Source organism: Ascaphus truei, chromosome 8 (genome assembly GCF_040206685.1).
Source record: "Ascaphus truei isolate aAscTru1 chromosome 8, aAscTru1.hap1, whole genome shotgun sequence".
Lineage (NCBI taxonomy): Eukaryota > Metazoa > Chordata > Amphibia > Anura > Ascaphidae > Ascaphus > Ascaphus truei.
The window spans coordinates 40,824,881-40,889,507 of record NC_134490.1 but is presented as its reverse complement, the minus strand read 5'-3'; the positions used below and the strand labels follow the sequence as shown (position 1 = coordinate 40,889,507).

Genomic DNA, 64,627 nt, shown 5'->3' with positions numbered 1-64,627 from the left:
CCAGGAAGTAATACATTGAGTTACCTCTCGTTTTCAAGTATGAATGGCAAGCACCGGCTGCACATGCACGATGAGCGCTTGCTGACCACTCATGTGCATGCGCGATTGGAGCTTTCCGGTCACACACGTGCCGTTTATAAATAAAATACAAAAAAAGCTCATTAGTGAGGGACATAGCGCTTACAACAAGTCTGTAGCTAACTGTGCGGGCTCTTAGTGACTTGTCCGTTTGTCAAAAATCTCGAGAAAACCTCAATTCTTAGTTCTTATGTTGACAAAAATAGTTTTTTACAATCCCAGTAGAAGGCAAAAATCTGTGGTTCCCGCGCAGTTATTAGGAAGTCTCTTGGCAAGACATGGTTGAATTATTTCTAATTTATTTGTAATACACCACATTTACATGTATGTTTTTTTACAATCCCTTTTTATCTCCCTCATTCCAAACGTCGTCGAAAAATCCTTTTGTGTTTCCGATAGCAGAAAAATATACCCATGGAATTATCTTGGTGCGGTGTCTTAAATATGGTAACTTTACTAACCCCTAATGAGACCAGTGAACACTGTTACAGTGCATCCCATTACCCATTTTCTGTGTTGACAAGGTGCAGAGACAGGAAGTTGCCTGCCTTTGCAGTGGGAATCGTCGATTAGAGACACAATGCAGCTTATTTTCCCTGTATCGCTCTTTATCGGGCACCACAATATTGTAAGCTCTAAAGAGCATACGCTGCCGGTGCCATATAACAGGTGCTTACTAAAGGGTAATAAAAAAAATACACTTTGTAAACAATTTTTAAATGTTAAATATAATTGACTTCTTTAAATGGTCAGTGCCACATGGGACCAAAGTGACCTAATGACAATGATATGCTTAATGGGTTAAAGGGCCAGTAGATCACTTTTGTCCAGTGTTGGACCAATGCCTTAAACATGTTCCTGGCGTTTCTTCATTTTGGTCCTAGAAGGGAATGACCCTTTATTGACGCTCTAAGATGCTTCAGGTTACTGTGTGGGTGAGTTTCATATGATTTGTCCCAGAAATCTGGCAGTTTGGGGAGCGCTTGCACTGGAGTACAGGACAGTTTTAAGAGTCTCATATTTTGAAAGTTTTATAGGGGAAGATTAAGATCTTTAAATTGAATATGTACGGGATGTTCCAATGTCAACTACTCTATCAAAAGCAGGCGGATTTAGTTACCTCTGTCTCTAAAGTTCTTGGGTACTTATCCAAGTTTTATTAAGAAAAGCAGTGGTACTGTAGAGCAGAAGCCCTTTAACCCTTTCGCTACCACGGGGCCCACAAAGCATTGCCGAGCATTAGATATAAACCCAGGACTGTCTGAGCCTGTCCCTAATAATCTACAGGCAGGTGGCCACCCTACATTAGATATAAAACCAGGCCTGTCCGACGGTCTCTAATAATCTGCAGTTATGCGGTCACCCTACATTAGATGTAAAGCCAGGCCTGTCTGAGCCTTTGCCTAATAATCTGCAATTGTAAGAAAAGAAGAGTACAGTAGTGATTAAGCAGTCAGCAATTTATTAAGCAACATTTCGGTCCAATATAGTGGACGTTCCACCTTGAGAAAGTTCCACTATGTTGGACTGAAACATTGGTTAATAAATTGCTGACCCCTTAACCACTATCTTCTGGAGAGCTGCTCTTCTAATCGAACAATATTAGACTATGTCTCGGAGTTCTAGCCCCCCGCAAACATTCCTAGTTACAATTATTTGCGTGTTCGTATAACCTCTACAATTTATAAATACTTCATAATCGGGTATCAGTTGGTCACCCTACATTAGATATTAACCCCGGCCTGCCTGAGCCTTTCCTGGATAATCTGGTGTCTGGAGCCACCGTACATTAGATATAAAGCAGGATGGTGTATGCCGGTCCCTGATACTCTGCAGTCAGGAGGTCACCCTTGCAGAGAGAGGCTGTGTCTGTCTGAGCTCCCACTAGGGGCTCAGCATGGCCTCAGACCCAAGAGGGGGTGGTTGTGCTGGGGCAGGTGAACCTGGGAATCCCAGGGGCTGTGGCCTGGATATTACTGACACTGATGATCTTTTGCAAACGGAAAGAGAATTGAGGAGAATTCAGAGAGAAAAGACAAGAGAGAAAGAGATTGCTGAGCAGGAAGGAATGGAGGAAGAGACACAAGGAACAGGTGAGGTGCTGGTTCTGTCCGGGGAAAGTAACATACAAACCCAGAGCAGTAAATCCCAGCAGCAAAGTAATGTTATAACAGAGGGCAAAAAGAAAAGAGAGGCTGAGCTGGAAAAGAGGAGGCGGGCGGCAAGAGATTGCAGGCAGACAAACAAGCCTTATAGCAAAGTGCCCAACCCCAATGCAGAGGCTGAATGTGACAAGGGAAGAGAGGCTGAGAGTCCTCAGCACATGGAAACTGAGGCTGATAGCCTCCTACATGAGGGGATTGCAGCAGGAGTCAGTCAGGAGGCAAACACAGGTACATTGCAGACAGCAGCGGAGGCAGAAACAATGGAAACAGACCCTGAGAAACTTTCTTCTCAATCGGAGCCCATTGCAATAAACTCTGAAGAGGCAATGGAGCTAAACTGTGAGCCAGAAAGGGTTAATGCCCTGACAGATACACAGATTACACAGGTACCTGAAACCAGCACTGCTAACCTGGAACAACTCTCAGCTGCTGAGACACACACAGAGGCTGCAGGGGAGTCAGATTGCCAGAGAGGGGAAACGTCACCAGAGAGGAAAATCAGCTGTACCTGGTGCCTGCAATCAGCACTGATAGTCTGGATCAGGTTTCAGCTGCTGGGGGCTCAGACTGCCAGGAAAATACAGAACCAGTAAAACCCAGTGATTCACAGCAAAACGCATGGAAATCACTGAAAGGTTTGAGATTCTTTCCCACTATTCCCATAAGAAACCCTTTAAGAAGAAGGAATGTGGTGAGACTGACATTTCTGGGACCAAGAGAGAAAGATCCAGGTTTTGATTATGTGGGGAATACACTAATAAAGAAATCTTTGCGGTTTGACCCAGAGGATATTTACGCCCTCCTGCATGGCCCTTATTCACCATACTACGATATCAGTTTTAAAACCTCCACCCACCTTGAGAAATTCTGGGAGAGATACAAAGCAGTGAGTAGCAGCCCTGAGTGGAAGTCTTTTGAGGCCACAGCGATATCTAAGCCTGAGACTGTGATAGTGAATATTATCTTTGACCACGAATCTATCCCAGTGGCTAACATTGAGGTCTGGCTGAAGCGCTAGTGTGACATACTCAAAGGACCAAGGAAACTCTACAATGGTGAATACTGGAATGGAGGATATCAGTTTGAGGTGAAACTGGTGTGTGCAGACAACACTGTGACACACTTACCAAACTTCCTATACATTGGAAATGAAAGAGGAAGGTGTTTCTACCGTGGGCAGCCGAAATGTTGCTTTAAGTGTGGATCCAGATCACACTTTTCATCAGGGTGTAACAAGATCAGATGCAGCCTATGCAAAGATTTGGGGCACCACCGAAATGAATGTAAGAACAACTTATGCTAAGTGCAACTTATGCTCAAGAAGTGGGCATTCATACAATCTGTGTCCCCATGCCCAACACAATCAAGCACAAGAGTATGTTCTGCAGCACCCTACAACAGAGGTGGACAAAGACCTGCACTCCGAGGCACAGAGGCCAGCTGCAGAGAGGAGGGACTCCATGGGTTTGCGTCCGATTGAGGAGGTTTTAAAGGAAATCCGCAGTCAAATCACAGTAGAAAGAGAGGACACCAGCAGTAATCCCCTCTCTTCTCAGACCGCACAGAACAAAGACTCCCAAGAGGGACCAGTGCACCAGGAGAGGCGTGAGATGGAGATGCCCCTTGAAAGCACAAAAGAACAAAGCCAGAAGGCACTCCCTGCTCCAGAAAATCTAGAAGCAGTGGCTGATGATGAGGAAGCAGGAGGATCCACATGGGAGGTTCAGAAGTCCCGGAAGAAAACTCCCATAGCTGCAAAGCCAGCAAGTAAGGACAACCCTCGTGCAGTTGAGCTTGTCCAAGAATTTAAAAAAAATTACCTTACTGCAGTGATTGACCGCTTAAAGATACGGAACATGTTTCAGCCACTACAAAAATCCTGGGCTGATAGGGTGGAAGATCAGGAAGAAGAGGAACAGCAGGAAAAAGAGAAACCGAGTATCCACGAAGCCCATGCAGAAGCAACGAGGAATTCCCAGGAGGAACCATCTCCTCAAAACATCATCAGGTTGGAGGTGGAACAACCCGCAGGATCCACTGTCATAGGTACAACCATTACCCCAAAGACGGACAGTAAAAGTGATAAAACTATAGCTTCACAGGACGTGGAGATGAGGCCGCCTTCCAACAAAAGAGGGTCATCGCCTGGCAAAGGGAGAACGAAAGAGAAAAAAAAGCACAAATAGAGGACATGTGGAGTGTAACAACATCAACTTAGAATGATGCATCCCTCCCTCACCCCTCTAAAAGTAGGGTCTTTAAATGTTAACTCCATAAAAACCAGGAAGAGACGATCGCTGGCATATAACGCTTTCAAGGACCTAGACTTTGACATTTTATTCCTGCAGGAAACCAGACTCTCTTCCCTTAGGGAAATTTCGGCAGTTTCCGCGGAATGGACAAGCGGTGCATCTTTTTGGTCCTACGGCCCTGACCTGTGTGATGGGGTGGGGTTTCTATTCAAGGGATATGACTTCCAGTGTGAAAAAGTGATTGACTTGAGCCCAGGCCGATGTCTTATCCTAGATGTGTCATTCCAGAATGTCAAGCACAGATTAATTAATGTGTATGGCTACCAAACAAAAAAACAAAGAAGGGATTTGTTTGGTTTGGTTAAACCTTTTTTATTTTCATCCAAATGTCTCGTTCTTGGGGGTGATTTTAATTGTGTGACCTCGAATCTAGACCGTGGCAGCGGTAGAGAAGTATTGGAATATGATATAGTGTTCCTAAATGATATGTGTAAACAGGCTAATTTAAGTGATGTTTATAGATTTCACAACCCAAATACTCCAGGATACACATATGTATGTGGGGAGAGAAAAACCAGAATAGACAGGTTATATGTTAGGAGCAATGTAAATACTGCCAGCTGCAGATTATCACCTGTAGAATATTCTGACCATGCTATTCTACAGATAAACTAAATGAGAGGAAAGAAAGAATCCCTATATTGTGGCACTTAGAGAGTGCACCCAAACTAAAACTTAATATTTATTGATTAATCTTAAAATGATAACTGTTTGGAATAACCATAGATGCAGGACAAATTGTTATTAAAATTAATAAAAAAACGGAGAGGTGGGGTAGTACATAGGGGGATTATATATAAACCCTATTGTCAGTCTATTAACCCTTGAAAGGTTTGTAAGTGTTTAGAGAAGTATCACACAGGTAAGTAAGGTGAGGATAGTATTATATCCCTGATCCCTTGTGGGAGCAACCATAAGCTTACACAGGAGAGAATGAATATAGCTATACAGATAGACACATATGTTCAGGGAAGCTATAGAAATAGCCCCAAGTCTATCTAAGTAGCTGATCTCTAACTCAATGTATTCAGACACAAACTCTTTATTAAACATTGACTGACACTAAAGTGTAGGTGCTGTTGCTGCCCACGAATGCAGTCTACGAAGCACCCAGACGGTACACAGGCCCTCACCACTCCGACAAGCCGACGTCACCATCACGTCTGGGTGCTTCGTAGACTGCATTCGTGGGCAGCAACAGCACCTAGACTTTAGTGTCAGTCAATGTTTAATAAAGAGTTTGTGTCTGAATACATTGAGTTAGAGATCAGCTACTTAGATAGACTTGGGGCTATTTCTATAGCTTCCCTGAACATATGTGTCTATCTGTATAGCTATATTCATTCTCTCCTGTGTAAGCTTATGGTTGCTCCCACAAGGGATCAGGGATATAATACTATCCTTACCTTACTTACCTGTGTGATACTTCTCTAAACACTTACAAACCTTTCAAGGGTTAATAGACTGACAATAGGGTTTATATATAATCCCCCTATGTACTACCCCACCTCTCCGGTTTTTTATTAATTTTAATAACAATTTGTCCTGCATCTATGGTTATTCCAAACAGTTATCATTTTAAGATTAATCAATAAATATTAAGTTTTAGTTTGGGTGCACTCTCTAAGTGCCACAATATAGGGATTCTTTCTTTCCTCTCACTTACAGTAGTCTATTATTTATTCCCTGTGAGCACAACCCTTGCCTTATACTGTTTGGGGTATTAACCCCTCTTCATTCGCTTGAGCAGGGTATATCTGCCAATACTATAATCTGCAGATGATACTTGGTTTATATATATCTATTCTACAGATAACCCTACACTTAGATTCCTCTGTGATTCTAGGTCGCAGTGTTTGGAAGCTGAACTCCTCCATGTTACAGGAGGAGACTGTAAGAGAAAGTTTCCTACAGTTCTTCAAGGACTGTGTATCCACACAAGTTCTGTATCCCAATATAGTGCATTGGTGGGAGGTCACTAAAAAAGACATTAAAAGATTTTTTAAGAAAACCTCAGGTCTAACAAACCAGGCGAGGTACAAGAAATATTTGGCCCTCCGTTCTAAATTGCTGCAATTATATACGAGAATGCAGAATGGTCAAGAAGTGACTTCTGAGCAGTATAGGTGTGTTAAGGAATGTATGAGGTTATTACAATATGAACGGTTATCCTCTTTAACAAATGAGAGATTTTGGTGGCTGTGGGATTTATTCTCCAGATCCCTTTGAAAATTGTAAAACCAGAACTAAAAAGAAGGTTATATGTGGCCTAAAAGACGCACAGGGTATGTGTGTAACTAGTAAAGATGAGATGCTTAACGTTGTCTCTGAATACTATGCAGAGTTTTAGCAAAAAACCTATTGATCCTGAAGAAATTGGCAATTATCTGGGATCTATTAACGTCCCATCAGTTTCTGAGGATGACCTGATAGGCTTAGACTCCCCAATCACAGCAAGGGACATGTCTAACGCAATTAAGACCCTCTCAGGTAATAAAACCCCCGGGGCAGATGGAATCACTGCTGAATTTTATAACGTTTTCCGTGAGGTTTTAGCTGAAATATTGGCAAACGTTTATAATGCTTCTCTGGGAGGGATAGGTCTTTCTCACTCTCAGCGTGAATCCCTGTTAACCTTATTATATAAGAAAGGGGATCCGAAAGAATTAAAAAGTTGGCGACCAATAGCCTGACTAAACAATGATTATAAAATCTTAGCGAAGATCCTTATAAATCGGATGAGTAACATCGCTGAGAAGGTGATAACGAGTTCCCAATCCTGTGCCATTAAGGGAAGGAGCATCGCTAATAACTTAATTAACATCAGGGAGATGTTTGAGATGGGCAGGAATGGAGGTCTGTCGGGGTACCTGTTAAATTTTGATCAGGCCAAAGCCTTCGATAGGGTGGATCATGACTATCTTTTTAAAACTCTGGAAAGATATGGTTTTCCAGATACTTTTGTGGAGAAACTGGCTCTGCTGTATGAAGGAGCTTATGGAAGACCGGTCATTAATGGCTGGGTAGGGGAATCTTTTCCCATAAAGTCGGGTGTTAGACAGGGCTGCCCGCTGAGCCCCCTATTATACATTTTCTCCATAGACCCCTTTTTAAGACACCTGGAGCAGAACAGTCACATTCAAGCCGTACCCTGTGAGGGTTCCCAACACGAGGGGCGAGTTAAGTGCCAGGCGTATGCAGACGACGTTTGTATTTATGTTGCCTCAAAAAGTTCATTTGAAGGTATTAACCAGGAAATAAATAAATACTCAAATGTTTCCAACTCCCTGGTGAATCAGGATAAGTCTGTGGCCTGCTGGTTAGGAAAAGAGGAAACCCCCTTTAGTCTACCTGAGGATATTCAGATAGACAATGCCTCTTTTAAAGTTTTAGGGATTTATTTTGGAAAAGAGAATTCTGATGTTCACAACTGGAAGGAGAAACTGAACATCTGTAAGGTAAAGGTAGAACGGTGGAAGAAGTGGAAATTCTCTTTTAGAGAAAAAGTTAAAATGATTAAGATCTTTTTGATACCTATTTTTGTGTATTTAAGTTTTGTATTTCCTCCCCCTGCGGAAATTACTGTTACTTTATATAGCCTTTTTTTTCAACTGCTCTGGGGAAATCGTTTGAATGTGTTAAAGCGAGACATTACTTATTTGCCGAGAGAGAAAGGCGGTTTGGGAATGGTGAACCCTGTATTATTTTTTTCTCTCATTTTTGTATGTTTTAATTTGCAGAATTTTCTCAACAGAGATGACCAGTTTTGGCATATATATTTTAGGAAGTGGGTGTCCCCCCTTAAAAACTGGCTAGATGGCAAATCTGTTAAAAGAATTATTGTAAAAGATGTATATATGCCAGAATATATGAGGATTATGTACAAATTCTTAAATATATGTAAAATAACTGCTCTGGAAATTACTTCTGTTCCCAGGAAACAATTGTACTGGGTAGTATTGAGCAGAATATGTGTCTCACAATTAGATCTGAAACACTGTGATATAGAGGACCAGAAAGAGGTCTTACAGAATCTATTAGACCCGAGGATCCCTCTTGGGGTTCAGGATACCGTCTGATTGACTTTCCATGGGTGTCTTTATGTAAGAGCAAATTTAAAATATAAAAACATAGCGGACAGGGACTGCCCCCGAGGTTCCTGTGCCGGGATCCTGGAGACGATGGAGCACCTCCTCCTGGAGTGCCCCTACGCAGTGGAGATGTGGGAAGGCATGGCCAGCTCATTACGGATGCCAGATTTAAAGGGTCAAAACTATTGTGATATAGTATATGGTGTGTTTAGGGATCACTTGCAGGGTTACAGCGGTAGCACAGTGGTGTTAATCAATGCACTTGTGAAATATAGGTTGTGGATCACCCGCAGTCTTCTCTCCACAGAAAAGGTTCTTGTGCCTCTTACCTGTGCAGTTGAACAGGTTATAGAGCAGATAAAGAAAATAAAGCAGGGGAGAGAGTCAGGTGGGATACGAAGTCCTGGGAGAGAAGGTGGGCAGGGGTTCAGATATAAGTGTGGAAATATTTTCTGTATACAGTGTAAATATTCTGAAAAAATTGTATATTTTAATTTAAGTTTGTTGCTTTTGTATTGATATGTTTGTAAATATGTTTTGTTTTTTATAAATAAAAAATACCCTACATTGGATCGAAACCCAGGACTGTCTAAATCTGTCCCCAATAATCTGGTGCCTGGAGGTCACCCTTCATATATATATATATAAACTGAAATGGTGTGAGCCAGTCCCCGCTAATCTGCAGTCAGGTCACCCTACATTAGATCTAAACCCAGGACTGTCTGTATCTGTCCCTAATAATCTGGTGTCTGGCAGTCACCCTACATTTGATATAAATCAGGATGTGTGAGATGGTCCCTGATAATCTGCAGTCAGAAGGTCATCCTAAATTAGATTTAAACCAGGACTGTAAGTCCATCCATGAAACTCTGGAATAAAGATGTCTCCCTACATGAGATTTAAAGAGAAAAAAAACCTTTGGTGCACAAAGGGATAATAAGGATGCTTCTGTTAGGCCTGTCTCCTTTGTTAGGGTCTCAGGTTATAAATTGCATTCATATCCTATGATGTCCGAGGAAAGGTTTATTTCTTAGCTTTCCGTATAAACACAACCCTTCCCTTAGTATATGAGTCATGCTGGAAAGAGTGTGTGTTGGATAGATGATTTATCACAGACAGACAAAGGATGGGTGTGCAAGTAGGTACATGCAGTGTCTTAACTTCAGATTATCAGGGACAGGCTCAGACAGTCCTCGGTTTATATCGAATGTAATGTGACCTCCTGACTACAGATTATCAGGGACACGTTCAGACAGTCCCAGGTTCATATCTAATGTAGGTTGACCTCCGTACTGCAGACGATCAAGGATCCCGTGCAGGTGACATGAATGTCCCTAAATCATCTCTGTAAACACAACGCATCCCTCTGAGGGGGATAAGGGGGCCAGATTTGGGTGTTTCCTGTAGAATCCCAACAGCTGTCTGGGCACTGCTTCTTCCGCTGCCTGTAAGGACATATTTTGACTCCCTGGAACTAATGGATACCTTTGAAAAGCTGCCCAGCTCAGATCGCCCACCACCCAGGAGCTGCCCAAAATAAACAGCCTCTCTCTCCATGGCACACACAGCGCTGGCACAGACAGGATACACATGCTGTGCACAGCAGGGAATCACCAGGGACAATACAATAGTAATTATGTGTGTGTAATATATATACATATATACATATATATATATACGGAGTTAAGTTATATATATATATATATATACTGAGTTAGTTGTCATTTCCCAGAATCCCTTGCTGCAGTGGAAGTGCTGTGTGCTGGGTGATAATGGTGAAAGGCGGGTTGCAGACCTGCCTAAGACATGCAGATGAGCATACAGTTGTATTTACATTTATATATATATATATACATTATATATACATATATATATATATATATACACATACATATATATACACATATATATATATATAGTTATACGTTACCGTTCCAAGGATTGGTAAATACATCCAGAAACCCAACGTTTCGGTCCTACAGAATGGGACCTTCCTCAGGGGGATACAAAAGGTATTTTGTATCCCCCTGAGGAAGGTCCCATTCTGTAGGACCGAAACGTTGGGTTTCTGGATGTATTTTTGCTTTCACTAATACACTTTGATTTTCAACATTGAGTGCTGTCTCGTTTACCAATCCTTGGAACGGTAACTTATAACTACATTCTCTATATGGGACGTGCACCTGTGGCTTACCAGCACCTATTGGAGTGCCAACTGCCTTATCTGACATATATATATATATATATATATATATATATATATACACATACACAGTGCTTGACAAATCACCCAAAAATCTACTCGCCGAACCAAAAAATCTACTCGCCACCTAGTCCCGCCTCTAGTCCCGCCCCCAACCCCGCCTCTAATCCCGCCCCCAGCCCCGCATTTAAAAAAAACCATAAATGAAATAAATTTAATAAATTTCTAGTAAGAACATTCGTTTTTGACATAAGTTTATTTATTGTATTACATTATACTACAATTAGTCCTTGTTTTGTGTGTGTGTATGTGTGTGTATAAATGTCGAATCTAGAAAAACAAGCCAGATGTGAATGACTAGTTTCCTGCACCCCTTAACTAGTGCCTGGATGCCCCCGCTTCAGAATGTTTAAAGCAGCAATCCCACCTGGGATCTTACCTGATCCGCAGACCCTCAATGTCCAGGTACCTCATTCCCACAATGTTATACATTGGAGGGGATGTGTTCCCTACCTGTCTTCTGGGTTACGGGGGATTCCAATGTCTTCTGTGTGAGTCAGATCTGGAAGAAAGCAGTATAGGTTATTTCGGTGTAGTATAGGGCAGTTAAGATATACAGGGTAAATAAAATATCCAGATCCAGATTTTGAGACAGAGAGAGGGTGAGACAGAGAGAGGGTGAGACAGAGAGAGGGTGAGACAGAGAGAGGGTGAGACAGAGAGAGAGAGAGAGGGTGAGAGAGAGACGGAGAGAGGGTGAGAGAGAGACGGAGAGAGAGACGGAGAGAGGGTGAGAGAGAGACGGAGAGAGGGTGAGAGAGAGACGGAGAGAGGGTGAGAGAGAGACGGAGAGAGGGTGAGAGAGAGACGGAGAGAGGGTGAGAGAGGACGGAGAGAGGGTGAGAGAGAGACCGAGAGAGGGTGAGAGAGAGATGGAGAGAGGGTGAGAGAGAGGGTGAGAGGGAGAGAGAGAGGGAGAGAGAGAGGGAGAGACAGAGGGAGAGAGAGAGGGTGAGAGACGGAGAGAGGGTGACTGTGGGGGGATGGGGTGACTGGGTGGGGTGATGGGAGACTGGGTGGGGTGATGGGGTGACTGGGTGGGGTGATGGGGTGACTGGGTGGGTGATTGGGTGGGGTGACTGGGTGGGTGATTGGGTGGGGTGACTGGGTGGGTGATTGGGTGGGGATTACTGACTGACTGGGTGGGGATTACTGACTGTCTGACTGGGTGGGGTGACTGGGCAGGGGGGTGGGATGACTGACTGGGTGGGGGGTGACTGACTGGGTGGGGGGGTATGACTGACTGACTGGGTGGGGGGGTATGACTGGGTGGGGGGGGTTATGACTGACTGGGTGGGGGGGGGTTATGACTGACTGGGTGGGGGGGTATGTTTGACTTGGTGGGGGGGGTATGATTGACTGGGTGGGGGGGTATGACTGGGTGGGGGGTATGACTGACTGGGTGGGGGGGGTTATGACTGACTGGGTGGGGGGGGGTTATGACTGACTGGGTGGGGGGGTATGTTTGACTTGGTGGGGGGGGGTATGATTGACTGGGTGGGGGGGTATGACTGGGTGGGGGGTATGACTGACTGGGTGGGGGGGGTTATGACTGACTGGGTGGGGGGGTATGACTGACTGGGTGGGGGGGTATGACTGACTGGGTGGGGGGTATGACTGACTGGGTGGGGGGTATGACTGACTGAGGGGGTATGACTGACTGGGTGGGGGGGGGTATGACTTACTGGGTGGGGGGGTATGACTGACTGGGGGGGTATGACTGACTGGGTGGGGGGGTATGTTTGACTTGGTGGGGGGGGTATGATTGACTGGGTGGGCGGGGTATGACTGACTGGGTGGGGGGGGTTATGACTGACTGGGTGGGGGGGTATGACTGACTGGGTGGGGGGGTATGACTGACTGGGTGGGGGGGTATGACAGACTGGGTGGGGGGTATGACTGACTGAGGGGGTATGACTGACTGGGTGGGGGGGGTATGACTTACTGGGTGGGGGGGTATGACTGACTGGGGGGGTATAACTGACTGGGTGGGGGGGAGTATGACTGACTGGGTGGTGGGGAGTATGACTGACTGGGTGGGGTGGGGGGATGACTGGGTGGGATGGGGGGATGACTGACTGGGTGGGATGGGGGGATGACTGACTGGGTGGGGTGGGAGGATGACTGACTGGGTGGGGGGATGACTGACTGGGTGGGGTGGGGGGATGACTGGGTGGGGTGGGGGGATGACTGACTGGGTGGGGTGGGGGGTACCTTTGGTGTCCTACACGTACACACACACACACACACACACACACACACACACACACACACACACACACACACACACACACACACACACACACACACCACTCTCTCTCATACATACACACTCTGTGGAACCGGAGGGCAAGCGGGACAGGGGGGGGAAATCCCCTGCCTCGCGCGAGCAGCCACGGGGACAGGAGCGGAGACCAAAGGGGAAGCAGGTTTGGGGGGGGGGGGAACATTCCCCGCTGTCATCTCCTGCCCCACGCGAGCAGCCACGGGGACAGGAGCGGAACCGGAGGGCAAGCGGGACCGGGGAGTGGGTGGGGGGGAAATCCCCTGCCGTCATCTCCTGCCCCGCGCGAGCAGCCACGGGGACAGGAGCGGAGACTGAGGGGATGAGAAGGGAAGCGCGAGCAGGAGACAGGGACCGCGCACGCGAGGAGCAGCCATTACTTACCCCTGCAGAGAAGGGCTCCATTCCGCGTCACGACCGCGTCACGGCCAATCAGCCAGGAAGATATTTTGTTTTGTTATTTATTTATTTTTTTAAATTTGTGGGGGGGTGGGGAAGCGGAGACAGCCACGGGGACCGAGGGGAACACCCCTGCTGGCATCGGGAGCAGCCACTGGGGGAAAGCGGGGACCGTAGGGCAACCGGGACGGGGGAACATCGCCCACTGTCATCTCCTGCCCCGCGCAAGCAGCCACAGGGACAGGAGCAGAACCGGAGGGCAAGCGGGGCAGGGGGGGGGGAGATGGGGGGAGAAATCCCCTGCTGTCATCTCTTGCCCGACAGGAGCGGAGACTGGAGGGGATGAGGAGGGAAGCGCGGGCAGGAGACGGAGACGGACCGCGCGCGCGAGGAGAAGCCATTACCCCTGCAGAGAAGGGCTCCATTCCGCGTCACGACCAATTGGCCAATCAGCCAGGAGGATATTTTTTTTGTTATTTTTTTTTTTTTAATTTTTTTAAAATTTGCGCAGAGCAGGGGGGAAAAGTAGCTGGCCACGGGCCAATTTCCGTTCGCACCTGGCGAGTGGGCGACCGGGTTTGTCGAGCACTGCACATACATATATATATATATACACATACATTATATATATATACACACACACGGAAATAATTGGACACTGACACAATTTTCATAATTTTGGCTCTGTACACCACCACCACAATGGATTTGAAATGAAACAACCGAGATGCAATAGAAGTGCAGACTTTCAGCTTTAATTCCAGGGGTTGAACAAAAATATCGTATGAAACGTTTAGGAATTGCAACCATTTTCATACACAGTCCCCTTATTTCAGGGGCTCAAATATAATTGGACAAATTAACACAATCATAAATAAAATGTTCATTTTTAATACTTTGTCGAGAATCCTTTGCAGGCAATGACTGCTTGAAGTCTGGAACGCATGGACATCACCAGACGCTGGGTTTTCTCCTTTGTGATGCTTTGCCAGGCCTTTACTGCAGCTGTCTTCAGTTGTTGTTTGTTCGTGGGTCTTTCTGCCTTAAATTTTGTTTTCAGCAAGTGAAATGCATGCTCGATCGGGTTGAGATCAGGTGATTGACTCGGTCATTGCTGAATATTCCACTTCTTTGCCTTAAAAAACTCCTGGGTTGCTTTCGCAGTATGTTTTGGGTCATTGGACGGCGCTTCACTTTACAGATGGACAATCAACTTCGCTGAATTTGACTGAATCTGAGCAGACAATATATCCCTATACACTTCAGAATTCATCCGGCTGCTTCTGTTACATCAGCAATAAACACTAGTGACCCAGTGCCATTGGAAGCCATGCATGCCCATGCCATCACACTGCCTGCACCGTGTTTTACAGATGAAGTGGTATGCTTCGGATCATGAGCCGTTCCAAGCTTTCTCCATACTTTTTTCTTCCCATCATTCTGGTACAGGTTGATCTTAGTTTTATCTGTCCAAATAATGCTGTTCCAGAACTGGGCTGGCTTTTTTAGATAATGTTTGGCAAAGTCTAATCTGGCCTTTCTATTCTTGAGGCTTATGGTTTGCCCCTTGTGGTGAACCCTCTGTATTTGCTCTCGTGAAGTCTTCTCTTTATGGTAGACTTGGATAATGATATGCCTACCTACTGGAGAGTGTTCTTCACTTGGCTGGATGTTGTGAAGGGGTTTTTCTTTACCATGGAAAGGATCATACGATCATCCACCACTGTTGTCTTCCGTGGACGTCCAGGACTTTTTGTGTTGCAGAGCTCACCAGTGCGTTCTTTCCTCAGAATGTACCAAACTGTTGATTTGGCCACTCCTAATGTTCCTGCTATCCCTCTGATGGATTTTCTTTTTTTTTGCAGCCTAAGGATGCCCTGTTTCACTTGCATTGAGAGCTCCTTTGACCGCATGTTGTGGGTTCACAGCAACAAATTCCAAATGCGAATGCCACACCTGAAATCAACTCATTGATAATGAAATAACGAAGGAATAGCCCACACCTGTCCATGAAACAGCTTTTGAGTCAATTGTCCAATTACTTTTGGTCCCTTGAAAAAGAGGGGGCTACATATTAAAGAGATGTAATTCTTAAACCCTTCCTCCAATTTGGATGTGAATACCCTCAAATTAAAGCTGATAGACTGCACTTTAAGCCCATATTCATTATTTAACTGTAACTTGAATTAATTTTGGTACACAGCCAAAATAACAAAACTTGTATCAGTGTCCAATTATTTCCGGACCTAACTGTATGTGTGATATATAGATATATATTTAATTTTTTACACACATACATGTATATATTTATTTCATTGTAAGTATATATATTTTTTGTTAGAGACAGAAAAGAAGAACGAGGCAGGGAAAGAGTGGGGGGAAATGGAGAGGGACAAGATATGACCCTTCAGGTACGTCCACATACTAGATTAAGTATGATTCTAAGAGCGGTATCTTCATCATCTGTCTCAGTATCAGTGTATGAAGTGATGTAATGTAGTGTTTGCTCCTTGTGTTTCAGCTTGTGATTTCGATGTCAATAGGAGGAGTTATACAGAGGTTATATGGCATAATAGGAGGAGTTACAGGCAGGGCCGCAGACAGATTTTCCAGGGCCCAGGTTAGTTACGACCGCCCAACCCCCCATGTCAGCGGTCTTGCAAGCCCCCCCATTTCACACCTCACAAGCCCCCTCTATTTCCCCCCTTCCCATCTATTTCTATCCCCCTCTCTCCTCTCACCCCCTCCATCAATTACCCCACTCTCACTCAATCCCTTCCCCCCTGCATGTATTTCTCTCCCCTCCGTCTCACTCCCTTTTCCTCACTCACTCTCCATCAATTACACAACTCTCATTCCCTCCCCCGACACACACAATCCCCAGTCCCAAATACGTGTTAAAATAAATAAAAACACCCCTAAATACATATAACCCCCTCCCACCCCCAAATACATATAACTCCCTCCCACCCCCAAATACATATAACGCCCCCCAAATACATATAACCCCCCTTCCCTTGGGGATGTCCTCTGGCCGGCCCCGGTGGACCGGCTGCCAGTCCTCTCATTGCCGCCGGGCCTGGCTCTCCCCCAACTGCAGGCCTCTCCCTCACTCTGTCCCATGCCGAGCGTGATGCTGGCGCGCACTGGGCCTTTCATGCCGGAGCGCGCAGGCAGCTGAGCCCAGCTTGCTTCCAGCGTACGCCAGCCTCAGACGCTCAGCGTGGGACAGAGTGAGGGAGGGGCCTGCAGCTGGGGGAGAACCAGGTCCGGTGGCAATGAGAGGACCAGCCACTGGGCCCTCCGCAGCCATTGGGCCCGGGATACATGTCCCAGCTCTCCCCCCCTTGTCGGCGGCCAGGGTTACAGGTAGCAGTTATATGTAGCAATAGGAGTTATAGGTAGCAGTTATATGGAGCAATCGGAGGAGTTATAGGAAGCGGTTATATGGAGAAATAGGTGGAGTTATAGGAAGCGGTTATATGGAGAAATAGGTGGAGTTATAGGGAGCAATATGAGGCGTTATACAGAGTGGTTATATGGAGTTATCGGAAAAGGTAATATCTAATTTAAGATATTAGCTATGTAAGAGAAGTGTTTTGGTGTTTTAGCTCTGGCAGGTGTATGGGGCACCTTATCGCAAGTTATTTTCCTTAGCTGCCTTCACTCCCATCCAGATACATGTATGGAGGGAGAGAAGGTTAAAGGTACATGCATAGAAAAAAAAGTAGATGGAGAGAGCAAGGAGGTGTAAGACAAAGAAAAAGAAAGATAAGTAAATACGAGATTACATAGGTGGCATGTGGCCTTAGGATTCTTGGGGCCCTGGGCGAGAGAGTCATTGGGGGCCCCTTAGAGGTTTGAATTTGATGACCTATAAGAAATTTAGCAAGGTGGGCATTTCTGATATAAATTTTACTTTACCGTATCGATAAAGCCATAATGAAAGAATCATAATACAGTCAGTGTAATTAATATTTATGTAGAAAGGAAGGAATGGTCACTACTTCCTAGAGCACCAAACACAAGCGTAGTGAATTAAAAGTTCTTTATTGCAAAAAGCTGGACATCATGAAAAAAGCTCTGACGCGTTTCATCCCGTGCAAGGGACTTTTTCAAAGATCAATAATTAATATTTATTACCACTAGAGTGAAGAATATTACAATTTTACATAATACATGTAACATTATATCAACCCTGCACGCTAAAAGTTGCATCATAAACAGCAAAAAGTAAAAAGCTGTTACCTGCAAATGTAATGCTGTTACCAAGACAAAAAGAAGCGTTACACGAAGATATCAGAATAGGATACATGCTAATTAATTGATCAAATTCAATGGTATATTTATTGGAATGTAACTTTGAGAGTCTTATTGGAAGTGAAGTCCTCAATCAGATCACTATAAATCGAAATCTCTGCCAATTTTATGCTCAATTGAAATCAATGCTAATTCAACTAGACGTTCGTGTGACATAGAAGAGCGACGATCATTTTCTAATAATTTGCAACTTTTGAAAATCACCTCTCACCAGGCACAACTATTACAGGTACAGTGAGAATAATGCAAAGTAGTGCACATACGTTTGGGTAAATATCTTGAATGTTAGATGTAGGAATAAACTGAAGGGCTGCTAAAGCTGGGCCTTTTTCATGAGGTTGCTTAGATAACATTAAAAAAAACCTCTTGCTTTCAACTCTCTAGAATTTATGTCTCCCTCAAGGTGTAAAGATACATCTTTATATAGAGATTCCTGTGCTCTACTTAAAGTCCTACTAGAAAAAAATCGTATATATAGTATATCAAGATACTTTGAAAAATAGGTCACAGTGCTTAGTCTTCTTAAGGCCGGGTTCCTTGGCTCCTCAAGGTCCTGCCAGGGGACCTCCAACAACATGCAATGACAGAAAGAGACAAGCACGACCTTCTTTCAGATAAAGTGCAATACAGGCATACCCCGGTTTAAGGACACTCACTTTAAGTACATCTCGCTCAATAGGCAAACGGCAGTTCACGCATGCGCCTGTCAACACTTCCTGAACAGCAATACCAGCTCCCTACCTGTACCCAAGCTGTGCGCAAGCGGGGAGCCTATAGAGCCTATTACACATGTGTTATTTACATCAGTTATGCACGTGTATGGCGATTGTAGTACAGTCCATGCATCAATAAGTGGGAAAAAGGGAGTGCTTCACTTTAAGTACATTTTCGCTTTACATACATGCTCCGGTCCCATTGCGTACGTTAATGCGGGGTATGCCTGTAGATATATTTGGGCCACAAGCCCCAGTACTCACATATAATGTAATGGAAATGCAGCATCAACATCAGAGGGTACATAGGATAGGAGTTTTTGTGCTCACTGCCGTGACACCAGTGTGTAGGTGTCCCGTGGTGAAAGGTGCCTCTGGAGCGCTGTGGCTAGCAGCAACAGCAAGGTTCCCGGAGTCCTCGTGTGCTTCCGCACTTCCGGGTTCCTCACGTTGGCGGCGTTCGACGTCAGAAGTGTCACTGACGGAGTTTAATGGACAAGCGAAATGCGTAGGGTTCGCCAAGTGGCGGTTTCTTCATACCAGAGGAGATTTGGAGTTCCTCGTATCTCCTCTGGAATGAAGAAACAGCGCCACCTAGCGAACCCTAGTTAGCTGTAGCGCTCCGGAGGCACCTTTCACCATGGGGCAACCCTACACACTGGTATCACGGCGGTGACCACAAGGACTCCTAACCTATGTACCCTCTATGCTGCACTTCCATTATATGTAAGGGAGTACTGGGGATTGTGGCCCAAATATACTTGTTGCACATTATCTGAAACAAGGTAGTGCTTGTCTCTGTTTCTGTCATTGAAAGATACATCTTTGCATCCCATGTTAGGGTTAACAATCACACATTTTAGCCAAAGATTTAACATCAAATATTTATCCATACTTGTCCTTTAACCGCACCTTTTGTTTAAATCTCTCGTCATCTAGTTTAGTAATTGTTTCATCCACCATAACATTAAAGAATTCAATACAAAATATGTCTTTTGGGTCTAGTATGTGCTCATCTGATGCTCCATCCAGGAAAAGTCTGGGCCTCTTTCTCACACGCTGCTCTGAAAATCTTCTCTCAATAGGATCATCAATTGTTCCAGCAATGCTTTCAGCAACTACTATTGTGTTTCGAAATCCATGATCTCTATACTTAGTCCTATAGTCATAGATACCTTTCAACAATGCCACTGTAAGATTAGCTGTATAGTGCATCTACATTTTGTATGAGCTTGCTTACTTTATGAACTTGCGACAGGATGCCACAGCAGATAATTGTGCCAAGAAGAAATACGAATGACACCAGCTCGGCCAAAAGACCATTGGCTTCTGCACAAGTGACACTGTCATGGGCAGGGATTTTCAATAATTCAATAAATGCTTTGCAAATTCCAGAAGTCTCAAAACATATAACTTTGTCACAAATGATGTTAGGAGTCTCCATCTTTTTGTGGAGGAGGCAAAGAGACCAAAACCACCAAATCCTTGCTTTAAGGTGTCACGCAATAATTGCACTTTTAGGCAGCCAGGTATGGGGGTGCATTTAGGAAGGACTGCTCTACCACAACACCCCCTTTACAAACAACCTCGGAAAACAGCATATTTGCCAGTTCCCTCTCCAGTTTAATGTGACCCTGGCTTTATTGATGCTGGCTTCAATTACTTCCTAACAGCGGAGGTGGCAAAATATATGTGCAAGAATTTAATACCCAGCTGTGATTTCCCTCTGTGTGTTTATGAGGTGCCACTTTCACTGTGCCCATGACAGAAAGTCTTGGATGGGGAGTCATGTGAGATGGAGGATAAGAGACAAGTGACAGTGAACACATGACAAAAAAAAAGGGACAGTTACAATAGGAAAGAGTGAAGGAGATAGGGAAGGGAGAGAGAACAGGGGCAGTGCCAAAAAGTAACAATGAGAAGAAAGCAGAGGTGACAGTGACAGGAAAGAGCAGAGGACAGCCGGAAAAGGAGCAAAGGGGACCGAACAGGGATAGTGACAGAGGAGTTACAATAACAGAGCAGAAGAGGCAGGGAAAGAGCAGAACTGCCACAGTGAACACTGAAATAGAGAAGGGACAGTTGAGGAGAGTGAAGAGAGAATTGCAGTGAGGTGGAGCACCGAGCAGTGTGGCAGGAGAATGGAGGCGTTACAGGCCCAGGAGGGGTTAAGATTTTGTACAGGGGACAAAAACATTAGATAGGGAACCTCCGCTAAACTCCACACATAATGACGTTTCACGGATGCATACTTTCTCGTAACCGATTTCCCAGCTGGGAAACACAGCGTCTGACGGCGGCTGCCAAATGACCCCTTCCCTGCCAGTCCAATGTGCCTCCTCTTACGTGGAGGAATGCTGGAAATGTGGAACCAAGCGAGAACTGTGACATGCGAGGGATAGTGCAGCAGAAATCCACATCTGTGTATACCAGCGATATCAGGGACACATACCTTGTGTGTCCCTGATGTCTGTATATTAGGATGGGGTATATCATCACAATTCTAATACACACAACAGGAACACATACCTCTCACCCACTCCTAATACAGACACCATGAATACGTTCTTTTGACCCGCTCCTAACACATATCAGGGGCACCTCTTCCCACCACTACTAATACAGACACCAGGGACACCTACTGCTCACCCACTCCTCATACATAGACATAAGGGACACGTACCTCACCCCTCCTAATAGACAGATATAGGGGATACCTACTGTACCTAAGCACCAGCTATTACAGACAAAGGGACACCTACCTTTCACCCACTGCTTATACTCAGCAACAGATAAGAGGTATGTGTCCCTGATGTCTAAAACACATATGGAGTTGTAGGGAGTGGTGATGGGGCAATAGGAGGAGTTATAGGGAGCCGTTACATGGGACTACAGGAGGAGATACAGGAAGCAATAGTAGTTATAGGGAGCGATCTGTTGAGCAATAGGAGTTGTTATAGGGAGCGGCTATATGAAGTCAGTCAGCCCTGCTTAGTCCGGAGGGGGCGGGGTTCCTAAAAACTCCATCTGGTGTCTAAATTTTATATCGTTTTGTCTACCCCCATTGGAAAAATAGGAGGAATTATAGACAGCACTTGTAGGAATCAGAAGCAAAGGGAGGAGTTCTAGGGATCCGTTTTTACACTGCGCAATGGGAGGAGTTATAGGGAGTGAGAAGTTAAGTGACAAAATATTGGAATATAGTTGCAATTTATTTACAGTAAAAAGAGTACAGCTGTAAGAAATTAGGAAAGTAAATCAGTTATATTATATCCAAGTGATGTTTTATCCTCAAAAGGAGCAATCCAAGCCTGTGATTTTTTTTTTTTTTTAACAAATGGTTATACATACATACACACATATACACACACACACACACATACACACAAACACGAAGCAGGCGGTCTCCGGAGTTGAACACCATTAATTTCAGCTACAGGGGACCCACTGCTTCCAGAGCTACTTCCCTTCGAAGGGGGTGCAGTATCTTCTGCAGTTTAAAGCCCCCGGTCACAAGGGCTGTAAAGGAAGCAGACGACATCACGGCTTCCTATTGGGTCGCAGGCCCCGGAGCTTTGAAGAGCAGCCATATAGTGAACCCTTCAATATATTTATATATATTTTGTGCAGGCTTGGATTGCCTCTATAAAAGCAGCAATACATGCTGCTCATTTTTTTTGTACACATTTTTGCAGCCTTATTTGAAACAAGAAGTCCCCCGGAGCGGAACCGCAGCACTCCAAGCTACGGAACCTCTTGGCTCCTGAGATTTTGGATTTAAAAAGTTCCCTTACAAGACTTCTTGTCCGGAAAAAACAATAGTCACTGGGGTGAGCCTAAGGCTGAGATTATAGTGCGCGGCGTGGCGCACGCCTGACGGTCAAGCGATCTCTGCACATACTGTTTCAGACAATGGGGGGGTGTGCGTGGCTATGACATCACGGAGCTGGTTCGCTGTGATCGGCTGAACCGCTCATGTGACGCGGCCATCGCTTGAAGGGGCACTAGGGACGGCCTCTAAGTGATCCTGCAATTTGTACTTGGCGCATGCAACCGCCATCGCACACAATATAATCTCAGCCTTAGGCTTCACTTATAGTGACAGCGACGCAACGTCGCAGCAAAACAAATGCATTGCCGCCGTTGTGTTCACTTATAGTAAGCGCAACGCGACGGAGCGATGATTGGTCGCGATTGCTGAAAGTCATCTCTATTTGATTTTCCAGCGACCGTCGCGTCGCAGGCACTATAAGCACAGCCTAACTCTGTCATCCAACATTGCAGCTTCCAGTTGGGTGACCCACAGCCATCTGTTTTATCTTGCAAGTACAGGCTGCAATATAAAATACATTTTAAAAGTCGTATTTCAGCAATGGGGGGGGGGGGGGTGGGGGGGGGACCCCAAGGTGGGAGTGCCACAGATCAGCTCTGAAGGACCACCTGGTTCATATTGGGCAAAAAAACAACAACTTAATTTTGAGTGGTATTGCTTGCTTTAAGCCACCTGAGATTGGGAAGTACAAGAACCGCAGAGGAGGCTGCAAGCAGGATGGAGGAGCAGCAATATTCATTCTGTTGAGCAGAGGTATTAAAAGCCAACTAAGCAGCAAGAGTTATGAATACACTTTGAATTTGGTGTCTCACAATTAGCCCTTGTGTCACAGAGGGAGCCTGTGCAGCATGCAATGTGCCCCCCTCTGTGCTGATATTTCTGCGAGGGATAGCTGCGTCAACCATATGCACTCAGGTGCAAGGGACAACTCGAAATACTTTGCACAGCTCTAGGTGACCTGTGTCCCTCAAATGACTCTGAGATGGTGCTAACCTTCACACCAGTTGTGTCCTTTGCACAGCACAGGCTGTGGTCCCTCGCATGTCTGTGCCCCTTGCATGGCTGTGCACAGCTCAGCGTTAGCTCGGTCCCTCGCATGACGTTGCATGGCTTAGTGATAGCTCTAGCCCTTGCATGGCTCAGGGTTGCTCCAGCATCTGCTCACAGGTCCTGCTCAGCTCTGCCAGCTTCACCCGAGCGTAATCGATCCTGTTAAGCGCCATCGTGCCGTCCTTCCGGGCGCTGTAACTGGAGCCCTCATGTGGCTGTCCTGTGGCAACCTGCAAACAGAGGGAGCAGTCTCAGACCTGCAGAGCTCCGTCTATCTCTCCCTTGCACACCATCACTGCTCACCCCTCCCCCCCCCCCAATATGTATTCCAGAGCATCTCTCCACCTTCCGGCGGGTCTGACCTGGGTGAGGTAGCGGATCTGCCCTGACAGCTCAGACTCCACCTTCTGCACAGAGCCTGTGAACTGCGCTGCTTGTCTGTCGAGGAAACGCTCATTTGGCTTTTCCTTGGAAAGCTCCAGGACCACATTACCTAGGGGTTAGGTGAGGGAGCAGGGGTTAAAACAGGGGTGGGCAAAATCTGTACCGCCAAATTATTCTATCTGGCCACAATAAGTAGGGCTTCCCTCTCTCCACACCCCCTTCCTGGGACCTACCTGTGGGGTGGGGTCTCATCCGATGGCGGGAGCCCACCCAGGTTGTCCTAACAAAGACGTTAGGCCCCATTGGAAGTCAGCCCCAATCACGGCAATCACGGCCTGGGTGGGCTCCCTCTGTTGCCACCGTATAGGGCTCTGCTTATAGTGCCGGAGACGCGACGGTGACGTCAGGCTGCGGTCGCTGGAAAAATCAATTTGAGATGACTACCAGCGATCGCGACCAAGCCGTCGTTCTGCACTTACTATAGGCTCCACGCGACGGCGGCAATGCATTTGTTTTGACGCAACGTCGCGTCGCTGTCACTATAAGCGCAGCCTAAGGACCCCCACCCCGGGGGGTGAGCCTTTATTTTTTTTGCTTGCACCAAGTTAGCGCTGTCAGTCCTCCCATTGAGTGGAGCTGATCACACTCATCAATATGTGAATAACAGTTATTCATTGAGAAGATATGTATTCAATATTTGATGAGTTATTCAATAACATCACATATTGAATAAATATCTGCTCAGAGTCATTTTTATTTAGCCAAATTTAAATTTAGTTGAATTACATTTTATTTAACCAACTGTTATTTTATACATGTACAAGTGTACATCAGCATTTTCATTCTTTCTATTGAGTAAGCTTCTCACTTCCTCATCAATATGTAAATGTATATATTGAATAAATGGAAAACAAATTCCTGCGCTCCTACCATTTGGGCTAAAATATACTTGCGATATTTTTACATTTACAACCTAAGTCTGTGTAATAAAAAAGTAATTTGGTTGCAATATTGCATATGTTCAGTGTAGGAACCGGCTAAACAGAGTCTACCATGACGAGGTTGGCGTCTTGAATCATATTTTGGTCAAAAGATGCAACTAAATGATCCCTTTGTTACAGACTCCGGTTCTAAATGTAAACATGTCACTACTATATTTTAGCCCAATTGGTAGGAGCGCAGGAATTGTTCTTTGTTTCCATAAATATAAGGCCAATCCTTTTACCCGCTGCATATTTCACAAAGTACAGTGTTTGTTTTCCATATATTGAATAAATGTCTGCTCAATGATTGGTTTTTATTTAACTGAATTTTCAATTAATGTCAATTATATATAATTTTATTTCCTGCATGTACAAGTGCAAGTCTTGACTACATTAAGTGTATGCAGGGCAGGAAGGGAGCAGGATCGTCAGGAACACCCAAAAAGAAACATGTAAATGCAAATCATAGTATAGTACTTTAAAGTAAATATGAGTCAGAATTCAGGAAAAACTTGGCTTCCTGAATTCTGACTCATATTTACTTTAAAGTACTATACTATGATTTGCATTTACATGTTTCTTTTTGGGTGTTCCTGACGATCCTGCTCCCTTCCTGCCTTGGATTTCTAACGTTTTGTGAGGGAATCAGTGTATATTCCCTGGAAGGTTGAGAGTTTTTTCAGTTACACAATATAATTTATATTATCTAAGATCACTATCACTGTGTTTTTAGCGCCATACTGAATCACTGGGTTTTACATTAAGTGTATGGCCTGCAAAGTTTACCAAAGCTTGTGAAGTGTCTCACCAGCCAAAATAATTGCATACCCGTTGGTTTGAAGATTAGTGGGGAGAGCGGTCGCCCACAGCCTTCCCACCTATAATCCTACACACACCACCCTCCCTTAGGCCGCGCTTATAGTGCCGGCGACGGTGACGCGTGGTCGCCCGAAAACAAATACATTGCCGCCGTTGCGTGCGCTAATAGTGCACGCGACGGCGACAAGCGACGTCGCGAAAACCTGAAGCCGGCAACATTTTATTTTTCAAGGGCCGTCGCGTCACGTGACGGCCCTTGAACAAATCAAATTGCCGGAATCCCACGACCCCGCCGCCCGGCGAAACATAACTTTCGCCGGTGGCGACGGCAACGGGTGATGTCACCCGCCGTCGCCAACGATGGCACTATAGGCACGGCCTCATACAAATCTATAAACACAGCCCTTCCTCTATTAACAATATGCCCAATCCTCCGTACCTGCGCTGTGCAATATGGATGCAATTTCTCTCTCTATCTCCTCAAGAATACGCAGTCTCTCATTCGCCAGGCTATACGTCGCCATGAGCCCAGGTGACTTCTAGTGCTCGATCGTACGTGGCCCCCAAGACAGTCTGCCACTTGATGTACCTATAGGACAGGCAGGGAAAGCGATATAGATATATCTCTGTATGCAGAAAATGTAACATTATTATACATAATATATACGATCCGCTGATGAGCTGTGTTCTGCGTGGCTTCCATGGTCTCCAGGTGCTGCGAGCAGTCAGTCCAGGGACTTGGTGCACCGGGTCCATACAGAATAACATCATTGGACTCTCAGCTCTCACTTGGATGTTGTGGAACCCACTTTTACTTTCTTTAATGTAAGTTCATGTATTTATTTGTTGTGTGTTTTTATATTAAACATATTACTATTCACTTATGGTGCGGTGTCTTCTGTTTTTGAGATAGATATACACGCACACATACACACGGCTCGACAAATACACTCGTCTGGGGCAAGTGCACTTTGCCCGCTGTCGGGTTGGCATTCCCCCGAGCCACATGCTGCTCTTTCATGCAAGTTGAACATCCTCCCCTGCTTGGAGGCACGTGGGAAGCGCAGACAGTACTGAGTGCTTTGAGGTGTGTGGATGGGAGCGGTTATATTACAGTAGCAGCAGGCTGGGCAGTGATGAGGCGGTTCGGTGCACAGTTCTGTCCCTCACCGCTGCCTGTGGTGTGTCCCGGCGGTTGCAGTGGTAAAGCTGTGATCCAGGATTTGGGAGCAGGAGCCCGGGAGGCCGTAGGTAGGACCGGGGAGCAGCAGGTAGGATCGGAGGCTCAGGTTCTGTAAGGGACTGTCACTTAATGAGACCGTCACGGTCAGTGGGATATTCTTATTAATTAGTTGTCATTAAAAGACAGAGTCAATTGCTGGAAGTCTTATTGAAGGGTCTGTCCTCTAAGAGAGGAAGGGTAGAGGGTGGCAGAGGGGTGACGGATGGAGTGCACCCACAGTTGTACAGTCTGATGGAGAAAAAAGAATTGGGAGAAAAAAAATTGGGAGAAAAAAAATTGGGGGGAGGGAGGGGAAAGGTGGTGACGAGTCCTTTTTTTGGTCTGGCGAGTAGCATTTTTTATAAAATTTGTCGAGCCCTGTATGTATATATACATACATACATTTAATGAACACGAAGTGTATCTCGTACTTGTGATATCACCTAACAAACTGATTGTCTACATTCGGCTTCTTACATAGTGTTTATCTACACACTACATAAACCTACAATTGTGCCCATTTTTGTGGGGATTGAGCAAGAAATATATAAAATGATGAAATACGAAAGGGGTACCTTTCTTCCTGAACTGTGTGTCTAATTATAAGAGACATGTTCCTAGTTTAGGCATTCAATTGCATCTCTAACAATTATCAGGACCCATACCTGAGCATATTGTACACCTATATGACTATATACACTTTACCTTCACTCCCATTCACCCTCCTACTTCATAAAGATGTCGGTCAGTGCAGTTGCGCTGCTTCCAGCTGTGATGCCGAAGCCGCTAATCTGGTGATGTGATATGGGTAAATTCTAAAGTTGCGAACAAACCCTCACCGCGAGGCGTTTCCTGCCAGGAGTACAAAGATGGCGGATTCTCTTTCCTGCATTCTTGCGTTACTTCCGTCTCCGCAGGCAGGTGACATGGAGTTACCATGGAAACGACGCATTCGACGGGAGTTGAGGAGGAGGAACCGGACTCAGCTGGGGAACTACGAGAGCCTGGTGGAGTCATGTAAAGCGACCAGAAAACATATGATAACTTTATGCTGAGCGGCTACTAACTAGTTGTAACAATCCTGACATGGCTAGCCTGGTGGGAAGTTACTCGTCCCGGTTACCTAAATAACCACTAACCAACAGGTGTCTAACCACTCATCTGACTAGTTTATAACCAGTTGGTTAATCAAAATCTCTTTAATGGTGGGTTAGTTACTGGATATCCGCTCACTACTAATTAGTATGTGTTACCACTAACTAGTACTTCTCACCAGCTAACCATGACCCTGCCAAATAACACATGGCTAACTCTTATATCACTGAGATAACAGGGACCAACCAGTAACCAACTAACTGCCCAATAAGTAACTATTAACCAGCTCACTGTCCAATAACTAAGCGGTTAAGTGCCTAAAAACTGTTACCTAGCTAATTGCTCAATAGCTAATCATTAACCATCTTAACACTGAATAACTCACCAGTGAAGTGTCCAGTATCTAACCATTAATTGACTGCCTAATAATGAACCATTAATCAGCTAAACGCCCAATACCAAATCAATTGCTTAAATTAACATTCCAAGTTATATTACTGCACAATTATACAGACTATGTAAAAACATATGCTAAAATCTAATATAAAAAGTAGTGGCACTGAGCAGAGTATTGAACAGGTTGGTAATAAGTCACCAACCAGTGTCTGATACACAACAAAGCAGAACCCGGCACAAAAAGATACTGTATTACCAGTCCCAAGACTCCATGTAATAGTCCATAGCCAAACAAGGTTAAAACAGATCCTGTCAGAGGTGATTCTCCTGTGATTAAAACCAGAGAAAAGACCATTGCGCAGTAATCACTGTCAGCAGAAAAAACTCCCATACCGTTTTGAAATGCTACTTACAGCATGCACAGTGGTTAAGTGCAGTGGATATAATCTGTGCTTTAACCTCCGGTCATCTGGCTGAATCCACGAATCCCACGTAGTGCACAGCAACGATCCTCAATGTAGTCCCTCACACCAGTCATCAGCGAGTATTACCCCAAAATAATAAAATAAACACAGCGTGGTACAGTGGGGACAACTTAAAAAAAAACGCAAGACCAATTTAACACTTGCAGTGTTTAGATCAGCACAGGGGCCACGAGCCATTTCAGGAGAACAGGAAAGGGCGAGACAGTCTTACAATGAGGCAGGACTTTCAAGACGTGGAAAACAGAAGGAAAAGAGTAAAGGATTCAGAGGAAAGAGAGGAGGAACAAGAAAGAAAAAGACCTAGGCAAGGGAGAAACTGGTAAAAAAGAATAATATATTTAACATCACAAGTTACCAACTGATTCCCATTGAGAGCGATGTACTTTCTAAGGGACTCAACTTCGTTGTGAGGGACTACATTGAGGATCGTTGCTGTGCACTACATGGATTCAGCCAGACGACCGGAGGTTAAAGCACAGATTATATCCACTGCACTTAACCACTGTGCATGCTGTAAGTAGCATTTCAAACCCTTATGGGAGTTTTTTCTGCTGACAGTGATTACTGCGCAATGCTCTGTTTTCGCTGGTTTAAATCATAGGATAATCACCTCGGATCGGATCCGTTTTAACCTTGTTTGGCTATGGACTATTTCATGGACTCTTGGGACTGGTAATATTTATTTATAAAATATTTTACCAGGAAGTAATACATTGAGAGTTACCGCTCGTTTTCAAGTATGTCCTGGGCACAGAGTTAAGACAAATAATACATGGTTACCAATACAGTTACATAAATAAACAGGGTATACATTATATACAAGACATTGCATGCACAGTTAAAGAAAATGTATATTATGGGCGTATGTAACCGTTACAGACCAGATTAAAATGTGAGACAGCCTTAGATTTGAAAGAACAAACTGGTGGTGGATGTGAGAGTCTCTGGTAGGTTGTTCCAGTTTTGGGGTGCACGGTAAGAGGAGGAGCAGCCGGATACTTTGTTGAGCCTTGGGACCATGAACAGTCTTTTGGAGTCTGATCTCAGGTGATAAGTGCTGCAAGTGGTAGGGGTGAGGAGCTTGTTCAGATAGATGGGTAGCTTGACCATAAAGAATTTAAAGGCAGGACAGGAAAGGTGCACTTTGCGCCGAGACTCTAGTGATGACCAATCTAGTTCTTTGAGCATTTCGCAGTGATGTGTGTTGTAGTTGCATTGGAGAACAAAACGACAAATTGAATTGTAGAGGGTGTCAAGTTTGCTAAGGTGGGTTTGAGGTGCCGAGCCATATACTATGTCTCCATAGTCAATAATTGGCATTAGCATCTGCTGTGCGATACGCTTTCTAACCAGGAGACTTGGGGAGGATTTGTTCCTGTAAAGTACCCCTAGTTTGGCATAGGTCTTGGTTGTCAGGGTATCAATGTGCATTCCGAATGTTAAGTGGGAGTCAAACCATAAGCCCAGGTATTTAAAACTAGTGACAGGGGTTAGGGTGGTGTTAGCGTTGGTTCTAATCAGGAGCTCAGTCGCTGGAAACTTTAAAAATGTAGTCTTGGTCCCAAATACCATTGTTACAGTCTTATCATTGTTTAAAAACAGTTTGTTTTGGGAAATCCAGTTTTCGAGTCTCAAAAAGTCAGACTGAAGTATGTGTTGAAGGTCAGAGAGGCTATGGCTGTGTGCATATAGGATTGTGTCATCTGCATACATGTGTATTGAGGCTTCCTTACAAGCTGTGGGAAGATCATTAATGAACACTGAGAAGAGTAGGGGCCCCAGAACATAGCCTTGCGGGACACCACAGGTGATATCCAGGGGGTTGGAGTTAGGGCCTGAGATGGAAACATGTTGGGATCTTCCTGATAGGTAGGACTGAAACCAGTTTAAAGCATGCTTCCCTATTCCAGAGCTCTGGAGTTTGTTAAGCAGGATAGCATGATCAACTGTATCAAAAGCCTTTGCAAAATCTAGGAATACTGCACCAGTGAGTTGTCCCCGTTCCATTCCACACTGGATTTCATTGCAAACTTTTAGCAGGGTAGTTACGGTGGAGTGTTTGGGACGAAAGCCAGATTGGAATTGACTAGGGAAATTTGTTTTGGTATAGTAATCGCTTAATTGGGAGTGGACACATTTTTCCATGACTTTGGATAGAATTGGGAGAAGTGAGATTGGCCTGTAGTTTGAGACAGTGTTTTTGTCCCCACTTTTGAAGATTGGGACAACTCTGACATTTTCCAGGTCTTAGGGATATGGCCTGCAGACAGGATAGCGTTGACTATGGAAGCAATTGGTTTGGCAATGGCTGGGGCACCAAGTCGTAGGAACCTAGATTGTAGTAAATCAGGTCCGCATTGGCTGCTTAGTTTTAGTTTGAGGAGCGCTTGTGTAATCTCCTCTTCAGATACTGGGCCAAATTGAAAATTGTGGGCAGTGTTGGGAGGGGGTGGGGCTATGTGGGTACTCCCAGGATGAGATTCAGGTTTGTGGTTTGGGCTGCGTTTCGTTAATAAGTTAGTGGCACACCCCACAAAGTAATCATTGAATGCATTTGCAGTGTCAGTGGGGTTTGTCAGAGTAATATCCCCCTTAGTGATATTACTTGGTTGTTGATGGTTAGGAGGCTGGAATATATTGTTGATAACCTTCCAGAAGTTTGATGTATTTTGGTGGAGATTGTCAGAGTAATATTTTGCTTTTGCGTGCCTCGTTTGCCTTGTGCACATGTTCCGCAGGCATCTGTAGTGATTGAGATCCTTAGTAGTGCCAGTTACTTTGTAGCTTTTCCACAAGGTATCCCTGAGCTGGTAGAGTGCAATAAGGTCAGTTGTAACCCATGGAAGGTGCGCCCCCCGTACCCTTATTTTGCGTAGTGGAGCATGGGTATCGCAGAGTTTTAAGAACTCGGATTGGAAATAGTCGAGCGTAGAATCAGGGTCGGAAATTAAATCGATTCTGTGCCATGGGCAGTTGATAAGGTCATCCAGACACTGTTGTGGGTTAAAGTTTTTAAATGTTCTAGTGAGGAGAACTTTAGGGCTTGAATGGGGCGGTTTAATTTTCCTTACACAGTACACTATTGCATGGTCACTGAAAATATCAGGAAGGATGCCAGAGGATTGGATTCTGCTGGGGTTTGAGGAGAGAATCCAGTCTAGCAAGGAATGGATATGAGATTTCAGGTTTGTCCGTGTGGGTTGGGAAATGAGTTGTGATAGGCTAAGTGACTTAAGTTGTATCTGGATTTTGTGGTTTTTAGGGTCAAGCCAATTGAAGTTGAAATCCCCAAGAACTAGCAGCTCACTCTTCTCATTCAGAGAGGAAATTGAGCCAAAAAACTTGGTGATATCAGTCAGGGATTGTAGAGGGGCTTTAGGGGTAGATGCCAGCGAGCAAGATGGGTTTAGAAAAGGGGAGGCAGATTTTGCCAATTAGAATTTCAAAAGAGGGTGGGCTTGAGGGGCAATTTAACAGTGTAAATTGTAATGTGTCTGCAATATAAAATAACACCCCTCCTCCTCTCTTTGACCTATCTCTCCTAAAAATGGAGTATCCCTGAATGGCAATATTTGCATCAGGGGTTTTAGGGGTTAGCCATGTTTCTGTAAGAATGATGGCTTTGGGTTTATGCATAAGGCACTATGCCCTTAGTTCGTCCAGTTTGGGCAGCAGGCTCCGGATGTTTATATGGGCGACAGCCCCTTTTGGAATTTAAAGGTGGAATTCTCAGGGGCATGGCACAGAGTTGAAATGGGAGGACCTGGGTTAGGTTCAATATCACCTGCTAAAGAGAGTAATAGTATGAGTAGAAATTTGGGTAGTTGTTTGCAAGTTGTAAATTTCTGGTGTTTGCCATTAGAGTGAGAAGTGGTTGGTGTGCTGGTTTTTAGAGTTCTCCACCAAAATTCAGTAGATAGTGCAAGGCTTTTGAGTAGTCCAGGGTGTATGGTGATGTTGGGTGTGGGCCAGGATGGAGGAGTTTGTAGTGTATAGAGGGAGTAACATCTCCATGAGGCCAGGAGAAAGAAAAAAGTTAAGATACATAGCAGGTTCATTATGCCAGAGGTAGGCAGATATAGTATCTTTTTGCGCCGGGATCTGCTTTGTTGTGTATCAGTTGTTGTAATAAGTTTGGGAAAACTTGTATATCATTTCCCCTTGGCTCCCATTCCTATTAAGAGTTTTACACCACTCCAGGGAATCATCACAGTATTGATCTTTTCACTTTATTTGTGGTTAATATTATTCATTATATGCACCTTCATTGCAATTACTAGTGCAGTAGGCACACTTGTCTCACAGTTTTTTTAGGTTGAAGCTCTTTTTTGTATGCAATCTAGGTATTGGTGTTGACCAACCAGTCTCTGTTTTACAGATACCCGGCTACTAGAGCTGCAAGATGAGGGCAGCAAAAGGCAGGAAGGAGGAGAGATGGTGGAAAAAGTAAGGTGATGTGTAATCCGTGTGCGGGGAGAAGTGTGGCACAGTAGGAGATGAAGGGGGGAGAGAGTGAGAAATGGGGTGAGGGGTAGAAATCCAGGGGGGGGGGTGTCAATGATCTTGAGGGGGTGCAGTTTCGGGGGATTTGGATGTTCTTGAATGGGATACAGGCTGTGTTTGGGGGAGACCATGTTCAGAACTCACTGGGTGATGATGGTGATGCATGTATGCGACACATGCTCCTTCTGGTGTGTGTGTGTGTGTGTGTGTGTGTGTGTGTGTGTGTGTGTGTGTGTGTGTAAGAGAGAGAAAGATGCTCGTTCTGTTGTGCGGGCTCAAGATGCTCCTGCTGTGTGTGGGCGTGAGACACTGGCACTTCAGCTGTGCGGGCACGAGACACGGATGCTCCTGCTGTACTGGTGCTTGCGAGAGACAGACGCTCCCTCTTGAGCATGTGTGCATGACCCAGGCGCTCCCTCTTGCCCGTGTGCATGACCCAGGCGCTCCCTCTTGCCCGTGTGCATGACCCAGGCGCTCCCTCTTGCCCGTGTGCATGACCCAGGCGCTCCCTCTTGCCCGTGTGCATGACCCAGGCGCTCCCTCTTGCCCGTGTGCATGACCCAGGTGCTCCCTCTCGTGATGTGTGTGGGAGTTAGACACTCCTTGTGGGGTGCTTGCGTGTGAACACACCAGTGTCTCTCGCGCACACCCCCAAAAGGTGTGCTTTGGTCACACACATGCGCTAAAAGAAGCGTCAAAGATGCTCCTTCTGCTGTCTGCGCTAGAGACAGGTGCTCTCTCCTTGTGTGCACAATACACTCCTTTTGCTGTGTGTGCATGCAGGACAGACGCTCCTCTGCTGTGCAAGACAGTTGCACCACGCGCGCATTGTTTGTGTGCTCGCACACAAGGGATACACAGTTATTAACTGCCTTTTGGTCACAGGAGCAGCTGAAAAAAACCTCTTATGTTTCAGGGAACCAGTAGCCCGAGTATCCAAGAGACCCCATTATGGTATGTAGGTATATCTTGTCTCTGTCACTTTTCACACTGTAATGTCCCAGAGACTTACAATGCATTGAAGTGTTTCCTGTGATTGGTTTGTGTCCCTGTGATTCTATGTGCTGTAATGTTTTGTTTGTGTATTGTGTCCTTCCCCAGTTGTATTGTCTTCTTGATTGTGCTGCTCATGTTGCACCACTGTGTTGCAGTGTGTCTTGCCAGGACTCCCAGCGGCTGAGAGATGAGATTGTGGCGTTACAGAACCGGCTGTGCCACATTGAGCGTGAACACCAACATCTCTTCACACGGTGTATGGAAGAGAAGGAGAGGGAGGCAGAGAGAATTAACCACAGCAATGAAAGAGAGGAGAGGTGAGAGTATGTGTGAAAACCTGACAGCGGATTTCTGTGACAGGCGTAGACAGTCCTGGTTTATATTTAATGTAGAGTAATTTTATTAATTTACAGTTAAGCCAAAAATAATTGCCAGGTCCACCGGTGCTTCGGCATTATCCAATGTGGATAATGTCTCGTGTTCTGACATCATACGGTCTGGAGGTTATGTCCTGTATACTGGCATCAGATGGCATGACTGCTACTTCTTGTATACTGGCATCAGACCGTCTTGTATCCTTTCTGCAGGGGGTTTAGGTTGCACCTCCTGGGCACTTGTTCTTTTTACTTCAACTGTAATGTTTCTCATTTTTTATGCTCGTCATCTTCCTGCCAGAGAAGATATTGTCTCTCACTTTATATCGGCTGATATAGATACAACATCCTGTTTATCAATTTAACGGCTATGATGTGCCTCGTCGTCACAGGATTCCGTCTTTTGGACATGTGTTTCTGCCTTTGACATTTCCTCCTTGTATTTTTCCTCATACTTCATTATCTCCAGCCAGGTTTCTTAAAGTGGCACATTTTGTGAGTGTGCAAGGGGGAGATTGAGCGCGGAGGGAGGGAGACTGGGTGAGGGTTGGGGTTCCCCAGAATTTCAAAATCGAATTCTGTTGTTACCTAACCAAAAAAAGGTTGAAAACCACTGTTCTAGAAGCAGGTTCTTTGGAGTTCTGCAGAGGGCCTCATCGTGAGCCCTGTAAATATGTGTGTGTATGTTAAGAGTGTCCTGTTCCTGTTTTTTTTTTATTGTTTTCAGTTAAGGAACATGCCCTATTAAGTTTGCACCTATAGTAATGACCCAAGATTCTTCTCATTCTGGAAGAGGAGTGAGCAAGTGCTTAGCAGGCGTTCTCATAGTAGCAGCTCTGGAGCATAATCAGATTGCCCCATCGGCAGATCTTGTGCAAATTCCCAAACCAATATGCATGGACGAGGTATGCAGTACATGGTACCGGGATATTGATCCGAGAGTACAGTGTATTCCTGGAAGGGGCCCACTACGAATACTATGCATGAGATTGTGCGAGCCTCTGATGAAGCGCTGTGGGCAGCATGAAACGCCTTGGTCTACTTTTTGTGTGTTGGATCCATGTGCACTTTTTATGGGTGTTTTGTCAATAAAGCTTTTAGATTTTTTATTTAACTCAGTCTGGGAACACATCTGTGACGATTTGAATTGGCCTCTTTGCACAGAATCCTATGTCATCATGTTTCTTCTATACCAGGGGAAGAAGCACAGAGCAACTTTGATTTGCCACCAGTTAATGTCTAAAGTGAAGTATGGCTTTGTATGGCAAGCTTTATCAACAGATAAACAACAGTGAATAAAGCTCTTTTTGTACTATAAAAGTTCCTGGCATCCATCCTTATTTTATATGCATTTCACCGCCTAGCCCGCACCCAGAACAGGTATGAAAGACTGAGCAATGCCATGCTCCTTTAGAGCCAGGCAAGGAGGGTTACACTTCTTTGTCAATCTCCTTTTGCAGCCTAATTTAGGATGACCGGACTCCAGATCATCAGATACTGGCTCAGACAGTCCTGGTTTGCAATGTGTTGCAGACCCCTCCAGCACCAAAACATTTAATGATTGACAATGCAGTGCAAACCCCCATTCCCTATCTTTTGTCATGCTTGAGGGAGGTTATACAGTTCCTTTATAACCAAGTCACATTCCTGTTCCTGCAGATATCAGCGGCTGAAGGAGAAGCTACGTCTCTTGAGAGCTCAGGCTGCGTCGGTGACCTGTGACCCTCAGCCTAATGAAGCCACCTTATTATACACACCTACTTCAGAGAGACCTACAGCCCAATAACAGGCCTACCTCTCACCCAGCCCGCAGGGACCCGGCCTCACTCCTTAATATATGCAGGAGCCTGTGCCTGACTCCCCACCTAATACACAGATATACCTCATTAATTATGGATAAAAAAATGTACTTCTTCCCCTCAAGCTTTTCACTGATGGAAGTCCAACATAAATTAATTTTATTTTTATTCTATGTATAATAAATGTATTTAATTGATCAGTGTAGAGCCTTTGTTGATGCAAGAGAATTATTAGTAACCCCTCTGGCTTCTACTTTTGAAGTGAAACTTCTTTAGCGGCACCTACCACACGAAAATTTCCCTGGTAGTAAATTGTCTTGAAGGTGATGGAAGTACAGTCCCGGAAGTGATGTCACTGCTGGCAGAAGAGGCCATCAGCGATGTCAGTGTTGCCAGCTCCCACCAGTCACCGGACGGACACTTCTGTGCCCCGGCTCCCCTCCTCTTCGGACAGGGGCAGAAAGATCTGGGCGCTGTGTCCCCGCAGCTCCACCGGGGGGAGGAGAGAAGCGGGGGCTGCTCTGGGCTGGGGGTACTCGGACAGCTCGTGTCCGGCAACGAGGAAGGCGGCGACGCTGAATCCTCTGGATGACACACACTCCCCCCGCACCGAGCAGACGGCGCTGCCGTCACCCACCTCCCCACAGCATTGCTTGTACCCCAGCTCACCCGAGATCTCTTCAGCCGGGAGATGCGCCATGTCACTGCAGCTCTGCTGAAGGGAGCGCTGGGAGAGCCTGCAGGACATGGTGAGCGCACCCTCCACCCCAGCACCACACTTGGAAGACACACAGTGACTGACTCTCGCACCAAGTGATGCGCACACACACCCGAGGAATTCAGTTATTATAAATATAGAAGTGCAAATAGCTAAAACACGCTAAGTAAAACTTCTTTACGTTTTGGCATGGATTGTTTTGATTTTTAATTAAAAACATCACAAATACAATTTCTGTGACAAAACAAAATGAAGTTTCACTTCAAATGTGCATGCTCGAGACACACACTTTTTTTTTTTTTACAGGTTCAATCCCACAGGTCAAAGAATGTAAAAAATATCAGTGTAGTCTGTTTCTTTAGAAAGTCAATCCCCCTTAAAAAGTAACATTTTTATTTATTTCGATCTTGAGAAAAATTGGTACCCTTCTCTGCGAGCACTAAATTGACTTATATCAGCTCCTTGTGTATTTGAGTAATGATAAAAGCTTCATACAGGCATACCCCGCTTTAAGTACACTCACTTTAAGTACACTCGCGAGTAAGTACATATCGCCCAATAGGCAAACGCCAGCTCACGCATGCGCCTGTCATTACGTCCTGAACAGCAATATCGGCTTCCTACCTGTACCGAAGCTGTGCGCAAGCGGGGAGACTATAGAGCCTGTTACACATGCGTTATTTACATCAGTTATGCACGTATATAACGATTGCAGTACAGTACATGCATCAATAAGTGGGAAAAGGTAGTGCTTCACTTTAAGTACATTTTCGCTTTACATACATGCTCCGGTCCCATTGCGTATGTTAATGCGGGGTATGCCTGTAATCACTTTGAAAACAAAAAAAAAAACACAATGAGGACTGACAGTTTTAGCACCAAGACATTGTAAAACGCCACAAAGCATTTGTTCACCAGAAGTTAAAAACAACTTAGACATTTGTTTCTAAATGTGTGAACCAGTGCCCCCTTTGCTCATATGTGGGACTAATCCTTTAACCCAATGAACTGCGTGCTCCTCTAGCACCAATGGGGTTAAGTTGCTTGGGTTCTAGCAAGGAAAAAGTGTTAACTGCCCAGTTTTGTGCTCCAGTCAGAACCCTTTGCAGCGTCTATCATACAGTGTTTAGATAAAAGGCAATAACGGTGACGTGTGTAAATATATATATATATATTTTTTTTTAATATTTCGCTTTACGAGGGACAATTATTTTACAGAACACAGAAATGAGGTGTTGAGGGATGGGGGATGTCAAAGTTTGGGATTTGGGAACAGCACCCAGCCTTCCTTCTTCCCGGCCTTGGTGAGAGCAGCGATGGTTCCAAGGGCCAAACACGCAGTGGTACCAGTCATGTAGTTGTGAGCTGTGGACATGAGCAGAGTTAGCCTTGCAAATGTAACATTTGTGTATTATGCCGCCGCCCCTCCCTCTCTCTCTCCCGTATATGCACATTTTGTATAGATCCTTCTCTGCGCGCACACAGTAGTCTTCCCTCTATAAACACAAACACTACATTCTGTGACAACCACTGCTCCCACACACTTACTCTTGACTCCCAAGAATATCCCTGAGGTACAGCCTCCAATAAAGTAATTCAGAGGGTCTTCTGGCTTCTCTCGCAGATGGGCGCTAAAGCAGGTGGTGAGCCCAAAGATGGCACCAAGGGAGGCTGAGGGAGAGAGGAGGCAAATATTTTTCAACTGGTTTCTGTGGAAATTAATTACAAATTGCATTTCTTTTGGGTTTATAAGTTTGTCAGTCAAGTGCTTTCTTTACCCTTATCCCACCCTGTCCTTAGAGAGCCAATGAAGAGAAAAGGAGGGGGCTTTGCCTATTCAAACTCATGTTGAACATACAATCTTAAGACAAAAGGGACCAGCCAGAGGAAATAAAACCTCTTCCAAGTCTCAGTTCACCATGTGTGCAGCCTTTAAAAATTAATATTTATAGGTGTCAGATTTTGGTTTAAAAAAAAAAAAGGCATCAATCACCCAGATGCTTTGCAAAGCGTTGCTGGCCTGGCAGCGAGAGTTTCAATATTTCAAGACAGACCTAAAATGTGAATAAAATAACCAGCCATTAAAGCAGCAATACTACAGGACTATGTATAATTCTACATTCTTACCCAAGCTGGAAATAGTTTGGTGCTCCTGTTATGTCTGTAAAAATAATGATTATGTGCCCAACTAAATGGCCGCCTTCTAACTTTGTGTTAGAGCGGATATGCAGCATTATATTAAGCGCAACACATAATTGTTACAACTTTCAGAGTAATAGACTGCTGTTTGGAACAGATCTGTTTCTGATACTTTGTTACCAAAGGGCAGAGCTCAAAAAGTTGTACGTCAGAGCCTGTTTCACAAGAGGAAGTGGATATGACTTTCTACACGGTTGCTGTAGCCACCAAAAGAATGATCAGCACATTAAAAAAAAATGGCAATAGGAGCTAAATAAAAAATGCAGACAGCTAATACTACAGTACCGATTTATTTAAAAACATTGGATTTTTCACGTTTTGCTGCTTTAACTTCATGGTTTCCTCAGTGTGCTGCATCTCTCTGCTGTCCCACTGTCACCTCCTGTGATGTCATTTATAGCTCTGCCTGTGACAGGGACCATTTGGTGTCAGCAGGTGGGGGGTGTGTGTAAAAGGAGCGGGATTTTAATATAAAGTTCTCATTTCAGAGTGAGTTTCTTTAGCAGTGATGTGTCCCCAGTGTTAGAAGTATCTCTGCTGCTGCATCATTTAGTTACATTGTATCTCCCTGTTAATGGGGAGAGCTGAAAGCTCTGAAATTACATTGGATGTCTCTAATTACAGCGGTGCGCGGTAACCTCACCACAGTGCATTACTCCCTGCCAGCTGACTTTTTAATTTACTTTTTTTTTTGTATCCAAATGCGTTTGTCAGGTTTGATTGCAAGTTAATTATGAAAAAAAGTTAGCTTTTATTTATATGATCCATTTCAGTAGAAACGGGCGATTTTCTCTTTATTAGTTGGTGCAGTTACCCACACTTACCAAGAGGCCCCATGTCCTATTTGGGGCGAACCACGCATTGGTGTTTTGGGACATGCACAAGTCTGTTCTGGGAACATCAGTAGATGCGATATTTTCGTAAGTATTATCTACAATTATGTCCTTGGTAATAACTGAAATCTGTGACAGAAAAAGACCCGTTCCGCACAGAAGTCCGTTCGTTAGCTGGAAGAGCCTCACTAAGATGTGATGTATGTCTTTGAAAATACACCCATGGAAGCACGCATAATTCCTGCAGTGCTAAACCAACAGCGAATTCGTTTGTTGATATGTATTATATTTTTCTCTCTATGGATTGTTGATTATTTATGCACTTCATATTTGTCTTGTTTGTGTAGAGGTGTGACAACACGTTTTTCTAGGGGTGTCTTGGGATGCAACCTTGTATTTTTTTCTATTTTTTCTATTTCTGCACATCACTGCAAAATGCTCAAAGAACTAGATTGGTCATCACTTGAGTCTAGGCACAAAGTTAATCTTTCCTGTCTTGCCTTCAAATACTTTCTTGGCAAGCTACCCGTCTATCTGAACAAGCTCATCACCCCTACCACATGCAGCACCTACCATCTGAGATCTGACTCCAAAAAGACTGTTTATGGTCCCAAGGTTCAGCAAAGTATCCAGACGCTCCTCTTACCGTGCACCCCACAACTGGAACAACCTACCAGAGACTCTCAGCCACCACCAGTCTAAAACTAAAGCCGTCTCACATTTTAATCTGGTCTATAACATACGTCTATCTTATACTATATTAGTGAAAGCACTGTATGTTTGCCTGCCTGCCTGCATGCATGCCTGCCTGCTGGATGTCCGGTGTCCCTAGCGGCAATCTCATTGGTCCCTTGGCCCGCCCGCCCCCGCACACCTCTCATTGGCCTCACACACTCACACCACCCCCTTGGCCCGCCCCCCACACCTCTCATTGGCCTGAGGCGGAGTGACGGGCCAAAGGTCCAAAAAAATAAATAAAACACACACACACACTCACACACTCACACACTCACACACTCACACACTCACACACTCTCCCCTCTCCAAATCACCTTTTCCCCCTCCCCAGCGGCATCACCTCTTCCCCCTCCCCAGCGGCATCACCTCTTCCCCCTCCCCAGCGGCATCACCTCTTCCCCCTCCCCAGCGGCATCACCTCTTCCCCCTCCCCAGCGGCATCACCTCTTCCCCCTCCCCAGCGGCATCACCTCTTCCCCCTCCCCAGCGGCATCACCTCTTCCCCCTCCCCAGCGGCATCACCTCTCCCCGCTCCAAATCACCTCTCCCCGCTCCAAATCACCTCTCCCCGCTCCAAATCACCCCTCCCCGCTCCAAATCACCTAGCTTCCCGCAGCTGCCACGCGGCGCGTAAGATGGCGGACCCCCTTCCTCCCTCGCGGCGCCGAGTGAGACGGTGGCGGCGCCCGGAAGTACAGGTAGGTGTCGCTCCCCACCTCCGGCGCCAAACGGAACTGAGAAAGGGCGCATCAACTGAGGTGTGTGTGTGTGTGTGTGTGTGTGTGTGTGTGTGTGTCTCACTGTCCACTGCCCCCCCCTCCTATCCACTGCCCCCCCCCCTCCTGTCCACTGCCCCCCCCCTCCTGTCCACTGCCCCCCCCCTCCTGTCCACTGCCCCCCCCCCTCCTGTCCACTGCCCCCCCCCCTCCTGTCCACTGCCCCCCCCCCTCCTGTCCACTGCCCCCCCCCCTCCTGTCCACTGCCCCCCCCCTCCTGTCCACTGCCCCCCCCCCTCCTGTCCACTGCCCCCCCCCTCCTGTCCACTGCCCCCCCCCTCCTGTCCACTGCCCCCCCCCCTCCTGTCCACTGCCCCCCCCCCCTCCTGTCCACTGCCCCCCCCCCCTCCTGTCCACTGCCCCCCCCCCCTCCTGTCCACTGCCCCCCCCCCCTCCTGTCCACTGCCCCCCCCCCTCCTGTCCACTGCCCCCCCCCTCCTGTCCACTGCCCCCCCCCCTCCTGTCCACTGCCCCCCCCCCTCCTGTCCACTGCCCCCCCCCCTCCTGTCCACTGCCCCCCCCCTCCTGTCCACTGCCCCCCCCCTCCTGTCCACTGCCCCCCCCCCTCCTGTCCACTGCCCCCCCCCCTCCTGTCCACTGCCCCCCCCCCTCCTGTCCACTGCCCCCCCCCCTCCTGTCCACTGCCCCCCCCCCTCCTGTCCACTGCCCCCCCCCCTCCTGTCCACTGCCCCCCCCCCTCCTGTCCACTGCCTCCCCCCTCCTGTCCACTGCAGGAAATGCAGGGGGAGGAATCCATGCCTTTGAGGCGCCCCCCCCCTCCCTTTGACGCCCCCCCCCCTCCCTTTGACGCCCCCCCCCCTCCCTTTGACGCCCCCCCCCCTCCCTTTGACGCCCCCCCCCCTCCCTTTGACGCCCCCCCCTCCCTTTGACGCCCCCCCCCTCCCTTTGACGCCCCCCCCCCTCCCTTTGACGCCCCCCCCTCTCCCTTTGACGCCCCCCCCTCTCCCTTTGACGCCCCCCCCTCTCCCTTTGACGCCCCCCCCCTCCCTTTGACGCCCCCCCCCTGCCTTTGACGCCCCCCCCTGCCTTTGACGCCCCGCGCGCACACACTGACTGACTGCCGCACGCACACACTGACTGACGCGCACACAAAGCCTGACTGACGCACGCACACACTGACTGAGGCACACACTGACTGTGTGTGCGTCAGTCAGTCTGTGTGTGTTTGTGTTTCTGCCTCAGACTCACTGACGCGCGAGCAAACACACAGTGACTGACGCACACACGCTACATGAAGCTGTAAAGGAGGGAGGGAGGGGGGGGACTGGATTGATGTGAATGGGGGACAAACAGAGAGAGGGGGGAGGAGAGAGAGGAACGGGAACATTACATCCCGGGCAACGCCGGGTCTCTCAGCTAGTAATATATATTATCTTTAACGGTGCATGCAATGTCTTGTATATAATGTATACCCTGTTCATTTACGTAGCTATGTATTTGTAACCATGTATTATTTGTCATCTTAACTCTATGCCCAGGACATACTTGGAAACTGGAGGTAACTCAATGTATTACTTCCTGGTAAAACATTTTATAAATAAATACATTTTTTACTTTCATACATTGCTCAAGAGGTTTTTTTAGTGCTCTTATTCCCTTTTTTTAAAATCTATGATTTATTAGTCCCAGAGATCTGTAGAATAGCCCTTTTTCCCTTCCAGGGATTATTGTTTCTTCCTTGTTTTGGTTGAGGGTTACTTTTCTTCATTCCTTTCTTTATCTTGTTAACTACACTTAACCTATTGAACATGTCACTTATTTGGTCACTTTGGACGCAACGTAGGACTGACCCTTGAGAAGACAGACAAGAGTATGGTCCTTACCCATAGTGAGGGTCCCTGTCGCAGCTCTCTGAACTCCCTCCAGCGCAGTTTTCGGCTGAAATGCAACAATATGATAAGCGGATCCTATCAGGCCTGCAAAATAAAGCAAGGGTTCAGTTTTACACACGGTCATGGATAAACCAGCATAATATTACTACCCCGAGCCCCGCTCACACCTTCAGCCCGCTATAGACACAACAAGACCCTCTGGGGACCCCCTCCCTATAAACACTGAGCCCCTCTAACCCCCCTTCCCTATAAACACTGAGCCCCTCACCCCCCCCTCCCTATAAACACTGAGCCCCTCCCCCCCTCCCTATAAACACTGAGCCCCCCACCCCCTCCCCCTCCTTATAAACACTGAGCCCCTCACCCCTCCCCCTTCCTATAAACACTGAGCCCCTCACCCCCCTCCCTATAAACACTGAGCCCCTCACCCCCCCTCCCTATAAACACTGAGCCCCTCACCCCCCCTCCCTATAAACACTGAGCCCCTCACCCCCCTCCCTATAAACACTGAGCCCCTCACCCCCCCTCCCTATAAACACTGAGCCCCCTCACACCCCCCCCTATAAACACTGAGCCCCTCACCCCCCTCCCTATAAACACTGAGCCCCCCACCCCCTCCCCCTCCCTATAAACACTGAGCCCCTCATCCCCTCCCTATAAACACTGAGCCCCTCACCCCCCTCCCTATAAACACTGAGCCCCTCACCCCCCTCCCTATAAACACTGAGCCCCTCACCCCCCTCCCTATAAACACTGAGCCCCTCAACCCCCCCCCCATCCCTATAAACACTGAGCCCCTCACCCCCCCCCCCCATCCCTATACACACCGAGGCCCTCTCACCTCCCTCTCTATACACACTGACCCCCTCCCTATACAGAGCCCCTCTCACCCCCCTCCCTATACACACTGAGGCCCCCTCCCTCTATATAGACACCCACCCAGCGTAGCCCCCAACTTGGTTGTGATCCATGTCATCTGCACACAATCGCTGCCCTCCGGCACATCCCAGTACCCCATCTTTCCCCAAACGCCAAGGACACTCTTAGCGGCGCCCCCTTGTGATGTCACCCTAGTTGGCCGCCTGGTTGGCAACGTAACGTCAACCATTCCACGCAGGCAGCCATATTGTGAATGGCGCAGCACCACGGATAGCTCACGCCATTTTGTTGCTGAGAAGTCGCACCCCCGCGTCTTGATGTGACTGCAAGTGGCTGGCTGGAAAATGTCAGTTCTGTCAGTTAAAAGGTGCCTTAAACTTATATCTAAGTAATTACTGTACATTTAATATAACGAGACACTATAGCTATATACATTTTAATGTGTATAGTTATTGTTTATATATAGTTAAATACACATGTATTTGTTCAAATACTTATGTCTATTGTTTTTTTAAAGCACAACAGCAGTTAAACGCACCACTGTTATTAGCTCACTTTGGTCCTAAATGGCACTGACCCTTTATAAGGTTTCAGCATTTAGGCCCCATTTAACTACAGAAAATGACAAATATAACAAACCATTCATATACTTGTATTGCCCCCTCCCCCTTCTACAATTAAGGATTTAACCCATAGACTATCCTGGAATCCCCACTTTATCGGATGTTTAATTGAACATGATACATTTTTTAGCAGAAAACCAGGATATATATATTTCTATAGAGGTATCTGTACCGTGTTAGCCGAGCTTAATAATCAAAAATTAATAGACAATACCGTTCTGTGGCAATATATAGATATATCTTTTTATTAAAAGATCTAGACATGTCTAGGTGCACTATCTAAACATAGGTTATACAAAAATAGAATAAACAAAGCACTCACAGGTCTTAAAAATTAGAGAGAAAAAAGTTTAAGACAAAAAAATCTTCATTTTCAAGAACCCTTTTCTTTTGTATAAAATTTTTACTACGTTCTTTTAAGACCTGCGAGTGCTCTGTTTAAGTTATACAGTATGTATATATTATATATATATATATATATATATATATATATATACACATGTAGAGGTATCAGTACCGTGTTAGCCGAGCTTCAATAATCAAAAAATAAATAGACGATACCGTTCTGTGGCCAACGAAATGCTTTTATTTGTGCGAGCTTTCGAGATACACTGATCTCTTCTTCCGGCGATGTTACAATGAATGTAACATCGCCGGAAGAGAAGAGATCAGTGTATCTCGAAAGCTCGCACAAATAAAAGCATTTCGTTAGCTACAGAACGGTATCATCTATTAATTTTTTGATTATATATATATATATATATATATAATTATATATATATATATTTTATATATATATATATATATATATATATATATATATATATATATAATGTGTGTGTTGTGTGTGGAAAGTATCAGGAGCCCCTGTGTTGGCATAAAGGTATTAAATGTTGACTCATAACAGATTGATCTTTGTACCCAAACAGCTAGGAGGTTAAGCTCCTTCTCAAGTTCTCAGCCATAGATCAGCAAACATTTCTGAAGAGGAACACAGATATCGCAGAAAGAAGGGACGATTACGGTTTCACACCCTCAATTTAGGTGAGAGTTATTTACTGCAAAAATAATAATAAATAAGCCATATTCAATGTTAGAAGGTAGAAAGTAAACACAGCCATGATAAATATATATATATATATATATATATATATATACTGTATACTGTATACTGTACATACATACATACGCACACACATTAACATATACTTAAAAAAGATTCCAGAGAGCTATAAATATAGAGGTGTGTGTGTTTTAAGAATATGTTTATGTGTGTGTGTGTGTGTGTGTATGTGTATATACAGTATATAGATCCAGAGCAGGATGAAAGAGAAAGGAGAGGGGGTTATGAGAGAGGCAGGGAGAGGGGGATATGAGAGAGAAAGCAGAGAGAGGGGGATATAAAGACAAAAGTAAATAAACATTTTTTTTCATTGGTTTATTTAAAGCAGCAAAAAGTGAAATCTTATATGTTTTTTGAAGTGAAACTTCTTTGTTGGCACAAATCGCCTTCATATAGACGGAAGCATGTAACAGAAGTGACGTAATTGTTGGCAGAAGATGCCGTCGGCGCACACAAGCACCAATGTCATCAGCACATGCACCAAGGCGCCCGTTGCCGCGCGAATGCGCAAAAGCGGCCATCGCCATAAATATGATTATTTATTAGTTACCCTATTGGTGCTGGAAAGAACTATTTTCTATGCCGAAGATGCAAAGTGACATTTTTATATCAACTCCTTCACTGCTGGCAATACGTTATATGTGGACTTTAAACTGAAAATCCATAAATTAAAACCCAATTATAATTTATTTTTAAAATGAACCTTAAAGAATTCCACATAATTAGTTTATATTATATAATGCCCACCCATCTCGCTATAATCTCAAATGTAACCTTATATAGCACTTTCCATACAAATCTTTCAGCTCAGAATATGGCCATAAAAAAATTACCAACCTAAAAAAAAACCACAATAATTTTTTAATTCAACTCACCCTTAAATATGTCCCCCGTCCCACCCAAAAAAACATAAATCCTTTATGTATACAGGATGAACCTAACACATTAACCCCATATAGACTATTAATCCTATATAGTCTACATATAGACTAACCCCAACATTTAATCTTTTATGTACCCTTATAGATACATCCCAATAATATGTGAATATTAAATAAACTTTAACCAAATTAATTGTATATAGGAACAAAGAAAAATAGACCCTACAATATGTTCATTTCAAACTGACCCTATAATTTAGGTAACGGAATAAAATAGTTCGTAAATATAAAATCACCCAATAAAAAATTAACCCTGCATCAAATTTTAAAATAATCTTTGTACAGGTGCGACGACGAGTATTCTAAAACTTGTCTTTGAAAATCTGGGGCAATCACCAACAATACCCCAGTAATGCTGCAACATTTTCTGTGACATTTCTACAGAAAAACTAATGGCCCATCGGATTAACAGCAGGGGTCCCAGGCAGTCTCATTCAGTTTGAATGGGACTGCCAGTAATCCCCCGCTCTGTTAATCCGATGGGCCATTAGTCTGTCTGCAGAAATGTCACTGAAATGTTGGCAGCATTACCTGGATATTGCCCCAAAATTTCCAAGGCAAGTTTTAGAATTACCCGTGGTCGCACCTGTATGTGTATGTAAACTAACCCTTAAATTATCCCTAACATTTGTGCATACTCTAGAAACCTGAAATACCTATAATCTTTTCATACAAACATTAACTGCCCCATAAATACTAATCCTATAATTTATGTACAAAAGATACAATGTTAACCCTGCACATTTTGTATTTAGAATTATCCCAGATATCAACCTGTTTAAAATAATCCTATAATTTGTACATGTGGAACAGACATGAAATTAACTCAATAAAATGTGCATTTACGATAAATGTAAAAAGTAATCTATAATCTATGTTAATAGAATATCGTAAATTAAATCACATAAATCTTTGTATGTGAAATAAACTCATAATTAGTCATATAACACAATAATGCCTGCATATAAAGTAACCCCACATTTAACCCTATTATTTTTCTATGTAGAACAAACAATGCCAACATTATCCCTTATAAACAAAATCAAAAGCTAACGTATACATTTCTGTGTATAGAATAAATCATACAAAGTAAACCCTATAATTTGTGCACCCCAAAAGTAACTATAAACGTTCCATATATATAATAATAAAAAATTCACGAATAATTTTTGTATGTACCTTGTCTAACTATATTACATCTGAAATGAACCCATCATGTAACCATATAATTTGAGTATATAAAATTCTCCCAAAATGTAATTCCATAATTTCTGCATATAGAAGAATCCTAAAAAGTTAATCTTATAAACTGATTTAAAACACAAAATGAACCTGATTTCAGCATATAAATAACCCTAATAATTGACCTTGAGAAAGCTCATATTTGAAACTATAGCATGCCCATATAAAGTGAACATCTGTGCATATAAAAAAAATCCAAGACCTAACACTATAAACTTTCTATATAGTATGAAACCCAACATTAACTCATAATTTGTGTATGCATAATACCATTGTGACTAACCTTTAACATGTGAAACGAACCCAGAATGTAACTTAATATTTGAAACATGTAAAATAAACTTCCCCCAAAATCGAATCCTTTAATTTCTACATAAAGAATGACCCTACAAATAAACACTGTACTGATCATATTATAGACTAACCCAAAAATAGAATTCCACAACACTTCCGTGTACAAAGAAATCATAATATCTGACACCTCTAACCTTGCCATATAGGTAAACCCTATTATTTGTGCACGTAGAAAAGACACCTAAGCATTAACCCTGGGTCCAGCTTTGCGGGTGAAATAAAGATGCCCGCCCGCATTATACAGTAGTCCCAAACAATGTTCTATCTACGTCCGAGTCTTCAAGTTCACTCTCGCTCTGGAGATAGTCCTGGTTTCCCAGGCCGTTGGGTTCCCCCGGGATGGGCTGGTCGGAGACTCCCTCAGCTTCGCCCATGATGGTCACGAGGGTACACAACAGTGGCCGGCTACGGCATATCTGGGCTAAGAACCGGCCTTGGTGTCTCAGCCGCTCCACTTCTCTGTCCTTTTCCTTGATGGAGTTCATCAGTCTCTGTGTCACCTGCTCGGACTGTGCTAACCTATGCTGGCATTGAAAGATCTCCCTGTGGGGGGACAACAGGAAGTTAGTTCTTTGCTAAAACCTATATAAAAGGTACTGAGCCTATATTTATTCTGTCCTATAGGAGGGACAATCCCACAATGTTTAAAGGTGCAATCCGAAGTAGCTGGCCAGAAAACAACATTTTGTAAAGAATATGTCTAACTGTGCTAATAGCAAATATTCTGTTTCTGTGGAATTTAGGGGCTTATTCAATATAGTCCAAAGCGGGAGTTGAAGGGGAGGGGGGTGTTTTGGCCAAAATCCTCAATTGATGTTATCAGTGGTTTTTGGGCCAAAAACGCCACTTCTGACTATTTTGAATAAGTCCCTTTATTACAAGTTTAATTCTTTTGGGGCCCTCACGTTTTTGTCAGTCAAGAGTTTTCTTTGCCCTTATCCCCTCTGTCCTTATCAGAGAGCCAATAAAAATAAGGAGAGGGATGAGAGGGAGGGTTTGCCTGTGCAAACTATTGTTGAACACAGTGACATCAGACAAAAGGGAGCTGCCAGAGGAAGTCAAAACCCTCTCCAAGCCTCAGCTCATCATGTTTACAGAGCAACTTTAAATTATTATTGAAAAATGCTTACACAGTAGGTGTCATATTTTAATTAAAAAATACCAACATAAATAACCCAGATGTAACCCAATAAAAACATGTCACAGCCATTAGTACATTTTAGTCCTTGGAGAGACTGGCCCTTTAAAGGTTACATCGTTACTTGTTTGTAAGCCCATGTATTTTCATATACCCAGTGTGTAGTGCCTGTACCACCTAGATGTCCTGCCTGTAGAAGGCTCTGTACCTCTGCAACATCCAGCCTTAGAGGTCCCAGGTTCTTTATCTCTGCATAAAATAGAAAGGCAGAGGACACTCCAAAAATAATGAAAAGTTTTTTTATTGTTTATAACATCAATTCTTTCAAGTTGGGACCGAAACACCTTGGAAAGATAGACGTAATAAGCCAATAAAGACAATGTTCAGCATTTTTGGAGTGCCCTCTGCCTTTCTATTTCATGCTAAACATTCTTTTGGGATCTACCAAGGAAAAGACCCCAGACAGGATTTGGTGCACCAACACATGTTTAAAATTCAAGTATAGGAGTGCATGATCAACAACCAATTTTTTTTATCTCTGCACCCATGTCCTCAGCTGTCAAACACTAGGGGTTCCTTCCAGGCTCTGTATCTGAGTTGTTGAGCACTAGAAGTTTCAGTCTCTGTATCCCCTGAAGTGTCCAGCTGTAGAGGTTCCAGGCTCGGTACCCCTGAGGAATCCAGCCCTAGAGGTTCCTGGCTCTGCACCTAATCCCCGAAACTATCCAGCCCTAGAAGTTTCGGCTCTAGAATCAAGTACCTGTCTCCGACTCTGCCTAGTTCAAGGGATGCCAGGCTCTGCATCCACCCAATATATTCAGATGTTAAAGAGCATCATGTGCTGGTATTAGAGGGGCAAAGCAGCTTTACATGGCTGAGGGCACATTTAGCTCCTTTACACCTTGGGGGTGGGGGGGAAACACCGGGATGGGTTTGGCGAGGGTATGGTTACTGACCTGTCCTTGGTGTCGGTGATATCCCTCACCGCAGTGCGCAGTTGCTCGTCCTTCCGGATCAGACTCTCTGCCTGCTCCCTCACTGTGCTCTCCAGCTCTGCCACCTTGCGGTGAAGCGCGGCAAGGTGAGCGTTGGCTTCTTTAATCTGCACCACGGTCAGGACAGACATACTGGTGCAGGGGTGCTCTGCCCACCCAAACCTACTGCACCTCTAGGTCTTGAGAACTACTTTATGCTATGTTAGTAGATTAGATTGCAAGCTCTTTCGGTCAGACATTCATTATACCAATGGGCATGGTGCCCACGCTAACCTGCTCTAATGCCGGCACTTAAAAGACACTTTATTCTGTGTGACTGGGTTAGATGGTAAGCTCTTCGGGTCTGAGATTTCTAATGACAATGGGCAACTTGCCCCCCCAGAACTACCCCAGTGCCAGCCCAGGGAAAACCACTTTATGCCGTGTTACTGGATTAAAATTGAAAGCTCTTCAGGTAAGAGATTCATAATCCCAATGGCGCTGTGCCGTGGGAACCCAGTTAATGCTGTATTACTGGACTTAGATTGCAAGCTCTTTCACATCTCCAGTGCCAGGCCTAGAAAACCACTTGATGCTGCATTAATTGGTTTAGGTGGTAAACTCTTTAGATGAGAGATTCATAGAGGTGACATGATGCCAGTGACTGCCTAAGATGAGATGCCAAATGCCAACTCTCCACTTTATATTGTGCACTGGAGATCGGATTGAAGTTAATATGATGCCACGGGGCCAGGTTGCCCACTCTTCAGCGCCAACTCAAGGAATGCCACTTGTTCCTGCACTACTGAATCCAGACTGTAAGCTCTTTTGGTCAGCAGTTCATAAAGGTGCCCACGCAGATGCTAGATCTACCCTCAGAGCTTGTTCTGGAAGTCACTTTATGATGAGAAACACGAATTAGATTGTAAGCTCTGTAGGGTAGGCGTTCACACCAGCCACATCCTGCCTGAAGTGGAGCATCAGCATCTCGCTGTCTGCTGCCCGCTGTCTGCTGCCCGCTGCCTGCTGCAACGCTATCTCTGGATTTAAAGTCCCATCACGAGCTAGTTAACCGTGCACAAATTAGCACCCAAAGGGTCATGAGGTCATCAAGGCAGGTGAGATTTTGGAATACCCTTCACTGGATCCGCCAATCAAAGCAGCCTCTGATCAATAGTCAATTGCCAATGGACGGTCACCTCCTGGCACAAGAATCTCCCATAATTCTCGGCTCCTGGTTGCTAATTAGTCCTGTAATTAACCTCAGAAACTTCTGATAATATTTAACTTTCTGCAGCTCCGAGCACCAGGAAGCTTCTGAAGGCTGCATGCTGTTTGGATGAGGCACAGTGACAGACTGCTGCAGATCTCCGGTCTGATTGGCTGGCTGCTTTTCGTTCTCAAGCCATGATTTGCCGGAGGCATGCTGAGACAGGCTGGGGGATGTTAACCATATAGTGTCCAGGTGTTCCTCATATATAAGGAGTGTGACTTCCATGGTATTATTTAGAGAAAAGGGACAGTGGCAATGAGAAGGAGCACAGAGGACAGGTACAGTGACTGAGAAAGAGCACAAGGGACACAAATAGAGAAAGTGACAGAGAGCGAGAGCAAAAGATGTTACCGATGGTGTAAAGGAGAAGGCAGGACAGTGACAGAAAGGAGAAAGTTCCATAAAGAAGGAATTTAGGGGACAGGCCAGAGAAATAGTGTCCATAGTGACAAGGAGTAGATAGGACAGTGATGAAAATAATCACTGCTACAAGTAGCAGAGATGGGGACAGCCACAGTGTGGCCAGAGACAGAAGGAAAGAGAAGGGTCTGTGACAAAAAAAGGGGACAGAAACAGTAGGAAGGAGGCGAGGGAGCTCAACGACAAACCCCATGGGATATAAAACCCACTTACTCTCGTTAACGCATCAGACTTAAATTAAGTTAGAATACTGCAGGGATTCCAAAGATGCTGTGGTTAGGGTTGGGGAATCTCTGTAACTGCTGTTTCCTTTACCAGAATCCCTTGCTTCTTTCGTGTTCACCGTTTATAGTCTTCTCCCAAGTGAGGGCAATGACATCATCAGACTGCAACAAAATCGTCACCTGGGTTTATCTACCTTCTTGTTCTATCCCAAGGCAGCAGGGATGAAAAACCAGGTGATATTGTATTTAGAGTACAGGAAATGGCACTGTTAATCGCATCACTGACAATGCATTGTGCAGAAAAAATATCTGAAAACTCGCTGTGGAATTTGATAGTGAAGGCTGAAAAACAGAAAGTAGCTGGATTTCTAAAAGAGAAGTACCCTTTGCGTTAATGTCCATGAGGAGCACGGCATTTAACGCCTTCGCTACCAGAGTAGTGACAACTGTCTTGGCATCAGTTCCAAAAATCCTCAGCAGAGGGTGGGGTCGTGCCTGTGATGCTCTGATTTCTGCAGCATCTTGTGTGACGCAGAGAGATGCTGATGTTGCTAAGGATGCGAAATACAGGCTGCATCACTCAGAGGTACCCGAGGCTGCATCCCTCAGTGACGTGCTGGTGTGGAGAGGGCACGGCTGTGGACACTGGAAAGGCAGGAGCTTTTGGAATAAACAGGAGGTTCAAGTGCCAGCGACAGACAGGACAAGGTAAGAGTTGGGCAAGGATTTTGTTAGAACCCCTCTCTTGTAAAACACACTATAAAGGTATCCGACTCTGCTTTCTACTCCCTTATATCCTCTACTCCCTTATATCCTCACCTCTAGAAGAAGGACTAATTGTTTTACACTTGTAATAATGCACAATATTTAACATGTTTTGCGAATGCAAAACGGAACCCTTCCACTTTCAGAGGGGATGGCAGAGCAATATGATACAATCCAGAGCCATATTATACAGAGCAGGGCAATGAAATAACATGCAGAGCCATAATATACTGTACTATGCAGATCAATATTATACAATGCAGAGAAATATGGGTAATATACCATGCAGATATAATGACATGCTGAGCCATATTATAGCATACCGAGCAATGTATTACCATGCAGAGTAATATAATAATATACAAAATTGTACAATAACATGCAGAGTGATATAGTAATATGCAGAGCGATATAATAACACACAGAGCATATTATATTATGCAGAGTAGTATAATATAAAAACATTGCTGATCCCTCTGCTATTTATCGCTGCTGATCCCTAATGCAGCACGTGGTGCTTTTTAAGCACTCCACAATTGATAGTAATACACAGTGGTTGACAAATCACCAAAAAATCTACTCGCCACACAAAAAAATCTACTCGCCACCTAGTACCAAACGTGTGCTGCTTGGGCCAATATTTACTCGCCCGGGGTTAAATCCACTCGCCCGGGGCGAGCAAATGTATAGGTTTGTCGAACACTGGTAATACATACATATATTCACACTGATACACACACATTAGACACTGGTAAACACAGAGACATTGATACACACAGATACTGATATGTATACAGACACACTGGTACACACACATACTTTAACAGGCTATGTGCCGCCCTTAGGCAAGCACTATTAAGGCCACTTCTGACTGATACACAAATATTATTAACACACTGATAAACACACAGACACAATGATATACATATAGACATAAACACTGTTACACACACACATATATAAATTGCACACCAGTATGCTGATACACACAGACATACAAATGTTATATACTGTTATTAGAAGCCTGGACTTCTTTGGCTTCTAATTATACAGCAGGAGAGAGTCACAGTGGGCACATTCCTGGATACCAAGGCACAGAGCAAAACAAGCAACTGACATGGGAATTTCTGCTTGAGAGAATTAATCCACAGAGAGCCGCTAGCAACAAAAACCATGATACTTTCAGAACCGTGGAACACCTGCTATTTGTACTTGGTTCATAATGTAAGACAGGGGTATTCAACTCCAGTCCTCAGCACCCCTCCCCCCCGCCCCTCCCCCCAACAGGTAAGGTTTTCAGGATATCCCAGCCCCGGCACAGGTGGCTCAGAGGTTCAGTCGAAAACTGAGCCTCTGATTGAGCCACCTGTGCTGAAGCAGGGATATCCTGAAAATCTGACCTATTGGAGGAAGCTTGAGGACTGGAGTTGAACACCTTTGATTTATGGGTTCAGCCCGCCTAGAACCAAAGTGTACTGAGGAGTAGCTCAGTGAGTAAAGACACTGACTGGCACTGAGTTTGAAGCAGGGGAACCTGGTTCAATTCCTGGTGACGGCTCCTTGTGACCTTGGGCAAGTCACTTTATCCTCCTGTGCCTCAGGAACAAAAAAAAAACATGGTAAGCTCCACGGGGCAGGGACCTGTGTCTGCAAAATGTCTCTGTAAAGTTCTACGTAAAACTTGCAGCGTTATACAAGAACAAACATTATTATTTCTAATGGCAGTGACATGTTTAAAGGGTAACATCTGGGTGGTTAATGCCCAAAATTTGACAACGCCAAGTATTTTAAATCATGTTTTAAAGTAAACATGGTGAGCCGAGACTTGGGAGGTTTGGTTTCCTCTGATCTCCTCTGGCTGCTCTCTTTTGTCTTCAACAGGAGTTTGCACAGGAAAATCCCCCCTCTCTTCCCCTCCCCTTAGCTTTTTATTTATAATCCACCATTGGGATTGTCATGGCCCATGTAGTGCAGCATAATATGTATTACGAGGTCTGTTTTCACCTCTCTGATTTTTAACCTGTGTGTTTTATTCCCAATACATGAGTCCAAACCCTAAATTAATATGGCTACTAAGCCCATCTCTCCTAGTGACATTATTAGACATCAAAGAACCTTGTCAGAGAAGCTGATGATAAGATAGTTTCACCAATAAGTATTTTTGTATTCTGCATGGAAACGGCTCAGTACTGCCTGCTGAGGTGGAGAAATTGAGAATGAACAGCAGGACTTGCCATGTGGACACCCTACTGCATGCTTTGGGCCTTTATAAATGAAAGTTAAAAAAATAATTAACAGCTAGGAAATAAATATAATGAAAATGTTAATCTGCTTGAGAAGGCCCACGTGCAAGATAGATCATTTGAAAAAAATAGAGGGGCCTGCCATGAATTTCTGGAGATGTGACCTCTAGAGTTGGACAGGACCGTAGATGACATCTGTAAAATGGTCTATAAGTGTGGTCACCATCACCCTGTGTCCCCCCTTTGGAGATGCAACTGCTAGAACTGTACTGGTCCCTAGATAAAGTCTCACAGATGATTTATAAATACTATAACCTCGTACCCGTATCCTTCTAGAGATGTGACTTCTAGAACTGGACATATGACTAGAGGAGATCTGGCCTATAATCTTTAAGTGGTATCACCGCCATTCTTTGTCCTTCTTGAGACGTGACATCTAGAGTTGGATACTGGTATCGAAATGAGGTCAAGGCCAATGATAAATGGTGTCAACACCTTTTTATGTCCTTGTGGATCAGTGACCCCCAGAATTGGTCACAGAACTCCAGATTACGTCTCGCCAATGATTTATAAGTGAAATCACCATTTGTCTGTGTCCTTCTTGTGCTGTGACCTCTAGAACTGGACAGGACCCTAGAAGACATTATTCCGATAATCTATAAGTGATATCTCTACTTTCCAAGTCCTTCTGAAGATGTGACATTTAGGACTAGACCCAGACTTTGAACATATTGGTTGGATCTCTGTATTTACCAGGCTATCCCCAGCCACCGAGCTAAACAAATATATATTTATTGTCTTCAATAAATAAACGTTCCCAGCGATCCAATGCTATGTCAATGGAAGACGAAGAGACCTCCATATTTAGGACTATCACCACAATTTTAATGTTACCCTCTCAGTTGTCACACGGCTGTCACTGTGTTTTGTCCAGGTAACTCATGGCTGGGACATCCCAACTGGAGCGGGAGATGATGACCAGAGCCCGGCGTCAGTATCCGCAGTGCCAGGACCCCGTAGAGAAGTTGAGGCTGCAGTGCCTTGCCAGGGGGGCATCTGGAATCAAGGGCCTGGGCAGGTAATGGGAAGGGGTGATATAATGGTAATGCATCTCCTGCAGTAACACAAAGATTACATGTATTCTCCCCTCTCCTTCCCTTTTCTCTCCCTTTCTCTTCTTTTTTTGTGTACCCCCCTACCCCATCTCATTCTTCTCATTGTTTTCTCTCACTCTCTCCCTTATATCCCTTGCAATTTTCCGTTAACGACCCTCTCTTTTTTCCTCTGTACATTTGTTCATTCATTCATTTTTGCTCATCCCTCTCTGATTTCTCTCTTCTACCTTCATCTTTTTTTTTTTACTTCTCCGCTTCTCTTTCTCCTACTTTATCTCTATCTCTCTTCTTCCCTCTTCTTTTCCATCTCTATCCCTCTCTCCTCCATATGTTTTCACACAGGGCTTTCCGTATCATGGATGATAACAGAAGCAGTTCTCTGGATATGGAGGAATTTTCCAAGGGCCTGCAGACCTATGGCCTCTCCCTGCAGCCAGCGGAGGTGCAGGAGATCTTCCAGCTGTTCGATACAAACGGAAACGGGACCATCAACTTTGATGAGTTCCTGATCTCTATCAGGGTAAGAACAGAGGGATCAACAGGAAAAGTTATAGGGAGCTGATATATGTAGAAATAGTTAAATTAATAGAGTTAGAGCGAGTGATTATATGAAGCAATAATAATCAAAAATGAATAGACGATACCGTTCTGTGGCTAACGAAATGCTTTTATTCTTGCGAGCTTTCGAGATACACTGATCTCTTCTTCCGGCGGTGTTACAATGGATGAAGCTAAAAAAAAAGGGGGTTTAAACTTAAAACAGTGCATACTGGAATGTGATCTGTGATGGAAGACAATCCCTCCCCCGTGCAGTTTTATGGCTAGAGGTGATAAAATGTCCCTGAATGTCAGTGATGTGAGAGTATTTGTGTATGTGAATATAAATAGGTAAAGAGCCCACAGTGTACACAGCGCTTTACAAAATGTGTGTGTGGAGTGGGGGTGTATATCAATGTTGTGGGTAGGTGTGGAAGTGTAAGATATTGTCTTACATCACAGATCACATTCCAGTATGCACTGTTTTTAAGTTTAAAACCCCTTTTTTTTAGCTTCATCCATTGTAACACCGCCAGAAGAAGAGATCAGTGTATCTCGAAAGCTTTCAAGAATAAAAGCATTTCGTTAGCCACCGAACGGTATTGTCTATTCTTTTTTGATTATTAAAGCTCGGCTAACACGGTACTGGTACCTCTGTATGAAGCAATACAGAGTTATACGGAGGAGATCTGTGGAGCAATAAGAGGCATTATAGGGAGCAGTTATATGGAGCAATAGAATGAATTAGAGGGAGCAGTGATATATGGATTAATCAGCTGAGTTCTAGGGAGCAATTATATGGAGCAATAGGAGTTACATGGAGACGTTATATGGAGCAATTGGAGGAGTTATAGTGAGAGGTTATATAGAGCAATAGGAGGAGTTATAGGGAACAGATATACTCCAGGGAGAAAAAGTAGAAGTTATAGAGATCAGTTATATAGAGAAATTGGGGGAGTAAGTGATAAGTTAAAAGGAACAGGCCCTCATTGCACACTCTGTGAAGCCACCTTCCCTGTGCTGGAGGAGATTTTAGTTCCCACTTATTTGAACACAACTGATCTGTTCTCCAGATGATTTACGGCATATGGGTTCCTGGCTCACTGACCCTTGCTCTCTCTCCGCAGCCCCCGATGTCCAACGCACGAAGGCAGGTCATACTGGAGGCCTTCCATAAAATGGATAGGACAGGGGACGGAGTGGTAACAGTCGAAGACCTTAATGGCATTTATAACCCCAAATGTCACCGTAAATACCAGAATGGAGAGTGGAACGAGAGGCAGGTCTTTCAAAACTTCCTGGACAATTTTGATTCAGCCTATAACAAGGATGGACAGGTACATCTCTTATACTTTAAGGCCGCGTTTATAGTCCCGGGGACGAGACATTGCATCAAAACAAATGTATTGAATCCGTCGCTTGTGCTTATAGTAGGAGCAACGCGACAGAGCGACGGCTTGGTCGCGATAGCTGGAAGTCAATTACATTTGATTTTTCAGCAACTGCAGCGTGACGTCTGCGCCGCCGTCGCCAGGACTATAAGCGCGGCCTTACCAATTCGAAGAAGTTAACAAAAAGCAGCGCCACTGATTTCAGATATTAAACCATCCCTTCATTAAGGAAATGTATTCAATATTTCTCTTGGTTTGAAAGTAAAGAGATGGGGTACTCCGGGTGTGGTCATAAAATGTAGATGTATTGTGGGTTTGGACATAAACATTAGTGGTACTTTTGCCCCACTGATGTACTTTTATATTCCCTTTATTGTAACCTTCACCCCCTTTGCTGGGAAAGGTATTCACTACCTTCTGCAACTTCTCTTTCCCATTAAATCTCCCACCCTCCAGTGAATGTGTGTTTCCCTTCACCCCATATTGTATAAATATATGTGCATGTTTATTTACTACTCAGAGTGCTTCTCTTCTCTCCTGTAGGTAACAGAGGAGGAATTCCTGAATTATTACAGCGGTGTCAGCGCTTCTATAGACAGTGATGTTTATTTTGTTGTCATGATGAAGAATGAGTGGAAGCTTTAGGATGTCATAGGTCTTTCCTACTCTTCACACTATAATAATCCTAATTAAACACTATAATAATCCTATTACACAATGCACACAGATGATACATATATACAGGTATTATATATCCACAAGATGGCCGCACATAGTTGGTGAAGAGCTTTACAGGAGGCAATCATGGTGCACGGTAAAGGCGATTAGTTATAGTAAAAAAAAAAAAGTTAATTTATTATGTCCAAAATGCACACAGAATTTGGAACATAACAAATTAACCTTTTTGTGCTTTATCTGAGTGCTGTGCCGGTATCATAGATCACTTGTGATGTAATACACACACACACACACTCACTCTCACTCACACACACACACACTCACACACTCACACACACACACTCCCTGAAACGTTATGTGATTGGAGTCTCTTGCATTAAAAATGCAGCACATATACTGAAGGTCTAAGAGTGTGTGTATGTGTGTGTGTGTGTGTATATATATATATATATATATACATGTTCCATTCTTCTATAACTAATGCACTGTACGTGTCCCATGCATATATACTTAATATATGTCCCATGCATGTATAATTAATGCAGTTTACCTGTCCCATCGGGTAGTAATGACCTCACAGCTGATGCGTCATTAGCACGATTGAGACACAGGTCTCAGCTCTGTTACATTTAAGGCAGCGCGGGGGCGTTTGATGGTGGGGGCTGATACTTTATCTTGAGACAGTGTAACAAACATGTGGACCCAAAGGGGTAGCCACTAGCCTTAGACAGCATAGGCATCCAAATAAATGGGAAAGCACTAACTGCTTACACCTGCCTACCGTTTGGAAAGGAGCTTATCACAGCGTTTGTTTCTTCGTTCACTACATAGTGTTTATATGGTTTCCACTTGGAATGTTTCAGTTCTAGCAGCACCTTGCACTTCTCATCAACTCTATACACCTAGCACTGTACCCTGCCCCTCCTCCCCTACCTCCTCAGTTACAGCCTGTTGCTCCATAGGTTTTTAAAGTACAGTATATGGTTTCTTTTACATTTAATGATTTAATAAAAGTTAGGTTTTATATTAGTGGAGGCTGAGTGCATCCTACAGGGATCCTTTTCTCCCCTTCATGCAAATCCCATGCATATATACCTAATGCACTATACATATCCTATGCATATATACCTAATGCACTATACATATCCTGTGCATATATACCTAATGCACTATACATATCCTATGCATATATACCTAATGCACTATACATATCCTATGCATATATACATCCTGTGCATATATAACTAATGCACTATAAATATCCTACATATCCATATATACAGTACCTAATGCTATTACATATTGCTCATGATGCACATATGTATACCATGCATATACATAATGTACTATACAAACATCATGCAGGTATATCTAATGCACTATACATGTACAAAGCACACATTGCTCTGACAAATGTCATATAATGCACTTACATCCACACACGCAAATGATGTACTGTGATAAACCTAATGCACTTACTTGTATACATACATACACCATGCACTATAAAGCAATCACATATTTAATACAGTACATTATGCATCTATATGCAGTTATACATACAGGCATAATACCCCTACAACTCTCGTATATACAGTACGTATACAATTCACCTACTGCAGGGATATATAAATGCACTATACACCTTATATTTTCATGTTTCCCCCTTCATACTATATCTCTTGGATCAGCACTCCTCAGACTCCTCTGCTGGCACTTATAGGAATTTCTGTACTGACCCCATAAGAGCAATCCTGGGAACTGTAGTTCTGATAGAACACTATTCTGTTACCCCTGCTTTTGGGGTGAAATTTACAATCTATACGGGTTTTAAGCCATATGAATATGTTTACCATCAACCCATGGATCTATTTAGATTGAAAGTTCTTTGTGGTAGAAATGCCTTATTGCCCGTGTGTTCTTTTTGTTTCTGTTGCACTTATCTGTTTAATGTTAGTTTTTTGCTGTCTTTAAGTTACTGTCAAAACGTTGCATTATATATAAAATAAAAATAACTTAACACACACATTTTCTTCACTTAATATGCCTCTCTTAATGCTGCTACTTTTATGTGGAGTAATAGGAGGAATTAGGGAGGAGTTATAGGGAGCGGTTATATTGGGCAATAGGAGGAGTTATAGGGAGAGGCTATATGAAGCCATAGGAGGAGTTATAGGGAGAGGTTATATAAAGCAATGAGTTATATGGAAAAATAGGAGGGGGTTAGGAAGGAGGTATACGGAGCAAATATATGAAGCAATAGGAGAGGTTATGATATGCGAAAGAGGTGTTCCCTCTAACAATGCCTATGGCCACAGACAGCCACCAACGGGGGGAGAATGACGGTGCACAGACAGCCACCAACGGGGGGAGAATGACGGTGCTCGTCTCGTATCAGGAAGCGGACCCTCAGGGCTGAGGTAGGGATGCAGAATAACCAACCAGAGCCTAGAGACAGAGTCCTGTTAGAGTATCCGTAGTCGGTAAGCAGGCAGAGGTCAGGGCTGGCGGCAGTGGAGCAGTCCAGGCAAATGGTCAGGGAAGGCAGCAAGGTTGGGTCAGAAACGGATTTCAAATAGGCAAAACGGGTAATTCATGACAACGAAGATCAACCGGAGCTGCAGCAAACAGAACTTTGCTCGGCGACTTCCACTGGGAACTGCAGCCTTAAGTAGCAAAATTGGCGAACTGAGGAGAAAGGGCAGGCAAGCTGGAAAATCCCAACTGCAGCAAACCCCCGCACAGATCGGGCAGAATCCTTACAGTGCCCTTCCCTTCAGGAGGACCTCCGGGCGATCTAAGCCAGAAATTTGCGATGAGATGCCCGGACTACGTTGGTGGCATGGACCTCCCTGGACTTAATTCATGAGTTCTCAGGGCCATATCCCTTCCACTACACCAAGTACTGTTGTCTGCCACAGGATCTTCGGGAATCCAGTATCTGGTGCACCTCAAACTCCTCCTGGCCATCCACCAAGATTGGTCTAGGAAGAGGGAGATTAGAAAAAAAAAAAAGTGCTCTGGACGAATGGTTTGAGGGAGGCATAGAACACTGGAGGTATCTTCAAACTAGCAAGGAGTTCCAATTTACACGCCACCAGGTTGACCTGTTTCAGGCTCTTGTAAGGTCCAATGAACTTGGGACCAAGTTTGGAGGGCAGTTTCAGCCGGATATTCCTTGGTGCCTGCCAAACCTGGCCCAACTTCTGCTTACAGCTGCCGGGTCCCACTCAGCATCCGGGCCTTGGTTCTCCCCAGCTGCTGCCTTCCTCTTCCCATGCTGGGCCTCTCGCATGCTGGTGCGCACCAACGGAAGAGAGGCAGGCCCAGCGTGAGAAGAGACAGGCAGCATCCAGAGGTAAGTGGTAATTGAATTGGGGAAGGGGGGTTGTAGTAGTAATTATATCTGGGGGGAGGGGAGGAAGTGGAATTGTATCTGGGGCGGGGGTAGTGGTAATTGTATCTTGGGCAGGGTAGTGGTAAATGTAACAGTGGGGGGATAGTGGTAATATGCAGGGACTTAACGAGACGTTAAGTTAGGTCATACCTAAAGGTGGCATTATTCCTCTCCACACCCTGACATATAGGCTTTAGAGGGGGTTTAATGGTGAGAGATGTGGAGACACGTGCACAATAAGCACACCTGAGCTATATACTAATTTAAGTCATTTAAATATACTTGGCATATATCCCAGGTTGTGCTCCTTTTTGTACAGATGTCTCTCCATATGTTGTTTAAAGGTGTTTTTGGAGTGGTATATAAGCAAGATACCTAAAAGTAGCAATCCATGCGCTGCTCCTGTTTTTTTTTCTTCCTCTTCTTCCATACCTTACCCAGCACGTGCTCTCTAGTCCACTCATAGTTAAGTGTCCCACAACACCCTCCCTCAGTCTGGCACAGGATAAAACTATGTGCCATGGCTGGGAGAGCAGGGCTCACTCTTGTAGCAATAAAAAAAAATCGTGAGAGTAAGAGCACTACTCAAAAGCATCCAAAGTTGAAAAAAATAAATTAAAAAAAAGGATATGTAGAAGGAAAGGAGCACAGCATCAGTAGTGTCAAGGTCCTTGATAAAGTCCTATTGGATGAAACACGTTGGTGCATTTCATACACTTCCACTGCTAAGCCGATTGTGCAACACAATTTATTGAATCTGGAGTTGCCCTATCTATTTTTGCTCTACTGATGCGGAGGCTGTACTCCTTTCCTTCTACATATTCTGACTTCTACTATTGAGGATTGCACGCCGGGAGAGTTTGTCCTGTCTGGATATCACTGTCGGGTAAAGGGGCATCAGCCCCTCTGTATTTACCTCTTCAGTGCTTAATTTGTCAACCCTATGGGTAGGTAATACCTTACCAAGGGACCAATCTTTGTGGCAGCCAGGTGGGCACCACTAGGTCCCCAAATCTCCCTAGGGCAATTCTTATCATAATCATTATGGACATTGGGACAACACTGAATATATTGTATTCATAAATAAGAGCACACATTTGTGAAGCACCATTTACCAAATCATCTATAACTTAAAAAAAAAAAGAGGAAAGTGCGTACTCCATAAAAAAATTATTTATTGGTCATAGGACAAAATAGCGAAGGCATCACCCCAACACGTTTTGCACTTTCTCAAGGAGCCTTTTGGTGCGAAACGCATTTTTTGGTGCAACGCCTTCGCTATTTTTTCCTATGACCAATAAATAATTTTTTTTATGGAATACGCACTTTCCTTTTTATTTCAACTTTGGATGCTTTTGAGTAATGCTGTTACTCTCACCATTTTTTATCCATGTATCTTCATCACGGAGGCACACTAAGAACACCTGGAGTCTGGGAGGACGTGGACGTTGCAGCACACCAGTGAGTTTGCTGACGACATGTTTCCTGCCTTATTTGTGGACATCGGGTACAATTTAGGGTGAGTGCAGTTGCCATGGTTTCTGGACTGATTGTATATCATACCTTCGCTTTATAAGTGGTTGGTTACCTAACCAGGAAACTACACCCAGTACCTGTCCTCAATTATATA

The 64,627-nt window shown here is 44.6% G+C and overlaps 4 protein-coding genes across 8 annotated transcripts; 1 reads left to right on the top strand and 3 right to left on the bottom strand.

Annotated features, from left to right (window-relative positions):
• Nucleotides 1-17,626: 17,626 nt before the first annotated feature.
• Nucleotides 17,627-29,287, bottom strand: MED11 (mediator complex subunit 11). Of its 4 annotated transcripts, XM_075611625.1 has the most exons (5): nucleotides 27,621-27,810; nucleotides 26,864-26,985; nucleotides 26,133-26,282; nucleotides 23,870-24,000; nucleotides 17,627-23,737 (listed from the first exon to the last, which is right to left on the bottom strand). In XM_075611625.1, the coding sequence occupies exons 3-5, from the start codon at nucleotides 26,215-26,217 to the stop codon at nucleotides 23,597-23,599; spliced, it is 357 nt and encodes a 118-aa protein (XP_075467740.1). In that variant the 5' UTR covers nucleotides 26,218-26,282; nucleotides 26,864-26,985; nucleotides 27,621-27,810; the 3' UTR covers nucleotides 17,627-23,596. The 4 variants fall into 4 exon arrangements, with proteins under 4 accessions (XP_075467740.1, XP_075467741.1, XP_075467739.1 ...); XM_075611626.1 differs by lacking the exons at nucleotides 26,864-26,985; nucleotides 27,621-27,810 and adding an exon at nucleotides 28,820-29,287; XM_075611624.1 differs by lacking the exon at nucleotides 26,864-26,985 and having other exon boundaries at nucleotides 27,621-27,809.
• Nucleotides 29,288-38,437: 9,150 nt separating this feature from the next.
• NDUFA11 (NADH:ubiquinone oxidoreductase subunit A11) lies at nucleotides 38,438-44,778 on the bottom strand. Its single transcript, XM_075611622.1, has 4 exons — nucleotides 44,620-44,778; nucleotides 43,672-43,764; nucleotides 38,830-38,952; nucleotides 38,438-38,646 (listed from the first exon to the last, which is right to left on the bottom strand). Exons 1-4 carry the CDS (start codon nucleotides 44,696-44,698, stop codon nucleotides 38,534-38,536), a joined length of 408 nt encoding a protein of 135 aa, XP_075467737.1. The 5' UTR covers nucleotides 44,699-44,778; the 3' UTR covers nucleotides 38,438-38,533.
• A 2-nt stretch (nucleotides 44,779-44,780) lies between these two features.
• Nucleotides 44,781-61,626, top strand: CAPS (calcyphosine). Of its 2 annotated transcripts, XM_075611619.1 has the most exons (6): nucleotides 44,781-44,926; nucleotides 46,112-46,226; nucleotides 56,814-56,957; nucleotides 57,337-57,514; nucleotides 58,659-58,868; nucleotides 59,466-61,626. In XM_075611619.1, exons 3-6 carry the CDS (start codon nucleotides 56,821-56,823, stop codon nucleotides 59,565-59,567), a joined length of 627 nt encoding a protein of 208 aa, XP_075467734.1. In that variant the 5' UTR covers nucleotides 44,781-44,926; nucleotides 46,112-46,226; nucleotides 56,814-56,820; the 3' UTR covers nucleotides 59,568-61,626. The 2 variants fall into 2 exon arrangements, with proteins under 2 accessions (XP_075467734.1, XP_075467735.1); XM_075611620.1 differs by lacking the exons at nucleotides 44,781-44,926; nucleotides 46,112-46,226 and adding an exon at nucleotides 53,458-53,579.
• On the bottom strand, nucleotides 46,109-53,409 carry VMAC (vimentin type intermediate filament associated coiled-coil protein). The gene is made up of 2 exons (XM_075611623.1): nucleotides 50,937-53,409; nucleotides 46,109-49,385 (listed from the first exon to the last, which is right to left on the bottom strand). The coding sequence occupies exons 1-2, from the start codon at nucleotides 51,104-51,106 to the stop codon at nucleotides 49,079-49,081; spliced, it is 477 nt and encodes a 158-aa protein (XP_075467738.1). The 5' UTR covers nucleotides 51,107-53,409; the 3' UTR covers nucleotides 46,109-49,078.
• Nucleotides 61,627-64,627: the final 3,001 nt, after the last annotated feature.

What these genes read in the sequence shown, in the direction of transcription:
- NDUFA11 (XM_075611622.1), bottom strand. Translation starts at nt 44,698, where the DNA reads ATGGGGTACTGGGATGTGCCGGAGGGCAGCGATTGTGTGCAGATGACA. An exon ending in GACAGGGACCCTCACTATGG is followed by an intron (nt 38,953 to 43,671) that starts GTAAGGACCATA and finishes TCTCTCCCTCAG; the next exon opens with CCTCCCTTGGTGCCATCTTT. An exon ending in GATATTCTTGGGAGTCAAGA is followed by an intron (nt 38,647 to 38,829) that starts GTAAGTGTGTGG and finishes TCATGTCCACAG; the next exon opens with CTCACAACTACATGACTGGT.
- MED11 (XM_075611626.1), bottom strand. Translation starts at nt 26,217, where the DNA reads ATGGCGACGTATAGCCTGGCGAATGAGAGACTGCGTATTCTTGAGGAG. An exon ending in ATCCATATTGCACAGCGCAG is followed by an intron (nt 24,001 to 26,132) that starts GTACGGAGGATT and finishes CCTAACCCCTAG; the next exon opens with GTAATGTGGTCCTGGAGCTT. An exon ending in AGATCCGCTACCTCACCCAG is followed by an intron (nt 23,738 to 23,869) that starts GTCAGACCCGCC and finishes CTCTGTTTGCAG; the next exon opens with GTTGCCACAGGACAGCCACA.
- VMAC (XM_075611623.1), bottom strand. Translation starts at nt 51,106, where the DNA reads ATGTCTGTCCTGACCGTGGTGCAGATTAAAGAAGCCAACGCTCACCTT. An exon ending in ATCACCGACACCAAGGACAG is followed by an intron (nt 49,386 to 50,936) that starts GTCAGTAACCAT and finishes GTCCCCCCACAG; the next exon opens with GGAGATCTTTCAATGCCAGC.
- CAPS (XM_075611619.1), top strand. Translation starts at nt 56,821, where the DNA reads ATGGCTGGGACATCCCAACTGGAGCGGGAGATGATGACCAGAGCCCGG. An exon ending in GGAATCAAGGGCCTGGGCAG is followed by an intron (nt 56,958 to 57,336) that starts GTAATGGGAAGG and finishes GTTTTCACACAG; the next exon opens with GGCTTTCCGTATCATGGATG. An exon ending in AGTTCCTGATCTCTATCAGG is followed by an intron (nt 57,515 to 58,658) that starts GTAAGAACAGAG and finishes CTCTCTCCGCAG; the next exon opens with CCCCCGATGTCCAACGCACG.